Source organism: Triticum urartu, chromosome 4A (assembly GCF_056163025.1).
Source record: "Triticum urartu cultivar PI428250 chromosome 4A, HENAU_Tu73, whole genome shotgun sequence".
NCBI lineage: Eukaryota > Viridiplantae > Streptophyta > Magnoliopsida > Poales > Poaceae > Triticum > Triticum urartu.
Window position 1 is genome coordinate 463,435,077 of NC_141876.1, and position 72,089 is coordinate 463,507,165.

The following is a 72,089-nucleotide window of genomic DNA, read 5'->3' on the forward strand; positions in this document are numbered from 1 at the left end:
GTTAATCTTCCTGATGATAGTGTCATCGACAGGGTTCTTCAATCACTGCCATCAAGCTAGAAGAGCTTTGTGATGAACTATAATATGGAAGGATGGATAAGACGATTCCCGAGCTCTTCGCAATGCTAAAGGCTGCGGAGGTAGAAATCAAGAAGGAGCATCAAGTGTTGATGGTCAACAAGACCACCAGTTTCAAGAAAAAGGGTAAAGGGAAGAAGGGGAACATTAAGAAAAACGACAAGCAAGTTGCTTCTCAAGTGAAGAAACCCAAGTCTGGACCTAAGCTTGAGACTGAGTGCTTCTACTGTAAAGGGACTGGTCACTGGAAGCGAAACTGCCCCAAGTATTTGGCGGATAAGAAGGATGGCAAGGTGAACAAAGGTATATGTGATATACATGTTATTGATGTGTGCCTTACTAATGCTCGCAGTAGCACCTGGGTATTTGATACTGATTCTATTGCTAATATTTGCAACTCGAAACAGGGGCTATGGATTAAGCGAAGATTGGCTAAGGATGAGGTGACGATGCGCCTGGGAAATGGTTCCAAAGTCGATGTGATCGCGGTCGGCACGCTACCTCTACATCTACCTTCGGGATTAGTTTTAGACCTAAATAGTTGTTATTTGGTGCCAGCATTGAGCATGAACATTATATATGGATCTTGTTTGATGCGAGACAATTATTCATTTAAATCTGAGAATAATGGTTGTTCTATTTATATGAGTAATATCTTTTATGGTCATGCACTGTAACATCCCAAATTTTCAATTTGAAATGTTATACACTAGATCATCTTTGCATATCATATTTTATTACATTTTGGTTGATCCTAGAAATTCTACGCAACTCAAGGACCCTCTGAGAGAGTTGGGGATTTCGTTATTTTCATATTTGAGTTTTCTCAAATTTTGAAGATAGGATCATTTGATTTTATTTATTTTATCTTCAATTATTTCTATTACAAAAATATGAGAGAGGGAATAAAATGACTTTCCCAAAATAGAGAAATATTGAGGATTTAATAAAAAATCAAATAAGATTTGATTTTGGTTTTATTTGCTATTTTATTTGAATTTAGGAAAAATATGCGTTTTTCAAAATTGCATTTAGGCCCCAAATAAATGTTCATCCTGTGCGGCTTGATTTTAGAAGCCGGGGAAAATTTATCTCGGGATTTTTGGAATTCGTTTAATATTCCTTTTGCTTTTTTTCTGAGCGTAACTATTTTAAAAAAAATCCGAACCGACTTTGGGCCGTAACCGGCCAGGACTCCGCCTGGCCGGGGCTTTAAATTGCCGCGTCCCGGGCCGCCTCAGCCAGCCCAGCCGCGCCCCGCGCCCAAACCCTATCCGCCGCCGCCTGTAGCCGCCGCCGCGCCGCCGCTGTAGTTCGCCGTCGACAAGGTCGAGCCACCGTTTTTTTAGAAAACCGTTAGTTTTTCACCGACTTTTTCGGTTTTTTTATTCGTTTTTTAGATAGATCTTTTTTCGGTTTAGTTATTTAGCGAGCGTTCGCTCGTTCGTTCGTTTTAACGAACGCGTTCTTCGTTTAGATCCAGTTAACGAACGTCCGTTCGTTAATCTGTTCGTCGTTTTCTTTTTCTCGGATTAAATCCGTGATTTTTCTGATCGCGATTCCTGATCCGTTTTTCGTTCTAGTATAACTTTTCGCTCGTTTATCGGAATCAGGCGATTCAAGCGCCTGGAGTTTCGTCTCGAAACCCTCTTTCCGTTTAACCAACTCAAACAAGTTTTTTCCACTGTAAAAATTTCCCTAGATCCAGAATAGTAAATGAAGCTTGTTTCTTTTGTCATTTGTCTTACGTTGCTTCGTTCGATTTGATTCTTTTTGCCAACCGGAGTTCTTAAGTTGAACTTTCTGGTTAGATCTCTTATTTGAGTTTTATCTGTGCATTAGTTGAGTACTTATTGTATGCTTGTTTGTTTGCGATAGAGTACCCAGAGTGCGCCGCTTGCTACTTTGAATCGCTAGGTTTCGCGGATCATCAGCAAGGCAAGTAACACTTTGATCATACTTCCAATTACCCAGTTTTATTGCATTAGATCAACCCTCACACATTGCATGATTAGGATCTAATTAAATTATGGGTTTGGGAAGTAGTTGAGGTAGTACCTATTACCTGTTATTATCAAACCTTTGGGAGTTACTTCTACGTTTGCTTATTATGCCATGCTATGCTAGTAGACGTGCATTGGGTGAGTGAAATCCATGACAGATGTGAGATTGTTAAATTAAAAAGTTTATCTAAGTTGGCAACTTAAATACACATCTGGGTGGATTGAGGCACCTGGGTATTCCAGCGATTGCCTGTTTTCTTTTGGACCGCCACCCAGGCTCAAAGGGATCATGAGATTATTCATGCTAGAAACTTCTGTGTGCAGCCACAAGCTACTATGGGCTCTAGCATAGTTGAGTAAGTCGTGCAAACTCTTACAGTGGTAGACTAGCAGATGTAGGGGAAAGTAGGTGTAACAGTCTACCCGATCGTAAGGTGCTAGCGCTTCTGAAAGACTATGTCTCGGTCATCCGTTTCTCAAACAACATGTAGTGCGAGAATCCCAACGGAGGAGATCGGGTCTTGTGGGGAAAAGTGCGCAAACCTCTACAGAGTGTATAAACTAATCATGGTTAGCCGTGTCCCCGGTTATGGACATCTTGAGTATCTAGTACCTGGATTATCATGTGAATCTCATCATGTTACTCTAAAATAAATTTTGTTGGGTTTTGCTTAATGTTGATGCTTAATTGGGATTGAGAATGCTGTCAACCATTCTCAATGTTTAACAACTACCATGATAGTTAAATAAAATTTATTCCTTTGCAGTAGGGAAAAATTGGCTTTACGCAAAACTGTAACCATAGAGCTTTCCACCAGCCAAATATGCATATAGTATAGCCAATTTCTTTCATTGCTCTCTATGTGTTACATTGCCAGCATATTCCATGTGCTGACCCGTTTCGGGCTGCAACGTTAATGTTGCAGACTTTTCAGATGACGATTAAGGTGCTTTTAGGTCGTGGTTCTATACTCAGTGATGCCGTTGGAGTTGATGGACTCACTTATCTTCCAAGCCTTCCGATGTTATCGTTATTAGATGGCCTTAAGCCATATTTATTGTAATAAGCTCTCTTTTGAGACACTCGATGTAATAAGTGTGTGATTGCTACTCTGTTATAAATCCTTCAAGTACTGTGTGGTGTCAGCATTACTGATCCAGGGATGACACCTGAGCACAGAGATTGGACCGTTTGAGGTCTGGTCGCTACATGCACCCTTGAAGAGTGATCTATTTTTGATGAATCTCGATAGTAGTGATACACATATTCATAATATTGAAGCTAAAAGATGCAGAGTTGATAATGATAGTGCAACTTATTTGTGGCACTACCGTTTAGGTCATATTTGTGTAAAGTGCATGAAGAAACTCCATTCTGATGAACTTTTGGAATCACTTGATTATAAATCACTTGGTACTTGCGAACCATGCCTCATGGGCAAGATGACTAAAACGCCGTTCTCCGGAACTATGGAGCGAGCAACAGATTTGTTGGAAATCATACATACTGATGTATGTGGTCCGATGAATATTGAGGCTCGCGGCGGGTATCGTTATTTTCTCACCTTCACAGATGATTTGAGCAGATATGGGTATATCTATTTGATGAAACATAAGTCTGAAACATTTGAAAAGTTCAGAGAATTTCAGAGTGAAGTGGAAAATCATCGTAACAAGAAAATAAAGTTACTATGATCTGATCATGGAGGAGAATATTTGAGTTACGAGTTTGGTTTTCATTTGAAATAATGCGGAATAGTTTCGCAACTCACGCCACCTGGAACACCACAGCGTAATGGTGTGTCCGAACGTCGTAATCGTACTTTACTAGATATGGTGCGATCTATGATGTCCCTTACTGATTTACCGCTATCGTTTTGGGGTTATACTTTACAGACGGCTGCATTCACGCTAAATAGGGCACCATCTAAATCCGTTGAGACGACGCCTTATGAATTGTGGGTTTGGCAAGAAACCAAAGTTGTCATTTCTTAAAGTTTGGGGCTGGGATGCTTATGTGAAAAAGCTTCAACCTGATAAGCTCGAACCCAAATCGAAGAGATGTGTCTTCATAGGATACCCAAAGGAAACTGTTGGGAACACCTTCTATCACAGATCCGAAGGCAAGACGTTCGTTGCTAAGAATGGATCCTTTCTAGAGAATGAGTTTCTCTCGAAAGAAGTGAGTGGGAGGAAAGTAGAACTTGATGAGGTAATTGTACCTGCTCCCTTATTGGAAAGTAGTTCATCATAGAAATCTGTTCCTGTGACTCCTACACCAATTAGTGAGGAAGCTAATGATGAAGATCATATAACTTCAGATCAAGTTACTACCGAAACTCGTAGGTCAACCAGAGTAAGATTCGCACCAGAGTGGTACGGTAATCCTGTTCTGGAAGTCATGTTACTTGACCATGACAAACCTACGAACTATGAGGAAGCGATGATGAGCCCAGATTCCGCAAAATGGCTTGAGGCCATGAAATCTGAGATGGGATCCATGTATGAGAACAAAGTGTGGACTTTGGTTGACTTGCCCAATAATCGGCAAGCCATCGAGAATAAATGGATCTTCAATAAGAAGATTGACGCTGACGGTAATGTTAGTGTCTACAAAGCTCGACTTGTTGCGAAAGGTTTTCGACAAGTTCAAGGAGATGACTACGATGAGACCTTCTCACCCGTAGCGATGCTTAAGTCCGTCCGAATCATGTTAGCAATTGCCGCATTTTATGATTATGAAATTTGGGAAATGGATGTAAAGACTGCATTCCCGAATGGATTTCTGGAAGAAGAGTTGTATATGATGCAACCTGGAGGTTTTATCGATCCAAAGGGTGCTAACAAAGTGTGCAAACTCCAGCAATCCATCTATGGACTGGTGCAAGCATCTCGGAGTTGGAATAAACTTTTTGATAGTGTGATCAAAGTATATGGTTTTATACAGACTTCTGGAGAAGCCTGTATTTACAAGAAAGTGAGTGGGAGCTCTGTAGCATTTCTAATATTATATGTGGATGACATATTGCTGATTGGAGATGATATAGAATTTCTGGATAGCATAAAAGGATACTTGAATAAGAGTTTCTCAATGAAAGACCTCGGTGAAGTTGCTTATATATTGGGCATCAAGATCTATAGAGATAGATCAAGACGCTTGATTGGACTTTCACAAAGCACATACCTTGATAAAGTTTTGAATAAGTTCAAAATGGATCAAGCAAAGAAAGGGTTCTTGCTTGTGTTACAAGGTGTGAAGTTGAGTCAGACTCAATGCCCGACCAGTGCAGAAGATAGAGAGAAAATGAAAGATTTTTTTTTGCGGGGTGAGAGAAAATGAAAGATGTTCCCTATGCTTCAGCCATAGGCTCTATCATGTATGCAATTCTTGAAGGAAATATGCCCTAGAGGCAATGATAAAGTTATTATTTATTTCCTTATATCATGATAAATGTTTATTATTCATGCTAGAATTGTATTAACCGGAAACATAATACATGTGTGAATACATAGACAAATAGAGTGTCACTAGTATGCCTCTACTTGACTAGCTCGTTGATCAAAGATGGTTATGTTTCCTAACCATAGACATGAGTTGTCATTTGATTAACGGGATCACATCATTAGGAGAATGATGTGATTGACTTGACCCATTCCGTTAGCTTAGCACTTGATTGTTTAGTTTGTTGCTATTGCTTTCTTCATGACTTATACATGTTCCTATGACTATGAGATTATGCAACTCCCGTTTACCGGAGGAACACTTTGTGTGCTACCAAACGTCACAACGTAACTGGGTGATTATAAAGGTGCTCTACAGGTGTCTCCGAAGGTACTTGTTGGGTTGGCGTATTTCGAGATTAGGATTTGTCACTCCTATTGTCGGAGAGGTATCTCTAGGCCCACTCGGTAATGCACATCACTATAAGCCTTGCAAGCATTGCAACTAATGAGTTAGTTACGGGATGATGTATTACGAAACAAGTAAAGAGACTTGCCGGTAACGAGATTGAACTAGGTATTGAGATACCGACGATCGAATCTCGGGCAAGTAACATACCGATGACAAAGGGAACAACGTATGTTGTTATGCAGTTTGACCGATAAAGATCTTCGTAGAATATGTAGGAGCCAATATGAGCATCCAGGTTCTGCTATTGGTTATTGGTCGGAGACGTGTCTCAGTCATGTCTACATAGTTCTCGAACCCGTAGGGTCCGCACGCTTAAAGTTCGATGACGGTTATATTATGAGTTTATGTGTTTTGATGTACCGAAGGAGTTCGGAGTCCTGGATGAGATCGGGGACATGACGAGGAGTCTCAAAATGGTCGAGACGTAAAGATCGATATATTGGACGACTATATTCGGACATCGAAAAGGTTTCGAGTTATTCGGGTATTTTCGGGAGTACCGGGGAGTTACGGGAATTCGTATTGGGCCTTAATGGGCCATACGGGAAAGGAGAGAAATGCCTCAAAGGGTGGCCGCACCCCTCCCCATAGGCTGGTACGAATTGGACTAGGGAGGGGGGCGCCCCCTTCCTTCCTTATCCTTTTCCTTTCCCTTTCCTTCCCTCCTACTCCTACTACTTGGAAGGGCTCCTAGTTTTACTAGGAAAGAGGCAATCCTACTCCCGGTGGGAGTAGGACTCCCCTAGGGCGCGCCATAGAGAGGGCCGGCCCCTCCCCTCCTCCAATCCTTTATATACGTGGCTAGGGGGCACCCCATAGAGACAACAATTGATCTCTTGATCTCTTAGCCGTGTGCGGTGCCCCCCTCCACCATAATCCACCTCGATCATATCGTAGTGGTGCTTAGGCGAAGCCCTGCATCGATAGAACATCATCATTGTCACCACGCCGTCGTGCTGATGAAACTCTCCCTCAACACTTGGCTGGATCGGAGTTCGAGGGACGTCATCGAGTTGAACGTGTGCAGAACTCGAAGGTGTCGTGCGTTCGGTACTTGATCGGTCGGATTGTGAAGACGTACGACTACATCAACCGCGTTATGCTAACGCTTCCGCTTTCGGTCTACGAGGGTACGTGGACACACTCTCCCCTCTTGTTGCTATGCATCACCATGATATTGCGTGTGCGTAGGAAATTTTTTGAAATTACTACGTTCCCCAACAATGATGTGTACCAGACCTAATGTGTGTCTTGCTATTAGTTTAGCATGGAGGTACCAAAGTAATCCAGGAGTGGCTCACTGGACAGCGATCAAGAACATTCTGAAATACCCGAAAAGGACTAAGGATATGTTTCTCGTTTATGGAGGTGACAAAGAGCTCATCGTAAATGGTTACATCGATGCAATCTTTGACACTGATCCGGATGACTCTAAGTCACAAACCGGATACGTGTTTTTATTAAACGGTGGACCTGTCGGTTGGCGCAATTCTAAGCAAAGCGTTGTGGCGGGATCTACGTGTGAAGCGGAGTACATAGCTGCTTCGGAAGCAGCAAATGAAGGAGTCTGGATGAAGGAGTTCATATCCGATCTAGGTTTCGTACCTAGTGCATCGGGTCCAATGAAAATCTTTTGTGACAATACTGGTGCAATTGCCTTGGCAAAGGAATCCAGATTTCACAAAAGAACCAAGCACATCAAGAGACACTTCAATTCCATCCACGATCAAATCAAGGAGGGGGACATAGAGATTTGCAAGATACATACGGATCTGAATGTTGCAGACCCGTTGACTAAGCCTCTCTCACGAGCAAGACATGATCAACACCAAGACTCCATCGGTGATAGAATCATTACTGTGTTTGACTCTAGTGCAAGTGGGAGACTGAAGGAAATATGCCCTAGAGGCAATAATAAAGTTGTTATTTATATTTCCTTATATCATGATAAATGTTTATTATTCATGCTAGAATTGTATTAACCGGAAACTTAGTACATGTGTGAATACATAGACAAATAGAGTGTCACTAGTTTTCCTCTACTTGACTAGCTCGTTGAATCAATGATGGTTATGTTTCCTAACCATAGACATGAGTTGTCATTTGATTAACGGGATCACATCATTATAGAATGATGTGATTGATTTGACCCATCCGTTAGCTTAGCACAATGATCGTTTAGTTTGTTGTTATTGCTTTCTTCATGACTTATACATGTTCCTATGACTATGAGATTATGCAACTCCCAAGTATCGGAGGAACACTTTGTGTACTACCAAACGTCACAACATAACTGGGTGATCATAAAGGTGCACTACAGGTGTCTCCAATGGTACTTGTTGAGTTGGCATAGATCGAGATTAGGATTTGTCACTCTGATTGTCAGAGAGGTATCTCTGGGCCCTTTCCGTAATGCACATCACTATAAGCCTTGCAAGGATTGTAACTAATGAGTTAGTTGCGGGATGATGCATTACGAAACAAGTAAAGAGACTTGCCGGTAACGAGATTGAACTAGGTATGAGATACCAGTGATCGAATCTCGGGCAAGTAACATACCGATGACAAAGGTAACAACGTATATCGTTATGCGGTTTGACCGATAAAGATCTTCGTAGAATATGTAGGAGTCAATATGAGCATCTAAGTTCCACTATTGGTTATTGACCGGAGATGAGTGAGGGAGTCCTGGATTAGGGGGTGTTCGGGTAGCCGGACTATACCTTCAGCCGGACTCCAGGACTATGAAGATACAAGATTGAAGACTTCGTCCCGTGTCCGGATGGGACTTTCCTTGGCGTGGAAGGCAAGCTTGGCGATGTGGATATTCAAGATCTCCTACCATTGTAACCGACTTTGTGTAACCCTAACCCTCTCCGGTGTCTATATAAACCGGAGGGTTTTAGTCCATAGGACAACTTCATCATACAACAATCATACCATAGGCTAGCTTTTAGGGTTTAGCCTCCTTGATCTTGTGGTAGATCTACTCTTGTACTACCCATATCATCAATATTAATCAAGCAGGACGTAGGGTTTTACCTCCATCAAGAGGGTCCGAACCTGGGTAAAACATTGTGTCCCTTGTCTCCTGTTACCATCCAGCCTAGATGCACAGTTCGGGACCCCCTACCCGAGATCCGCCGGTTTTGACACCGACATTGGTGCTTTCATTGAGAGTTCCTCTGTGTCGTCGCTTTCAGGCCCGATGGCTTCTTCGATCATCAACAACGATGCAGTCCAGGGTGAGACTTTTCTCCCCGGACAGATCTTCGTCTTCGGCGGCTTCGCACTGCGGGCCAACTCGCTTGGCCACCTTGAGCAGATCGAAAGCTACGCCCCTGGCCATCAGGTCAGGTTTGGAAGCCTAAACTACACGGCTGACATCCGCGGGGACTTGATCTTCAATGGATTCGAGCCATAGCCAAGCGCGCCGCACTGTCTCGATGGGCATGATATAGCTCTGCCGCCGAGCAGCGCTTTGGAGGCCGCACACGCACCGGTTCCGACCATTGATTCGGAGCCTACTGCGCCGATTGAGGATCAGCGGTTAGACGCTGCCTCAGGGGCTGCGATCTCAGAGGCGATCGAGCCGAACTCCAGGCCCGCACTCCGCATGGCCCGTGACTCCGAAGAGCCGGATTCCTCTCCGAACTCCATGCCCCCCGCGCCCCCGCCGATCGAATCCGATTGGGCGCCGATAATGGAGTTCACCGCCGCGGACATCTTTCAGCACTCGCCCTTCGTCGACATCCTGAATTCTCTAAAGTCTCTCTCTTTATCGGGAGAGCCCTGGCCGGACTACGGTCAGCAAGGTTGGGATACGGATGATGAAGAAATTCAAAACCCACCCACCACCCACTTCGTAGCCACTGTCGATGACTTAACCGACATGCTCGACTTCGACTCCGAAGACATCGACGGTATGGACGACGATGCAGGAGACAACCAAGAACCAACGCCTATAGGGCATTGGACATCCACCTCATCTCACGATGTGTACATGGTGGATACCCCTAAAGGAAGCAACAACGAGGAAAACGGGGAGGGGGGTCGATCTCTCGAAAAATAATTAAAGCGTCGGCGTAAACGCCGACCTAAGCCCCTTCTTGATAAAGACCCAGCCATAGAGCAGGATGAGCCGGTAGACGACGAGCATGCCTTAGAGCAACCGTCCCAACAAGACAACCCGGATAGAGAAACCGAACATTCCTCCCCCGGCGAAAATGGCATTCCGGACGACCCTACGCCGGACAAGCCCACGAAGCAGAAGAACCTCCACAAACGGCTCGTTGCAACCGCACGCAGCCTGAAAAAGCAGAAGCAGAAGCTAAAGACTGCGGAAGATGCACTCAGGATCAGATGGAGCAAAGTAATCAATACCGCAGACAAATACGGCGGCAGTCGTCGCACTAAAAGCTATCCGAGGAGAAAACTACTGCCTGAATTTGACGAGGAGGCCTTAGAGCCCTCGCATTCAAAAAGTAAGAAAGCCACACGGTCAGATAGACGACCCCAGGGCCAGCTTAAAGCAGCAAGCAGCGCCGCACTTAAGCCGGTATGCGACCCACTTAAGGATTCGCATCATGGCCCAGCCAGGTCCATTTACGGGCCAAGAAAGCAAGCTCTCATAAGCAATGCAATAAAGCCATTATCAGAATACGGCACACCCAAATACAGGGGTGCCGCACACCCCCTATGTTTCGCCGATGAGGTCCTGGATTATGAATTTCCAGCGGGATTCAAACCCGTAAACATAGAGGCATATGATGGAACAACAGACCCTGGAGTCTGGATCGAGGATTATATCCTCCACATACATATGGCTCGAGGAGATGACCTCCACGCCATAAAATACTTACCCCTCAAGCTTAAAGGGCCAGCCCGGCATTGGCTTAAAAGCCTTCCTGAAAACACAATCGGAAGTTGGGAAGAGCTCGAGGATGCTTTCCGAGCAAATTTTCAAGGGACCTATGTCCGCCCTCCGGATGCAGACGATCTTAGTCACATAACTCAACAGCCCGGAGAGTCAGCTCGGCAATTCTGGAATAGATTTCTTACTAAAAAGAATCAGATAGTCGACTGTCCGGACGCTGAAGCCTTAGCAGCTTTCAGGCATAATGTCCGAGACGAATGGCTCGCCAGACACCTCGGCCAAGAAAAGCCAAGAACAATGGCCGCACTAACAAGCATCATGACCTGCTTTTGCGCAGGAGAGGATAGCTAGTTGGCAAGATGCAGCACCAGCGACCCAAGTACATTCGAAACTAGGGATGGAAACGGAAAACCGCAACGCAATAAGGACCGTCGCTGGACTAAGGAAAAAAGTCCGAAGAGCACGACAGTTAACGCCGGATTCAAAAGCTCGCGACAGAATCAGAAAAAGCCGCCCCTCCAAGATAACAGGGACGACCTATCCAACCTAAACAAAATCCTGGATAGGATATGTCAAATACACAGTACTCCCGGAAAGCCTGCTAACCATACCCACAGAGATTGTTGGGTTTTCAAACAATCCGGCAGACTCAACGCCGAACACAAGGGGCTCGACACACCAAGCGAAGACGAGGACGAACCCCAAAAGCAGAGTACCGGGAAACAAAAGAATTTCCCACAAGAAGTAAAAACAGTAAACTTACTCCACATAACAAAACATGCGGCGCCCATAAAGGTACGCGCCCCACGGTCTATCCCAAAGGAATCCCGCCACTGGTTGTCAAAACCAATCATCTTCGATCATCTGGATTATTCTAGAAGTATCAGAAACCCAGGCTGGACTGCCCTGGTACTCGATCCAATAATTGGCGGACTCCAGTTTTCAAATGTCCTTATGGACGGTGGCAGCGGACTCAACCTGATATATCAGGACTCAATCCGCCACATGGGGATCGACCCAAAAAGAATTCGCCATGGCAAAACCTCCTTTCAAGGAGTAACGCCAGGTCCGGACACCCATTGCATGGGTTTTCTCCGGCTCGAGGTTATTTTCGGCTCTGCCGATAACTTCCGTCGCGAAAAGCTGACTTTCCACATCGTCCCATTCTCAAGTCGCTATCAAGCACTGCTGGGGCGCGAAGCTTTCGCCCGCTTTAACGCAATACCGCATTATGCATCTCTTACGCTTAAGATGCCCGGTCCACGCGGCATCATCTCCTTAACGGGGAAGCAGTAAGGGCGCCTCCCCCAAGCGGAGGATTGTGCGGCCGCTTTAACAGCCCCACAATACAATGGCTTCACCAGCCAGAACATCGGAACAGGTCATTAAGACCACGGACACGGATAGACGAGTCCGGCACAAAAGTATCGTTGATAAAGGCTTAGTGGCCATATACCCCTGCACTAGGGGCTTCACACGTATAAAATAAGAGACAATAAAGCTCAATCTTCCATATTTTACTTTACACTTTGTTTATTTCATATAACTTTTGTTCGGCACGCCCCTTTTTCAACTTAGTTGCTCTCTTTTTTACAGATGAACGTCATGCTGCGCCCGTCCAGGATACGACACAATGGAGACACAGGCGCAGACGTGCAGTAGGGACCCGTTCCAAGGATTCTTTTCAGATTAAGACCCTGCGTAAACCTTTTTTACTGTCTCTTGTTGATACACATCCCCTGGTTCAATGACCAAGGAGGAGGATGGCGTCTTGGCATGTGGCCACGTCGGAATTCTTGCGCGTACCTGGACACTAGGGGCTTATACCTTAGAGCGTTACTTAGCCCGCTCTCATAAAGACCGAATACCTTAGGGAGTGTTCGGCGTCGCGAGTTTGGCCTTATATGCATCAGCTCCGAGTCATGATTTTGGTCAAATGTTGGGTTGCCCGGCTCCTATGTTCGGCCGCCTTACGTTCCGCTCTATCGGCTAAGGCGGCACCAGGAGAACTACTGCGATTGTGCCCTGGTTCGGCCAGGCGAGCACCTTAGTAGAGAAAGCCGAAAACCGACTGTCATGATATGGCGTGAGACTGGTCAAACACTCGATGACTCTCCGGAATCTATAGGATTCCCCCGCATTAACAAAGGGCCGTTTCCCGGCCAGGCACATACGCGCCCCGAATTCGGGCGAGCGCAGTCGCCACCAGGGGCTACCTAAATAGTCCCATTGTCAAGCTCCTATGGCTAAGTGAAAGTGTTAAAGCATTATAGTCTGGTTGCCTAGCTCGCTGCGCTATCACCTCCTTTGTAGGACCAAGACGTTGGATTAAGTGTGAAAATGCGCCTTCTGCGAGCACCCCCGCACTATGTGCGTGGGGGCTGAAGCCAACGACTGCCATCTTTCAGATTTTGTATGTATATCTTAAAACGGCCGCACAGGAGGTGTTCCACATACTTGCAGGCACAAGTATAAAAGGCTACTACAATTCATCAAAATATTGCTTCATAATTACATATGCTATCAGAACATAGCATCCTTCGAGCACTGCGTCTCTATTACACGAGCGCCTTCAAGGGCTTCCTGAAAATAGTGCTCGGAGGGTACTCGGCTTTGGTCCGAATCTCGGGATGCAACAACGGTGGTCTCCATCTCTGCCCAGTATGTCTTGACACGAGCAAGAGCCATCCGTGCGCCCTCTATGCATGCTGACCTCTTCATCGCATCGATATGTGGCACCGCGCCAAGGAATTGCTGCACCAAGCCGAAATAACTCTTCGGCTCCGATCTCCCCGGCCACAGATGACCCATGACGTACTTCATGGCGAGTCCGGACAATCTATTCAGTTCGGCCCATTGAGCCAGATGATCGTCCACTGCCAGTGGACGCTCTGGATTGTGGAACTGCGACCAGAAAAGCCTTTCCACTTCGGGATCTTCTTGATCTCGAAAGTGTTTGGTCGCATCAGCAGCACTCGCTGCCAAATCCAGATAGGTGTCCTTCGCACTCCACATCCGGTCCAACGAAGCAAACTTCGGATCGCCAAACTTCCTCCGCAGCATAAAGGGCTTTCCAGCCGCAATCTGTCCGGCCTGACGCAGCTCCTCCTTTGCATCTCTCATCGCAGAGCGAGCGTCCTTGGCATCAACAGCGGCCTTCTCTAAGTCCGTTTGTCTCGCCCGGTCTTCTTTCTCAAGAGACTTGCAACGGTCAGCAACGCTTTTTTAACTTCACGGCCATCTCCTTCTTGCTTCGGCAGTGAGCAGCCTGTTCGGCTCTCAGCTCTTCAAGTGCCTTATCGGCAGCCGCATCACTTGTCCTGGCTTGTTCCTTAGCTCAGGCAAGTTCCGCCCGGAGACTCTCCACGGCGGCCGCACCATCTGCGTCAAGCACACACATTGTAAGATACTGGCATAAAAGCTCCTCTTACCAGATGCCGCCCGAGGAATTGCATACCTTGAGCATCATCAAGTCGCTCATTGACGAGCGCGATGTCGGCATCTGCCATGTCAAGTTGTCGCTTTAGTTCGGCAAAATCATCAGTTTGGCTCGATTCCGGACACTTCGCCATCTATATACAAAGGCGAAAATTAGACCTGGGATTATGATCCTCTGCGCGCCGTCAATTTTGACAAAGCACAGAGTCTCAGGGGCTACTATCTACACAGGGCGCATCTTGTTTATGCGCAACTGACAAAGAAGTACATTATCAAACGTACCTCAAAACCCGTCAGCAAACTTCTGACGGCCTCGTGCAATCTGCTTTCCGCGGACGAAATCCTTCCAATCACCGTACCTATCACTGCACGGTGCTCCTCTGAGATAGAAGCTCACCCCAGCAGAATCATCAGCTCCTCCGACCGCGCACCAGACGGTGCCGGACTCGTCCTATGACCTCCATCGAAGGCAGGACGCGCAGAACCTTGGGGGCCATATGGCTACCTTCCACCCCTGCCGGATTCGGAGAAACCCTCTGTGACGACACCTCAGGGTCGCCCGCCTCGCTAGGCGGTACGGTAGGAGGAGGTGTTCCACTCTCCATCATCTCCGGAAGAAGATCCCCCGAAGACGAGCTCTGCTGAGAAGGGATGAGGTCCGAGCTACAAGGTAAAATTTTGGTTAATCTTCTCATATAAGAAGTAAGGATTTCTCTCATCCCTCTAAAGGAAAATCTTTCTCTACTTACGGCTCGCTGGAGGGCTGATCCCTTTAGGGGCGTAGTTCGGCTGAGGATCTCCCCGGCGCCGGACCCTCTGACGAGGACTTCTTCCCCCGCTTTGAGGCCATGGTCTCCGGGTCGTTAGAGGCGGCCCTCTTCTTCCCCCTAGGAGAGGAATTGTCGATTCCTCCCTTCGGAGCAGCCTCCTTCGAGGAGGCCATAGTTTCCTTGTCCTCCCCCTCACTTCCCTCCAAAGGCACGATCTTCAACATCCTAACTAGTACGGGATCTGGCCTGGTCTCAGGAAGGGGAGCCGGACACCTGATCAGCTTCGCCTTCGCTACCCACTCCTGTTTAAAAGGACAACTCTTTTAGGGGCGAGTTTATGACAATTTTACGGATAGCGAGTCCGGGCACAAGGTTACTTACTTGAGTATCCGGGCGATTGCAGCTCAAACCTGCGTCCTCGGTCAAATCCGGACACATTGCTTGTGATCCGAAGAACATTTTATACATCTCCACGGGCGTTGCGCCCATAAAATGCTAGAGAGCTCGTGGTCCCTCCTGATTAAACTCCCACAGACGAAGGGAGCGACGTTTGCCGGGCAATGTTCGGCGAATCAGCATGACCTGCGTCACCTTGACCAGGTTGAGGTCTCTTTCTAAGAGATCCCTAATGCGGCCCTGCAACAGGGGCACGTCTTTGGATAACCCCCAATCTAATCCTTTGTTGACCCATGATGCTAGCCGTGGTGGGGGACCCGAGCGAAAGGCAGGAGGCGCCACCCACTTGGCGCTCCTGGAAGCGGTGATATAGAACCACTCTCGTTGACACAAGCCGAGCTCCTCTTGAAAGGAGCCCTCGGGCCATGGAGCATCGGCATTCTTACTTATGACAGCACCTCCACACTCTGCGTGCCGTCCCTCGATCATCTTCGGCTCCACTCCAAAAGTCTTGAGCCATAATCCGAAGTGAGGAGTAACACGGAGGAACGCTTCGCACACAACGATGAATGAGGAAATGTGGAGGATGGACTCCGGAGCTAGGTCATGAAATTCCAGCCCATAATAGAACATCAGCCCCCTCACGAAGGGATCCATCGGGAAGCCTAAACCCCGAAGGAAGTGAGACATGAACACTATGCTCTCACCAGGCTGGGGACTGGGAATAGCCTGCCTTTGAGCAGGCAACCTATGCGAAATTTCGGCGGTCAAAAACTTAGCCTCTCTCAACCTTAGCACGTCCTCCTTCGTGACGGAGGAGGGCATCCATCGGCCTTGAAGGTCGGAACCGGACATTGTCGAAGGTCCGAAGCGCCTGGAATCTGGAGCCTAGGGTATTGGAACTCGAGGCGACAGGCGAACTTGTTTTGAGATTGGAGAAAAGGAGTAAGGCCTTGGTCTCTTTATAAGAGGTTGAATACCAGGAGCCCTCCCCGTAACCGTTTGGGACTCGCCTTTAATCGAGAAAACATGCTAACGGGCATGATTGGGTTACCCACGTCCGTATTGATGAGAATCCCGTAAATAAAGGGGACACGATCTCTGCTTTGACAAGACGTGCCAAGGAAACCGCCTCGCGAAACACGCTGAGGTGGAAAAGCAAAAACGATTCGAACAAAGGCTTGGCCGTAGTGTGATGTCACGCTGCGGAATACGTTGGCAGATTAGATTTGTGCTAATATTATTCTCTCTGTGGCAATACATGGAAACTTATTTTGCAGAGCCGGACACTACTCTTGGTGTTTACAAACTTTTATGAAGAATTTGGAGGAGGAACCCGCCTTGCAATGCCGAAGACAATTTGCACGCCGGACTCGTCGTCATTGAAGCCTGGTTCAGGGGCTACTGAGGGAGTCCTGGATTAGGGGGTGTTCGGGTAGCCGGACTATACCTTCAGCCGGACTCAAGGACTATGAAGATACAAGATTGAAGACTTCGTCCCGTGTCCGGATGGGACTTTCCTTAGCGTGGAAGGCAAGCTTGGCGATGTGGATATTCAAGATCTCCTACCATTGTAACCGACTTTGTGTAACCCTAACCCTCTCCGGTGTCTATATAAACCGGAGGGTTTTAGTCCGTCGGACAACTTCATCATACAACAATCATACCATAGGCTAACTTTTAGGGTTTAGCCTCCTTGATCTCGTGGTAGATCTACTCTTGTACTACCCATATCATCAATATTAATCAAGCAGGATGTAGGGTTTTACCTCCATTAAGAGGGCCCGAACCTGGGTAAAACATTGTGTCCCTTGTCTCCTGTTACCATCCGGCCTAGACGCACAGTTCGGGACCCCCTACCCGAGATCCGCCGGTTTTGACACTGACAATGAGTCTCGGTCATGTCTACATAGTTCTCGAACCCGTAAGGTCCGCACGCTTAAAGTTCGGTGACGATCAGTATTATGGTTTATGTGTTTTGATGTACCGAAGGTAGTTCGGAGTCCCGGATGTGATCATGGACATGACTAGGAGTCTCGAAATGGTCAGGACGTAAAGATTGATATATTGGACGGCTATATTCGGACACCGAAAGTGTTCCGGATGTTTTCAGAGAAAACCAGAGTGTCAGAGGGGTTACCGGAACCCCCCTCCCCCCGGAAGTATTGGACCTTAATGGGCCTGAGGGGAGAGAGAGGGCAGCAGCCCAGGAGGTGGCGCGCCCCCTCCCATGAGGAGTCCGAATTGGACTAGGGGAGGAGGGCGCGGCCCCTCTTTCCCTCTCCCTCTCCCTCTCTTCCCTTCCCCCTTCCCCCTTCCTAGTAGGACTAGGAAAGGATGAATCCTACTCCTACTAGGAGGAGGATTCCTGGGTGCGGATTTTTGGAGCCCGAGCTCCAGTGAGCTCCGTATTTTGAAAACAAAAATCAAAAAGTGTACTTAAAAGTTCGAAAAAAACCTGAAAAAATTCCATGAAAACATATATGTATTCCGCAAGAACTGTTTAGTTTTGTCGAAAAATGCTGTGATTTGTAGGCTGTACAAAAATAACAAATTTCTGGCCCAATAACAAAAATAAAAGGCCCATTAAAAATATGTGTTTGTCTTTTTTCTCTACGCCACACGTAAATGTATAATACTGTGAAATTTTGCATATACATAGCATACATGTGCATGTGTGTTCAAAAAATAAATTTGGAATTTTTCGCGCCCCAAAAAAATAAAATTTGAAAACGAGCTCACTGGAGCTCGGCCTTCGTTGGCATTTTTCGGAGGATTCCTCCTCTCCTTGGGGCACACCAAGGCCGGCCGGCCTCCCCCCTTGCTCCTTTATATACGGGGGCGGGGGCACCCAAAGACACACAAGTTGATTGTTCCAAGACGTGTGCGGTGCCCCCCTCCACCATAATCCACCTTCGTCATATCATTGCAGTGCTTAGGCGAAGCCCTGTTCCGGTAGCTTCATCATCACCGTCATCACGCCGTCATGCTGGCGAAAATCTCCCTCGACACTCAGCTAGATCTAGAGTTCGAGGGACGTCACCGAGCTGAACATGTGCAGATCACGGAGGTGTCGTACCTTCGGTGCTAGGATCGGTCGGATCGTGAAGACGTACGACTACATCAACCGCGTTCTCATAACGCTTCCGCTTACGGTCTACGAGGGTACATGGACGATACTCTCCCCTCTCGTTGCTATGCATCACCATGATCTTGCGTGTGCGTAGGATTTTTTTTGAAATTACTACGTTCCCCAACAGATCATTGACCTCCCAAAATGAATATGAATCAAGAGAGGTGCAACAAGGAAGAGAAGCATCGGGTTTCTTTAAACTCTTGAGTTATAGGGATCCACACTTCTAAGAGCGGATCAAAGGGGTTTACAATGAATTGGCTCAGATAACAATCATCGCAACACATAATTCCTACCAAAAAGTCCATAGCCAGATAGCCTACATTAGAGCAGAACATGTTTTGTACCGGGAACCGCCTACTTTTGCACATGAAGGATGGATAGAGGATATGATACAAAGTGTTTGCTCCACACTTGATGTGCGGGTCATATTTGTGGTAGTGACTTTGGAACACTCGAGAACACTTTACTACTCAAGCACGTCTCTACTACATAGTATCTTTTTATTCTTGTTTTTACCTTCTTGTTCTTAGTGTAGTAAAACCCTTTTATCCAGTTTCCTATCATCTTATAGCATAGGCTATCTCCAAACTCCGATTTGGGCGCGTACGTAACCGCGTTAAGTGACAACGTAGTTGCGAGGTTTGTGGTGCCTTCCTTTATGCTCCATGTGGGTTCAACACTCTACTTATCATAGTGCTACAATAATATGCACTTGTAGGTCATCAGGAGCATTTGCGGTAACACCCACCCCTCCAAGGATGACTAGCTTCCCTCCAAGTAAGTGAACATCGGGATACATCCTCGTCTTCGTGCATGTGGTTATCTATAACCATAGCTCCCTACTTCTAGTTTGCTTTGGCTATCTAGCCTTGCATTCACCATGACTTGTTAAACCAAATAGTTAGGCAATTGTTTATGCTCACACTTTATATTCCGCATTACCTAGACTTGCTAATAATCAAATAAATTTTGTATTTGTCCCAATTCACCCCCTCTAAGTACATCTCGATCCTTTCAACTATGTACGGGGACTTTTCTTGTGGCATCCAAGGTCTTGAGAGGCATGGGACCCACCTAAGCTGCCAAGCTTAGCACCAAATATTGAAGTGTTTTGAGGCAATCTTACCTCCAAGGTATCTATTTTGAGAAAACCTAGCATATTCTTTCTTTTACGCTCTCTTTCCCTCTCTTGTTTTATTCATCAGAGGTTGCCTCCAAGTGAAGAGGCACTTCCTATCTACAAAACATCGAGTCAACGGGCTACAGTGGTTAGATGTTGCCTCAAACCACTTAGAGGAATTTATAGATGTGATTTTTAACACTTTTATGGTTTTGGCCTCTTGGGAATTTATAAAGATGCTGCTTCAAACCACATGGATGTAGCTTTCTCTTGACTTGCGTCATTACTTTGGTCTTTTCTATTGTGCAAGTCTGGTTCACTAGCATGCACGGTTCAGGATGTTATAGATCACCGAGATCGCTAATCTGGTAAGCAACCCCTACATTCTCAGAAGAACCACATGATTATTTGGCGATATTCCTCAAAAGAACAATGTAAATCTTTTTTTGGTTTGTTTCTTCCAAAACCACCCAATCTCGTGTCCCTTCTCCTCAAATCTTGCATGGTACTTATTCCAAATATTTCACCCATGCAATTAATGACGTGTGGTGGTTATTCCTAATCAGGACAATGGTTGAATCAGGAAAGGGCGCATGCAGTTCCCGAGCAATATGCAATGGGTAAGAAAATGTCATGAAAGCATGGTTAATCAAGATAGTTTTCGAAAGAAACGCCTACATTTTTCATCATAAATCTACACATGAGAAATGTATTCATTCGTAGAAATTGGTAATATGATATTCAGCACTTTATTAAAAATGTATTATATCAACCCCCTTTAGTCGATAGTTGAGGTCATTTTAGTTGGACCTCGTATATGAAAAGTCCATGTTGGATCAATCAACTCAAGCTGCTTAGTCTACAACATAAAAATGTTTTTTGAATGACGTCGTAACATGGCAATCGAATTATGGAATTTTGTGGTGGATTTATGACCATCCAATCTATAGGCGCGGGGTGGGGGGCATTTATGTCTTTACTCACTATTATGCCATAGGCCACACCCTAGTTCTTTGACTTACTTTCCGCAGCCGCCCATCGTACAAGCACCTATAAATTGCCACACCCTAACCTTCGACCAACAATCTTGTCTCCACACCTCGCTTGATAACTCACCTCCTCCCATACGCAACATTGAACCCTAATTCTAAAATTTCCCTCCCAACTTATTGTCTTCATCACCACCCTAATTCAAGTACACATCCTTGCCAACATTTCCGCTTCCCGCGCGCTAATTCTCATCATCAAATGAGGTACAATCCAACAAGGATGCAACAAGAGGTATTGTATGTTAGTTTCATTTATTGTTTTAAATGAAAGAATCAATAACTTGGACGTACGTAAATTCTTTCCTTTTCCTCCAGAAAAAAGCTTTTTGGGTGTAGGGAGATTCGGGTGTGTGGTCTCCTTAGCAATTGAAATCTTGTCTGTGCACAATTTCGTTTGCTTTAATTTTGGAAGCCAAAATGTTTCTACCAGCATGGCTGTCAATTTGTGTCTTGGAGAAGAATTTGGAACAAAAAGTTGCATCCTAGAATACTATTAAGAAACGACCCATTGTGAAGCGCGCCTGTCTCTCACCCAAGAATCGCTTCGCTATGCCTTTTGGCGATAGAGCAACGACAATTCATACCTTCTTTGGACGTCGGAGAGGCAGTGATCTCCACATCTCCCCATCCATCGCTCCAATGGTTGGAGGAGGGGTGTGTGTTGGGGAACGAAGCATGAAAATTAAAAAAATCCTACGAACACCCAAGATCTATCTAGGAAAAACATAGCAACGAGAGGGGAGAGTGTGTCTACATACACTCGTAGACCGAAAGCAGAAGCATATATAACGTGCTTGATGTAGGCATACTCTTTGCGACCTGATCATGATCCAACCGATCTAGTGCTGAACAGACGACACCTCTGAGTTTAGCACGTGTGTGGCTCGATGACGTCTCCTCCTCCTTGATCTAGCAAGAGAAGGCGAAGAAGTATATGGGATCACAACTAGCATGACGGCGTGGTGGTGGAACAACGGCAGCGCTTCGCTAAGTGATAACCCACAAGTATAGGGGATCGCAACAGTTTTCGAGGGTAGAGTATTCAACCCAAATTTATTGATACGACACAAGGGGAGCTAAAGAATATTCTCAAGTATTAGCAGCTGAGTTGTCAATTCAACCACACCTGGAAACTTAATATCTGCAGCAAAGTGTTTAGTAGCAAAGTAATATGATAGTAGTGGTAACGATGGTAAAAGGTAATGGTAGCAAAAGTAATATTTTTGGTGTTTTGTAGTGATGATAACAATAGCAACGGAAAAGTAAATAAGTGAGGAACAATATATGGAAAGTTCATAGGCAATGGATCGGTGGTAGAGAATTATGCCGGATGCGGTTCATCATGTAACAGTCATAACATAGGGTGACACAGAACTAGCTCCAATTCATCAATGTAATGTAGGCATGTATTCCGAATATAGTCATGCATGCTTATGGAAAAGAACTTGCATGACATATTTTGTCCTACCCTCCCGTGGCAGCGGGGTCCTATTGGAAACTAAGGGATATTAAGGCCTCCTTTTAATAGAGTACCGGACCAAAGCATTAACACATAGTGAATACATTAACTCCTCAAACTACGGTCATCACCGGGAGTGGTCCCGATTATTGTCACTTCGGGGTTGCCAGATCATAACACATAGTAGGTGACTATAGACTTGCAAGATAGGATCAAGAACTCTCATATATTGATGAAAACATAATAGGTTCCGATCTGAAATCATGGAACTTGGGCCCTAGTGACAAGCATTAAGCATAGCAAAGTCATAGCAACATCAATCTTAGAACATAGTGGATACTAGGGATCAAACCCTAACAAAACTAACTCGATTACAGGATAAATCTCATCCAACCCATCGTCGTCCAGCAAGCCTACGATGGAATTACTCACGCACGGCGGTGAGCATCATGAAATTGGTGATGGAGGATGGTTGATGATGACGATGGCGACGAATTCCCCTCTCCGGAGCCCCGAACGGACTCCAGATCAGCCCTCCCAAGAGAGTTTAGGGCTTGGCGGCAGCTCCATATTGTAAAACGCGATGGATCCTTCTCCCTGGTTTTTTCACCCCGAAAGTGAATATATGGAGTCAGGGTTGAGGTCGGTGGAGCGTCAGGGGGCCCATGAGGCAGGGGGCGTGCCCCCCACCCTCGTGGACATGTGGAGGCCCCCCTGACATGGATCTTCCTTCCAATATTTTTTATATATTCCAAAATAATTCTCCGTTGATTTTTAGGTCATTCTGAGAACTTTTATTTTTGCACAAAAATAACACCATGGCAATTCTGCTGAAAACAGTGTCAGTCCAGGTTAGTTCCATTCAAATCATGCAAGTTAGAGTCCAAAACAAGGGCAAAAGTGTTTGGAAAAGTAGATACGACGGAGACGTGTCAACTTCCCCAAGATTAAACCTTTGCTTGTCCTCAAGTAATTCAGTTGATAAACTGAAAGTGATAAAGAAAAACTTTTACAAACTCTGTTTGCTCTTGTTGTTGTAAATATGTAAAGCCAGCATTCAAGTTTTCAGCAAAGATTATGAACTAACCATATTCACAATAACATTTAGGTCTCATATCAATGACATAATCAACTAGCGAGCAATAATAATAAATCTCGGATGACAACACTTTCTCAAAACAATCATGATATGATATAATAGGGTGGTATCTCGCTATCCCTTTCTGAGACCGCAAAACATAAATGTAGAGCACCTTTAAAGATCAAGGACTGACTAGACATTGTAATTCATGGTAAAAGAGATCCAGTCAAGTCATACTCAATGTAAACTAACAGTAATGAATGAAAATGACAGTGGTGCTCTTCAACTAGTGCTTTTTAATAAGAGGATGATGACTCAACATAAAAGTAAATAGATAGGCCCTTCGCAGAGGGAAGCAGGGATTTGTAGAGGTGCCAGAGCTCGGTTTTGAAATATATATGAATAATATTTTGAGAGGTATACTTTCATTGTCAACATAACAACCGAGAGATGGTGATATCTTCCATGCTACACACATTATAGGCGATTCCCAAACAGAATGGTAAAGTTTATACTCCCCCTCCACCAACAAGCATCAATCCATGGCTTGCTCGAAACAACGAGTGCCTCCAACTAACAACAGTCCCGGGGGAGTTTTGTTTGCAATTATTTTGATTTGATTTGCATAAAGCATGGGACTGGGCATCCCGGTGACCAACCATTTTCTCGTGAGTGAGGAGCGGAGTCCACTCCTCTTGAGAATAGCCCGCCTAACATGGAAGATATGGACAGCCCTAGTTGATACATGAGCTATTCGAGCATACAAAACAGAATGTTTATTTGAAGGTTTAGAGTTTGGCACATACAAATTTACTTGGAACGGCAGGTAGATACCGTATATAGGTAGGTATGGTGGACTCATATGGAACAACTTTGGGGTTTATGGAATTGGATGCACAAGCAGTATTCCCGCTTAGTACAAATGAAGGCTAGCAAAAGACGGGAAGCGACCAGTTAGAGAGCGACAACACTCATGAACATGCATTAAAATTAATCAACACCGAATGCAAGCATGAGTAGGATATAATGCACCATGAACATAAATATCGTAGAGACTATGTTGATTTTGTTTCAACTATATGCGTGAACATGTGCCAAGTCAAGCCACTCGAATCGTTCAAAAGAGGATTCCACCCTATCATACCACATCACAACCATTTTAATAGCATGTTGGCACACAAGGTAAACCATTATAAGCTCCTAGCTAATTAAGCATGACATAAGCAACTACAATCTCTAATTGTCATTGCAAATATGTTTCTTTCATAATAGGCTGAATCAGGAACGATGAACTAATCATATTTACAAAAACAAGAGAGGTCGAGTTCATACCAACTTTTATCATCTCAATAAGTTCATCATATAATCATCATTATTTCCTTTCACTTGCACGACCGAATAGTGTGGATAATAATAATAGTGCACGTGCATTGGACTAAGCTGGAATATGCAAGCATTCAATTCAAGAGAGAAGACAAGGTAATATGGGCTCTTTGTCAGATCAACGATAATGCATATAAGAGCCACTTTAACATTTTAATTATGGTCTTCTCCTCTCAACCCCCATAGAACAAGAAAAGAAATAAAACTATTTACACGGGAAAGCTCCCAACAAGCAAAAGAAGAACGAGAAATCTTTTTGGGGTTTTCTTTTTAGTTACTACTACAAGCATGCAAAGTAAACTAATTAAAAGCTACAACTATTTTTTTGTTTTTCTTAAGGTTTATTAAACACACAAAAAGAAAGCATAAAAAGGAAAGTAAACTAGCATGGATGATACAGTGAAAAAGTATGAGCACCGACAACTAGCAATGAGTGTGTGAACATGAATGTAATGTCAGCGAGAAATACGTACTCCCCCAAGCTTAGGCTTTTGGCCTAAGTTGGTCTATGGCCACGGCCACCGGCGGAGCTACGTTAGGGCCAAACAAGGCCGTGGCCCGCCCAGCTTTTCCAAAAAAATATTTATACCTAAGCCTACTGCTCAGCCCACAGACACACAAGACGAGTGAGCATGCAGCAATTCAAGTTTAGGTCCATGTTTAGCAACCTGGCCCGCCCAGCTTTTTGCTAGTAGCTCTGCCACTGGCCACGACTGGCCTGGCGGATATCCAAAGTTATAGTTGGGGTCGTACTGTGAAGAAGCCTCGGATTGCCATTGGTTGGCAATCACCTCCAGATCCTGCTGGAAATCAGACTGTCATGGAGGATCAAATTGTGGTTCCGGCTCTGGCTCTGTAGCTGATGTAGGGTTCCGGTAGGCGTGAATAGCCTCCAACGAAACAAGGTACTTGCCTGCAGATAAATCAAACAAGGAAGCAGCAGGCAAGGTAATAGTCTCAGGATGATTTTTACCAAATATTAATTTGTACTTGAACGCCTTTTCCCTATTCTTAACAATAAAATCATGTGCTACCATACTCTTATAATCTAGATAAACAGGAGGCAACAATTTTTCTTCTTTCTCATAATGCCTAATAGGTATGTTAAAGTGTGCAGCGAGGCACGAGGCGAAGATGACTCCAAGGACGGGGCCCTTAGTACGGTTAAGATTTAACCACTTTGCAACAATAGCGCCCATAATAAATGTGTCATCACAGAACAAGGCATGTCATAAAATAACAATATCAGGGGCACTAAGGTTGCCATAGTTTCCGCGACCAATTAAGCATCTCCTAGCAAATATTGCGAAGTAACATGAAACAAGAAAATGTATGCTAGTAATTCGTGCGTCGGAAACCTTCCCCGTTTCCCCTACAACAATGGTATCAATAAACCCATCCACATCGTCACGATGTGGTTCCTCTACGCTGCCCTCGAAAGGGATCAAACAAACCCGACAAAAATCACGAAGTGACATCCCCTTATGCTCATCATACAAATAAAAATCCACCGTAGGTGGTGAGCTCCTAGCATGGAAATGAAAGTTTTGCACAAAAATATTGGTGAGTAAGAGATACTGTTCACGTTGATCGTGGAGGAAGGCGGTGAGGCCTACATTCTCAGCCAATTCATAGAAATCATCATAAATCCTGGCTGCTCTCAAGAAATCATCACAAGGCCATTCACATGGCCGGACCTCCGCGGTGCGAGGGAGATTATACTTGGGCGTCTTGTTCTCTTCACTTTGTTTATCCTTCGAGCTTTGGCTCGATGAGCCCCTCAAAAATCTCTTCATCTTTTTTTGAAAATTTCTGAAATTTTTGGTAACTTCAAAATAAAAGTGAACCAAACTCAACAAAATTGATAGCAACTACTCCTACAAGTGCCTAGAGGATATATCATGCATTAAAACTACTTTTGACCACATAAATTTGACATGCAAGCTCAAGAACAGGGTCACCTAAGCAGCAAAAATTTGCAATGAATAAAGCACTAGAACAAAAACTAATTGGACCATTTGAGGAGTCACATACCAAGGAACAATCCCCCAAACAGTTTTTTGAATGGAGCTTTGAGCAAGGAGATCGAAAATGGCAGCAAAATGAGCTTGGACTCGGGTTTGAGCTGGTTGGTGATGTTTGTGGGAGGAAGAATGAGTGTGTGGTAGCTGGAATAAGTGGAGGGGAGCCACAATGGGCCCACGAGGCAGGGGCGCGCCCAGGGGGTAGGGCGCGCCCTCCACCCTCGTGGCCAGGTGCTTGCTCCCCCTGCTGTGTTTTTAGTGCCAGATATTCTCAAATATTCCAGAAAAAAAACATATTTAAATTTCAGGGCATTTGGAGAACTTTTATTTTTGGGGTATTTTTATGGCATTGATAATTCAGAAAACAGACAGAAAAATTCTATTTTTTCTTTATTTAATATAAATAGCAGAAAGTAAAAAGAGGGTATAGAGAGTTGTGTTTTCTAAATTCATCCATCTCATGCTCATCAAAAGGAATCCACTAACAAGGTTGATCAGGTATTGTTAACAAACTCATTCCGAATAACATGGAACTGGAGAATTTTCGAATAACACTAGGTTACCTCAACGGGGATATGCATGTCCTCAACAATAAGAATATCATATTTCTTCTTGATAGTAGGAAGAGGAAATTCAAAACTTCCAATAGTAATTGTTGAAATTTTTCCAATAGAATTGATACTGTGGACTTGAGGTTGTTTCCTCGAAAAGTGTACCGTATGCTCATTACCATTAACATGAAAAGTGACATTGCCTTTGGTGCAATCAATAACAGCTCCTGCAGTATTCAAAAAGGGTCTTCCAAGAATAATCGACATACTATCGTCCTCGGGAATATCAAGAATAACAAAGTCCGTTAAAATAGTAATGTTTGCAACCACAACAAGCCCATCCTCACAAATACCGATAGGTATAGCAGTTGATTTATCAGCCATTTGCAAAGATATTTCAGTAGGTGTCAACTTATTCAAATCAAGTCTGCGATATACAGAGAGAGGCATAACACTAACACCGGCTCCAAGATCACATAAAGCAGTTTTAACATAGTTTCTTTTAATGGAGCATGGTATAGTTGGTACTCCGGGATCTCCTAGTTTCTTAGGTGTTCCACCCTTAAAAGTGTAATTAGCAAGCATGGTGGAAATTTCAGCTTCCGGTATCTTTCTTTTATTAGTAACAATATTTTTCATATATTTAGCATAAGGATTCATTTTAAGCATATCAGTCAAACGCATACGCAAAAAGATAGGTCTAATCATTTCAGCAAAAGCACTCAAAATCTTCATCATCCTTTTTCTTGGATGGTTTAGGAGGAAAAGGCATGGGTTTCTGAACCCATGGTTCTCTTTCCTTACCGTGCTTCCTAGCAACAAAGTCTCTCTTATCATAACGTTGATTCTTTGATTGTGGGTTATCAAGATCAACAGCAGGTTCAATCTCTACTTCATTGTCATTACTAGGTTGAGCATCAACATGAACATCATTATTAACATTATCACTAGGTTCATGCTCATTGCCAGATTGTGTTTCAGCATCAGAAATAGAAATATCATTGGGATTCTCAGGTGTGTCAATAACAGGTTCACTAGAAGCATTCAAAGTCCTATCATTTTTCTTTCTCTTCCTTTTAGAAGGACTAGGTACATCAATATTATTTCTCTGAGAATCTTGCTCAATTCTCTTAGGATGGCCTTCAGGATACAAAGGTTCCTGAGTCATTTTACCACCTCTAGTCATAACTCTAACAACATTATCATTTTTCTTACCATTTAATTCATTGAGCAAATCATTCCGAGCTTTAAGTACTTGTTCTACTTGAGTGGTAACCATGGAAGCATGTTTACTAATAAGTTTTAGTTCACCTTTAACATTAGCCATATAATCACTCAAGTGTTCAATCATATAAGCATTATGTTTCAATTGTCTACCAACATAAGCATTAAAATCTTCTTGCTTAACCATAAAGTTATCAAACTCATCTAAGCATTGGCTAGCAAACTTAGTAGGAGGGATTTAAGCTTTATCATATCTATAGAGAGAATTTACCTTTACTACCTATGTCGGGTTATCAAGACCATGTACTTCTTCAACAGGCGGTAAATTAAGACCATGTATTTCTTCAATATGAGGTAAATTCTTAACATCTTCAGCTTTAATGCCTTTTTCTTTCATAGATTTCTTTGCCTCTTGCATATCTTCAGGACTGAGAAATAGAATACCCCTTTTCTTCGGAGTTGGCTCAGGAGTTGGTTCAGGAATTGGATCAGGGATTGGATCGGGAAGTGTCCAATTATTTTCATTAGTCAACGTATTATTCAATAGAATTTTAGCTTCATCTGGTGTTCTTTTCCTGAAAACACAACCAGCACAACTATCCAGGTGGTCTCTGAAAGCATCGGTTAGTCCATTATAAAAGATATCAAGTATTTCATTCTTATTAAGAGGATGATCAGGCAAAGCATTAAGTAATTGGAGAAGCCTCCCCCAAGCTTGTGGGAGACTCTCTTCTTCAATTTGCACAAAATTATATATTTCCCTTAAAGCAGCTTGTTTCTTATGAGCGGGGAAATATTTAGTAGAGAAGTAATAAATCATATCCTGGGGACTACGCACACAACCAGGATCAAGAGAATTAAACCATGTCTTAGCATAACCCTTTAATGAGAACGGAAATAATTTAGGATATAATAATAGCGAGTTTTCTCATCATTAGTGAACAGGGTGGCTATATCATTTAATTTAGTAAGATGTGCCACAACAGTTTCAGATTCATAGCCATAGAAAGGATCATATTCAACCAAAGTAATTATCTCAGGATCAACAGAGAAATCATAATCCTTATCAGTAACAAAGATAGGTGAAGTAGCATAAGCAGGATCATATTTCATTATAGCATTCAAAGTTTTTTGTTTCAGCTTAGCTAAAAGCTTCTTAAGATCACTCCTATCATTGCAAGCAAGAAAGTCTCTAGCAGTTTCTTCATCCATAACATAACCTTCAGGAACAACAGGCAATTCATATCTAGGGGGAGAATCTCCATCATCACTTTCATCAATATTATCAGTTTCAATAATTTCATTCTCTCTAGCCCTAGCAAGTTGTTCATCAAGAATTCACCAAGTGGCACAGTAGTATCAAGCATAGAAGTAGTTTCATCATAAGTATCATGCATTGCAGAAGTGGCATCATCAATAACATGCGACATATCAGAATTAATAGCAGAAGTAGGTCTAGGTGTCGCAAGCTTACTCAAAACTGAAGGTGAATTAAGTGCAGAGATAGATGGCAGTTCCTCACCTCCCCTCGTAGTTGAGGGATAAATCTTGGTTCTTGGATCTTTCAAGCTCTTCATAATGATAAGCAGATATAAATCCCAAGTGACTCAAAGAATAGAGCTATGCTCCCCGGCAACGGCGCCAGAAAATAGTCTTGATAACCCACAAGTATAGGGGGTCGCAACAGTTTTCGAGGGTAGAGTATTCAACCCAAATTTATTGATTCGACACAAGGGGAGCCAAAGAATATTCCCAAGTATTAGCAACTGAGTTGTCAATTCAACCACACCTGGAAACTTAATATCTGCAGCAAAGTGTTTAGTAGCAAAGTAATATGATAGTAGTGGTAACGGTGGTAAAAGGTAACGGTAGCAAAAGTAATATTTTTGGTGTTTTGTATTGATGATAACAATAGCAACGGAAAAGTAAATAAGCGAAGAACAATATATGGAAAGCTCGTAGACAATGGATCGGTGATAGAGAATTATGCCGGATGCGGTTCATCATGTAACAGTCATAACATAGGGTGACACAGAACTAGCTCCAATTCATCAATGTAATGTAGGCATGTATTCCGAATATAGTCATACGTGCTTATGGAAAAGAACTTGCATGACATCTTTTGTCCTACCCTCCCGTGGCAGCGGGGTCCTATTGGAAACTAAGGGATATCAAGGCCTCCTTTTAATAGAGTACCGGACCAAAGCATTAACACATAGTGAATACATGAACTCCTCAAACTACGGTCATCACCGGGAGTGGTCCCGATTATTGTCACTTCGGGGTTGCCGGATCATAACACATAGTAGGTGACTATAGACTTGCAAGATAGGATCAAGAACTCTCATATATTGATGAAAACATAATAGGTTCAGATCTGAAATCATGGTACTCGGGCCCTAGTGACAAGCATTAAGCATAGCAAAGTCATAGCAACATCAATCTTAGAACATAGTGGATACTAGGGATCAAACCCTAACAAAAGTAACTCGATTACATGATAAATCTCATCCAATCCATCACCGTCCAGCAAGCCTACGATGGAATTACTCACGCACGGCGGTGAGCATCATGAAATTGGTAATGGAGGATGGTTGATGATGACGATGGCGACGGATTCCCCTCTCCGGAGCCCCGAACGGACTCCAGATCAGCCCCCCGAGAGAGTTTAGGGCTTGACGGCGGCTCCGTATCGTAAAACACAATGAATTCTTCTCCCTGGTTTTTTTCTCCCCGAAAGTGAATATATGGAGTCAGGGTTGAGGCCGGTGGAGCATCAAGGGGCCCACGAGGCAGGGGGCGCGCCCAGGGGGTAGGGCACGCCCCCCACCCTCGTGGACAGGTGGAGCCCCCCTGGCGTGGATCTTCCTTCCAGTATTTTTGTATATTCCAAAATAATTCTTCGTTGACTTTCAAGTCATTCCGAGAACTTTTATTTCTGCACAAAAATAATACCATGGCAATTCTGCTGAAAACAGTGTCAGTCCGAGTTAGTTCCATTCAAATCATGCAAGTTAGAGTCTAAAACAAAGGCAAAAGTGTTTGGAAAGTAGATACGACGGAGACGTATCACTAAGCAAAAAAAACATGGACGAGAACTATCCCGGGAGGGAGAGACGGGGTAGCTGCCAAGGCCAATGTCTTGGGATGCCCTGCTGCGCCCCTCCTGTATATTTATATGCGTGTGAGGGCTAAGAGTCCAGCCCTACTCCTAATAGGAGTTGGCGCCAAGGGGGAGAGGACTTGGACTCCAACCCCAATCCTATTCCTACTAGGACTCCACTTTTTTCCCTTCCCTAGCCGCATGGGCTTTTGAGGACTTGGTGCGCCTAGCCCAATAAGGCCAGGGCACCTCCCCTGAGCCCATGCCAGCCCATTGGATGTGGTGGACCCACTTGTGGACTTCCGGATCCCTCTGGAAGCTTCCGATACAATACCGAAAAAACTGCACCTTTTTTCCGAACCTAAAATATGACTTTCCATATATAAATCTTTACCTCTTGGACATTCCGAGACTCCTCGTGGCGTCTGGTATCTCATCCGGGACTCCGAACAACATTCGGTTACCAATCATCAAATATCCAAATACCACTCCAGCGTCAACGAACGTTAAGTGTGCGACTCTGCGGGTTCGGGAATCATGTAGTCATGACCGGGACACCTCTCCGGTCAATAACCAATATCGGGACTTGGATGCCCATATTGGTTTCTACATATTCTAGGAAGATCTTTTATTGGTTGAACCACGATGTCAAGGATTCGGTTAATCCCATGTGCATCCCTTTGTCCAGCTATATGTTACTTGCATGAGATTCGATCATCGGTATCTCCATACCTAGTTCAATCTCGTTACCGGCAAGTCTCTTTACTCGTTCCGTAATACAAGATCTCATGACTAACTCATTAGCTACATTGCTTGCATGCTCTTTACGATGTTGTATTACTGAGAGGGCCCAGAGATATCTCCCCGTCACACAGAGTGACAAATCTCAGTCTTGATCCGTGCCAACCCAACAAACACCTTCGGTGATACCTGTAGAGCACCTTTATGATCACCAAGTTACTAAGTGAAGTTTGGATACACACTAAGTATTCCTCCGGTGTCAGGGAGTCACACGATCTCGTGGTCTTAGGAATAGATACTTGACATGAAGAAAGCTATAACAATAAACTGATACTATCAACTGCTAAGCTTACGGTTGGGTCTTGTCCATCACATCATTCCCCTAATGATATGATCCCGTTATCAAATGACAACTTATGTCTATGGTTAGGAAACCTTAACCATCTTTGATCAATGAGCTAGTCTAGTAGAGGCTCATTAGGGACATAGTATTTGTTTATGTATTCACACATGTATTTAAGTTTTTGGTCAATACAATTCTACCATGAATAATAAAAACCTTTATCATGAACAAGGAATTATGATAATAACCAATTTATTATTGCCTCTAGGGCATATTTCTAATAGTGTGCTCATGCTTCTCCTCAAGTTAGTCCATATTTTTAGATCTCGTATTTGTCTAGTAGCACAATTTGGTGAGGTTGGTGCTTCGTTGAATAAGATGTCTTAGCCCTTAGGTCTCCCCTCACCATGATGACGTTCTCTCTGGCGGTGTCGTTGAGCCGACGGCCATGTTCGCTTGCTGTTTGTTTGGAGCGGTGAGCTTTTTGTTTCCTGTGTCTGGCGGATGTTGCCATTCAACGCATCGTAGGCAAGTGGGACATGTTGGTGCGAGTTCAAGGCCGGTGGCCCTGATGGCGGCGGATCTGCCGTTCTTTCCTGGCAACAACGACGGGATTCATCAAATCTGGATCCAGGTCAGCGTGGGAAACACCCTTGGTCGACACGTCACATCGCCAAGTGCTTGTTCTGCAGGTCTGGTCTTCGACTCTCAACGCCTTCAAGGCCATGCCACTGGCATGATTTTTGGTTTGTTGGTGTTCCATCTCTTCCTCCCATGTGCGTCTTGGCGACGCTGGTGGTCGAAGACGGTTTCAGATTTGCTTGTTTGCAGGGACCTTAGTGGACTTGTTTCTAATTTTTTTTATTTGGGGCTCTTGAATAATTTCCTGGACACTTGTCATGTCCCAGTCTTTCTAGTAGTTTTCACATGCATGTAGAATTGTACTCCAGATGCGTTTGGTAGGCTGCATTAAGTCTAGCCAGGCCATGAGGGCAACACATGAAGGGCCGGGTCAAGCAAAGGCGGGAAGCCATCCGGAGGCAAGTCAGTGGAGATCAACGACCAGGCGTGCACGGCTAGACAACATGTTTACTTTGACCACGGCCTTTCATCGTGTAACACTGTGTTATGTATAGCTGTTAACTCTTAATCATGTCCAGTGTATACAATCAACCAACGTGTACCCGTATGAGCACAACCAATACGAGCAACCAAACATGTTGCGTAAAGGCGGTGCTACGATGCAGGAAGAGAAGATGCAAACAACCAATCAAAATGCAGATGTTGGTCTTTCACCTGCATACGCTCGACTAGACCCAAGTGAGACAGGTATGCAAAAGGGCAAAAAAATAATGCAGATAACCAAACGCATCCTCCGTTTATTGGTTAATAATAATGTGTGTGGTTAAAAAAACAAAGAAACGACCTAGTATTGTTTTGACAGTCTGTTTGTTTCGGCGGAAGTAGTATTAGGGAATGGGAATTAGAAGGGCGTGGGGTTTAAATTCCCTTGTTTGATTGGAGGACAGGGGAATTGATGATGAACGGGGAAAGGGAGTTGCCAGTCAAACTCCCACTTATCTCTTCCCACGGGGGGCCTGGTAATTGGAGGAGGGAATGGGAAATGAGAGAGAAAAAACCAATCACTATGTTCGTTGCTCCCGTCCCGCAAGCTGCGGAAATAAGATTCCCACGACTAACTCCCACCCCCAAACCAAACGAGGGATTGTGACTGATAGTTCACTTTCCATGTCTAATCTCTCAGCTAACTCTCACTTAAAAATTCCCATGCCTTTTCCCACGGACTGCCAAACACGCTGTGAGGGAAATAAATGACCGGTCAAGGTTTGAGTGTGAACCAAATCTTGTTCGGGATAAATGAACGACTTCAATCACGCAAAAAAAAGAAACTTCAATCACGCGCCCAGGCCTCGAATTGGCAGGCGGGAAACCTGTGGGCAGAAATTTCCGGGCTCCAGAATTTCCTCGCACCTGATTCGTCCAACCAAGCCTCCCACGGATCGCTCCTCCCAAAGCCGCATCGCGGCCGTCCAAGGCCCTCCCGATCCAACCGCCCAACGCCCGCGCCCGCGGATCGACGGGCCCACCACCCGCCCTCCGCGCCGTTTAAATACCCCCGCCCCTCCACAATTTCCATCACAGCTCTCAATCCCAATCTCCCATCACAAAACCAATCCTCCTCCGCGCCCCGAGCCCCAAGAGCATCACCTGCAAGCAATGGACGTCTCAGGCACCGGAGCTGGCGCCAAGGGCAAGAAGGGCGCGGCCGGACGCAAGGCTGGCGGCCCCAGGAAGAAGTCGGTGACGCGGTCCGTCAAGGCCGGGCTTCAGTTCCCCGTCGGCCGCATCGGGCGCTACCTCAAGAAGGGCCGCTACGCCCAGCGCGTCGGCACCGGCGCCCCCGTTTACCTTGCCGCCGTCCTCGAGTACCTCGCCGCCGAGCTGCTGGAGCTCGCCGGGAACGCCGCCAAGGACAACAAGAAGAGCCGCATCATCCCGCGCCACCTGCTGCTCGCCGTCAGGAACGACGAGGAGCTCGGAAAGCTGCTGGCCGGCGTCACCATCGCGCACGGTGGCGTGATCCCCAAGATCAACCCGGTGCTCCTCCCCAAGAGGACCGCGGAGAAGGAGGGCAAGGAGCCCAAGTCTCCCAAGAAAGCGACCAAGTCCCCCAAGAAGACCACCAAGGCTTAGATCGACGCGTTCCATGTCGTAGACTGTCGTAGTGTTCTTCGTAGTGGTCCGGTGGTGTTCCTGTAGTTGTGTTGTTTTATCTTGTTGTGTGCATGTTTAATGGAAGAATGTCAGAAATCTCTCTGACTTGCCCAAATATTGCGGCGTTTATGACTCTCTGATTTGCCCAAAAATTGCGGCGTCTCTGACTCTCTGTGATTTGCGCAAATATTGTGCCGTGTCTGACTCTTCGCGAATTTCCCTGTGTCTGACTCCCTGATTTGCCCAGATATTGCGCTGTCTTTGACTTTGTGGTTTGTGAATCTCCTTGCCAGAAGGTTTTCCAGTTCTCTTTGATTCAGTTTTGCTGCTCCACCTTATTTGCAGCGCATCATGCTAAATAACTTTCATCCCAAATATGCCATTGCTGTCTCAAAACCTCTGAATTTGATAATTTGCAATCATATCGACAGTCGACAGCGGGGTATCAAATCGTGGGCTGCCATTTGCGAGCGTATGCATAACAGGGAGACATGGCTCTAGGTTTTGTGTATCTGTCGTTCGTGGGCTGAGCTATTGCTCCTGGAGTTTTCTGAATATCAGCACGAAGATGGACTATAAGTGACCGAACTTTGAAAGGCCTTGAAAAAGCATGGAGTAATTGTTGAACTCAGAACAGCTATCCTTTGTAAGCAATGCTTGAACCAATTTCCTTACCATCAAAACGCACCATCTCAACACAACGTTTAGAAATACAGTTCTATTAATGTTTTTTTTGTGTGCAGAAGTTAAGATAAGTATTTTGCTACAAATGGAACGCCTGAGATTTTTTGTAAGCAAGGCTTGAAAAATTATGTTGTCACAAGGATGACAAATTTCTTTTAGCAAGCATGGCAAACCCTTTTTTTTGAGCATCAGTACAGACACAAGCGCTCATATACACGTGCATACACTCACCCCTATGAACGCACACACGCACACCATATCCCTATGAGCACCTTCGAGAGACTGAGCCGGCATATCATCTTGAGATTTACGAAGTCACCGTAGGCGTCTCGTCGTTGACGGTGGCAAACCCTTGCAAAAGGAAGTTGCCATTTTCAGATTTGTTGTTTGTCATGCTTGCAAAAGGAAGTTGCCATTTTCACGACATCATAAATCTCTACTTCTCTACTTCTACAAAAAATGGTGCGCCTGCCATCCTCCACTGGCAGCCATCAAATCTACATCTAACGCATACGAAGTAAGCTGTGGCAGTTTTGCAGAAAGGTACTAGCACTTCGCTCCATGTTCATAGACAACCCCTTGTTGCCATAAAAATATTAGATTGGTCGTGCCTAAAAATCTTGATGTCAAATATTTAGCATTTTCATAGATAATCTATTAATCATCACGTTTCCGCTGTTAATAAAAAAATGTAGATTTTATGGATGCTATCCGTAGCTACAATAATATTACGGCTGGTGAATGTTTCTCATTTTACCGTTACCTTTTCGTTTTCTAAAGTTTGCTTGTGGGTATTATTTAGCAATTTTCAAAACTAGATAGACCTCTTTCTTCTAAGAGAACAATATAATACCTTCATAAGATGCAAGTATAGGGTATTAAGAAATTGGTGGATTCCAACCCGTGAAACCGTTATATCGCTATGAATAACAATATAAACATCGCATGAGTGGACCTCGCCCTTCGATCCAAGATTAGATGGCTGTCAATGACTAAGTCACCACTAAAATGGCCACATGAAGTCACAAATCCGCGTTGTAAGATTTGGCATGCTCGTAGTGAACCCCGTGTCGGGACACACCTATCAATAACCAATGTTCGCAACATTGAATATAAGTGGTTAGGACATAAAGTATGATATACACCTAGAGTATATATTTATATATTTATGGAAAGGAAATCATAATACTACATGTTTACAGGATTATCTGTGTGTAAAGCACGTGCCAAGAGGTTTGGGCGAAGCGACTCCTTGACAGTTGTCGAGTGCCGAGTGCATAGTTGGGATGGAGAAGTGGCCCACACATGCATGCTTTTTGAAAACAGGCGAGGCATGTCGGTGATTTAGCATTGCGCGTTGTTGCATGAGATGCGAGCAAGGCCCACACACTCGTATTATCCACGTCTCTCTCCTTCACCCCCCCCCCTCTCTCTTGTGTGGGGCCCATATCCATATATTTGTTCTCTACCTTGTTTGCCTAGGGAAAGCTTCTAAAGTTCAACAAGTTTAAAACCTCAATAGGTCAATATTGTCAAAAGATAAAAAATTAAAATTTGGGCCACATTTCCCCCTGCTGCTTGTACTATAATTCAACAAATTACCAAAAAGGAAATTTCCAAAAATCAATAGCGCTAAAAATTTGAATGCTCCATTTTTTGGATGTCCAAATTTGATTTCCCAAATCTTGTTGGGCAATCGCTTGTCAAATAACCAGGCCCTCCAAATATCATCTATGAGGACGTCAAAATGGCCCATAACAATGTTTTTGCTCCCTGCGAATGAACAACATTGCCAAATGTTAGTCGTAACATTCAGAATATATGTGATGATGCTATATGGGTTGATTGTCGATATGTTGAGGTCAAACTGACATGTACCAAATAACCATTATTTCAAAGCTATATCTGAGACGACATGACTTGTGTAATCCTACAAGAAACACACCCTTGCAAATTTGGAAACTGTCAGTCTGCTTCAATATCTTTTTAATCAAAGTTTCGGCAAGGAGAAGGCCTTTCTTATTGTTGGGGAAGTTACTATAACATCTACCATCTTGTCAAATATATGGGAATGTTGAGGCCAAACCAACATGTCCTGGATATCCATTATTTCGAAGCTATCTGAGATGTCATGGCTTTGTGTAATGCTACACGAAACATAGATTAGCTGTTTGTGTGCGTCACAATTCGTATATACTCCCTCCGGTCCTTTTTACTATGCATATAAGAATTGTCTGAAGTCAAACTTCGTAAAGTTTGACTATATTTATATGAAAAAATATTAACATTTATAATGCTAAATTTATACAATATGAAAAGTAAAGTCATGACGCATCTAATGTTGTTGATTTCACATTCTAAATGTTTGTATTTTTTCTATAAACTTGGTCAAAGTTTACGAGGTTTGATTTCAAACAAATCTTATATGCGAACTAAAAAGGACCGGAGGGAGTACAAAAGATTCAAATGCGAGAATGATGTTTTTATGGGGGATATCTCAACAATGTATACCCTCTTGTCACTTGTATGCGTTGATTTACGGCATGTTGAGACCAAATTGACAAGCATTTGATATCCATTATCCTAAAGTTATTTCAAATTTCTCATATGTGTTTCGCTGTATTGTTTATTTTGTTGTGGAACTGATTTAGAGTCCCCGACAAACGCTATACACTACACGATTTTGTGCTCTGCTTACAGGCCGGGTGTGAGGCATATTTCTGTATTTTTCCCATGGCATGAGCCGTTAATGACTTTGTTAAAGTCAGGCTCTTCTTGAGACTTTGTGGATGTAAATCCAGATTGGTTGATAACTCAACTATCCATCCACTTAAGTCTCGAACAGAAGTAACATTCATATTAACTCCAGAAGCACATTTAACGACACTCCAAGCATACCTAACTAAAGAGCAGTGCAAAAAAAGATGGTTTACTGTTTCCTTTATAATTACAAAATTTACACTTATCACTACCGGAGAAATGCTATTTTTAAACATTAACCACAAGAACACTTTAATTTTCAGAGGTACCTTGATAAACCACAATTTCTCAAAGGGAAAATCCTCTTGGACTGCTTTCAGCATATTGTACATGGATTTAACAGTAAAATTCCCTGATCCAGTAAGTTTCCATCTAACAGTGTCGTTTCATCAGTGAGCTGGACATCTTTACAAAAATCCCTGGCGCAACTCTCCAACAAAGCCGCACTCAAATTTCGCCGGAGTACCACTTTCTCCTTCTTTTTTTCATTCACCGATCCGCGACGCGCAAGGTATTTTGGCCATCGCGGCCGTCCATTCCCCTCTGGATCCAACCGTCCAACGCCCGAGCACGCGGATCGACGGCCCCACCACCGTCTCCCCTCACCGTTTAAGTACTCTGCCTCCTCTGCTCCATTCTCACCAACCCACCCCGCAATCCACCACCATCAAATCTCTCTGCCCCTTTCCAGCTCTTCTTCAAAAGCGCCGTCGTCAGTAATGGAGGCCTCAGGCGCTGCAGCGAAGGGGAAGAAGGGCGCGGCCGGGCGCAAGGCCGGCGGCCCCAGGAAGAAGTCGGTGACGCGGTCCGTCAAGGCCGGGCTCCAGTTCCCCGTCGGCCGCATCGGGCGCTACCTCAAGAAGGGCCGCTACGCCCAGCGCGTCGGCACCGGCGCCCCCGTATACCTCGCCGCCGTCCTCGAGTACCTCGCCGCCGAGCTTCTGGAGCTCGCCGGGAACGCCGCCAAGGACAACAAGAAGAGCCGCATCATCCCGCGCCACCTGCTGCTCGCCGTCAGGAACGACGAGGAGCTCGGAAAGCTGCTGGCCGGCGTCACCATCGCGCACGGCGGCGTGATCCCCAAGATCAACCCGGTGCTGCTCCCCAAGAGGACCGCGGAGAAGGAGGGCAAGGAGCCCAAGTCTCCCAAGAAAGCGACCAAGTCCCCCAAGAAGACCACCAAGGCTTAGATCGACGCGTTCCATGTCGTAGTGTTCTTAGTGGTGGTCCGGTTGTGTTCCTGTAGCGGTGTCGGTTAATCTTGTTATGTGCATGTTTAATGGAAGAACGTCAGAAATCTCTCTGACTTGCTCAAATATTGTGCCGTCTCTGACTCTGATTTGCCATTTTGCGACGTCTCTGACTCTGCGGTTTGTGAAGCTCCTTGGCACAAGGTTTTATAGTTCTCTTTGATTCTGTTTTGCTGCACCACCTCAGTGCTAAATAGCTTTGATCCCAAAGATGTCAGTGCCAAGTCGTAAGATCTGAATTAGATAATTAGCAGTCATATCAATAGTCGTGGGCTGCCATTTGCGAACGTTCGTGGCTGCACGAAAGCCCACTGCTCAAAACTGTATGTGTTGGCTTGGGCTGAACTATGCTTGCTGCTGGAATTTTCTGAATATCAGCACGAAGATGGACTATAAGTGACCGAACTTTGAAAGCCCTTGAAAAATTATGGATTAATTGTTGAACTCAGAACATCATTCATGTTTTTTTCTGACCTATTCTGTATTCACGCTAGTTTGATTGGTACACTAGCTATTTTCTCCACTAGTACCAAACAGCTATCCTTTGTAAGCAAGGAACGAATCAATTTCTTTACTATCAAAACGTACAATCTCAACACAACGTTTAGAAATACAGTTCAAATAAAGTTTTTTTTGGGGCGGAAGTTAAAATAAAGATTTCGCTACAATTGATCATAAGATTTTTAGCATGACAGATAGAACGCCTAAGATGAAAGACTATGTTGTCACGAACTCACGATGATGACAAATTTCTTTTAGCAAGCATGGCAAATCCTTGCCATGTTCAGATTTTTTTGTTAGGAATTGTTATGCTTGCAGAAGGAAATTGCCATTTTCACGACATCACAAATCTCCACTTCTATAAAAAAACGAGTTGTTGATTATGATGCGTCTGCCATCCTTCACTGAGTCATCGGATCTACATCTCACGCATACAAAATACACCGTGGCAGTTTTGCAGAAAGGTACCAACACTTCTCTCTGCGGTCACAGCCAACCCCTTGTTGCCATAAAAATATTAGATTTGTCATGTCTAAAAATCTGATGTCAAATATTTAGCATTTTTGTAAATAATGCTTTTAATTTCAAATCATGTTTCAGCTCTTAATAAAAAAATATAGATTTTGTGTATGCTATCCGTAGCTACAATAACATTTACGGCCGGTGAATGTTTCTCGTTTTACCGTTACCTTTTTGTTTTTGAAAACTTGTTTGTGGCTATTATTTAGCAATTTTCAAAACTAGATAGACCTCTTTCTTCTAAGAGAATATAATACCTTCATAAGATGCAAGTACGAGTGTTAAGAAAGTGGTGGATTCTAACCCGTGAAACCGTTATATCGTTGTGAATAACAATATAACGCACATGAGTGGATCTCGTCGTTCGATCCATGCTCAGATGGCTGTCAATGACTAAGTCATCACTAAAATGGCCACATCAAGTCACAAATCCGCGCCGCAAGATTTGGCATGCTCGGAGTGAACCCCTTGTCGGGACACTCCCATCGATAACCAATGTTCTCATCATTGAATATAAGTGATTAGGACATAAGATATGATATACACCAAAAGTATGAATTTATATATTTATGGAAAGGAATTCATAATACTACATGTTTACATGGTTATCTGTGTGTGTAAAGCACGTGCCAAGAGGTTTAGGTGAAGCGCCTCCTTGGTAGTTGTCGAGTGCCGAATGCATAGTTGGGACGGGGAAGGGGCACATACACGCATACTTTCTCAAAACAGGCGAGGCAGGTGGGCGATTTAGCATTGCGCGTTGCTACATGAGATGCGAGCAGGGCCCACACACTTGTGTTATCCACATCTCTCTCCTTCACCCCTCTTTCTCTCCTGTGTGGGGCTCATATTCATATGTGTTCTCTATCTTGTTTTCCTATGGAAAACTTCTAATATTTAATAAGTTTAAAATCTAAATAGGTTAACATTTTCAAAGATCAAGATTTAAAATTTGGGTTACATTTCCTCCTAATGTCTGTACTATAATTCAACAAATTATCAAAAAGGAAAGCTCGAAAAATCAATTGCGCGAAACATTGGAATGCACCATTTTTTGGATATCTAAATTTGATTGCCCACATCTTGTTGGGCAATCACTCGTCAAATAACCAGGCCCTCCAAATATCATCTATGTGGACATCAAAATGGCCTATAACAGTGTTTTTGCTTCCTGCGAATAAACGATGTCACCAGATGTTAGTGGTAACATTCATAATATATGTGATGATGCTGTATGGATTGATTGTCGACATGTTGAGGTCAAACTAACTTGTACAGATGTACCAAATAACCATTATTTCAAAGATATACCTGAGATGGCATGGCTTGTGTAATCCTACAAGAAACACGCCCTTGCAAATTTGGAAACTGTCACTTTGTCTGCTTCATTGTATTTTTAATCAAAGTTTCAAAAAAGAGAGGCCTTTTTTATTGCTGGGGAAGTTACTATAATGTCTACCATACTGTTAAATATATGGGTATGTTGAGGCCAAACCAACATGTCCTGGATATCCATTATTTCGAAGCTATTTGAGATGTCATGACTTGTGTAATGCTACAAAAAACATAGATTAGCTCTTCGTGTGCGTCACAATTCGGATATACAAAAATTCAAATGAGAGAATGTTTTTCTGGGGGAAATCTCTACAATGTATACCCTCTTGTCACTTGTATGCGTTGATTTAGGGTATGTTGAGACAAAATTGACAACCACCTGATATCCATTATCCTGAAGTTATTTGCAATTTCTCATATGTGTTTCACCATATTGTTTATTTTGTCGTGGAACCAATTTAGAGTATCTAACAAACGCCATACACTATACTATTTTGTGCTCCGCTTACAGGCTGGGTGTGAGGCCCATTTTTGTATTTTCCCCATGGCATGAGCCGTTAATGACTTTGTTAATGCAAAGTCAGGTTCTTCTCGAGGCTTTGTTGATGTAAATCCGGACCGGTGATAACTCAACTATCCATCCAGTTAAGTACATTGAACAAAAGTAACATTCATATTATCTCTGAAAGCACATTTAAGGACACTCAAATCATACCTAACTAAAAGTAGTGCAAAAAAAGATGGTTTGCCGTTCAGACCAACCCCTCTTCAGCATTGTCTTTAGTGAGAAATGCTATTTTAAACATTAACCACAATAACACTTTAATTTTCAGAGGTACCACAACAAACCATAATTTCTTAAAGGGACAATCCTCTTGGACTGCTTTCAACATATTGTACATGGATTTAACAGTAAAATTCCCTGACCCAGTAAGTTTCCATCTAACAGTGTCGTTTTCATCAGTCAGCTGGACATCTTTACAAAAATTCTGTAAACTTAGAGCAACTCCAACGGCCCCCCTCAAATTTCGTCGGAATTTAGTACGTAGTACTATTCCAACCTTGTCACTATCACTTTCTCCTTCTGTTTTGTTTGCATACACCGATCCGGGATGCCCAGGGTATTCTGGCGATCGCGGCCGTCCATTCCCCTCTGGATCCAACCGTCCGATGCGCGCGCACGCGGATCGACGGACCCACCACCGCCTCCCCGCACCGTTTAAATACTCTGCCTCCTCTGCTCCATTCTCACCAACTCACCCCGCAATCCACCATCACCAAATCTCTCTGCCCCTCTCCAGCTCTTCTTCAAAAGCGCCGTCGTTAGCAATGGAGGCCTCAGGCGTTGCAGCGAAGGGGAAGAAGGGCGCGGCCGGGCGCAAGGCCGGCGGCCCCAGGAAGAAGTCGGTGACGCGGTCCGTCAAGGCCGGGCTCCAGTTCCCCGTCGGCCGCATCGGGCGCTACCTCAAGAAGGGCCGCTACGCCCAGCGCGTCGGCACCGGCGCCCCCGTCTACCTCGCCGCCGTCCTCGAGTACCTCGCCGCCGAGCTGCTGGAGCTCGCCGGGAACGCCGCCAAGGACAACAAGAAGAGCCGCATCATCCCGCGGCACCTGCTGCTCGCCGTCAGGAACGACGAGGAGCTCGGAAAGCTGCTGGCCGGCGTCACCATCGCGCACGGCGGCGTGATCCCGAAGATCAACCCGGTGCTGCTCCCCAAGAGGACCGCGGAGAAGGAGGGCAAGGAGCCCAAGTCTCCCAAGAAGGCGACCAAGTCCCCCAAGAAGGCAACCAAGGCTTAGAGACACGCACAGGTTGCTGTAGGCTGTTTAATGCTTTGTAACAGTGGTCGTTGTTCGGCTAATGGTGCCGATGTAATCTTCGTTGCTAAGAGAAATGTCAGAAATCTCTCTGATTTGCCTAAATTCTTTGCTCTGTCGACTGTTCTTGTTTCCCAGTGCTCGGTTTTGACATTTCCCTAACAGCAATGCCCACCAGGTGCTCGATCTCCGGTAGACAGCGCCGGAGATGAGATGGAAGGGAAGTTTGCACGGTAGCACCGCGTAGCTACGGCTGTCACTTCGGCGATCCCTTCCGTGCCTAGAAATCCCCACACGGTATACTCCGGCAACTCCATCCACCGCCATGGCGTCCGGCGGTACCGTAAGCCACGGTCAAGTGGTGTCTGTGCAAACTGCCCGCGGCTGAATCTTCTGTGCACCTGTCTTGCTCGACGGAATGCTTGACAAGAGCTATGGCGTCGAAACAACACCACTTGGCCGCTGTCAGCTTGTCGGCCCCATCAATGTTGCTAGAGTGCGGCAACATGTTCGTGCCGATGCTGCTCGGCTCGACGGCCTTGCCGTTGACTGATTGAATCATGGTCTGTCGTTACACCATGTGTTAATTTTATCTGAGATGGTGAGGTGCTGTGGCCTCTGCAAAGTTTTTCCAGAGTAGTTGTCCCTCCCATTCAGTATCTTTATCCAGAGAGCTTAATCGCCCAGTTGCTCTATCTGTGGCAGTGGGCAATTTTTTTGAGTTAATTACACCTGTAGTACAAGAACTTGCAGCGAATTAACAGAATCATACAAAAACTAAAAACCCAGAAAAATGGTACAATAACTTATCTAACAACACAATTTGATACAATTTCCGTTAATCCTAACGGTGTCGCTGTTAACTCGCCTGGCTGTCTGGCACTCTCCCTCTGCCTTGTATGGGTCCTACTTGTCAGTCAGACAGGGAAATAAAAGCAACAAAAAATAGGGCGCTCTGCCGTGATTCAAACCCGTGACAGGATTTCTTTTCGCAAATACGCAAAGCTTGCGTATCCTTTCATTAATAGAAGAAGTTAGAATGAATACAAGAGATAATACAACACATGATACAAACGCAAGAGGCATGAACATGATACCGAAAATAAAGAGACATGGGATGCTTGACCCAAATAAAGATAACACGGCTAAACTCGCCGACCAAAGAAGCAGCCCCACTGACAACTTGACGACCAATATCTCCAAATCCAATACCGAGGACATAACGAGCAAACAAGACAACGCCTTCATGAAGGAGAACGACATCAAGACGTCGTCGTCGTCTGATCGGGAAACCCAGACCTAGAGTTTCCCCTGATGCTCGAAGAGGGGCACACATAATGACCATGACAGCGCTTCCAAGAAGAAAACGGCATCCGCGAGTGTCGCCGCTGCTAGCATAGGATGCAGGGATTTCTCCCTGGCCACCATCCAAGCAATCACAAGCAATCGGAGCACGGACCGGAGAAGCGGAAGTTTAGCATAGGTCGGAGCTGCAACTGTAGGAAGGGGAGCCACGCCTAACGCCGAAGGAGGCACCGGGCGCCGCCGGACGCGCGGGCCTTGGAGGAGGGCAAGGTCACCATTCAATCTCCCTGGCCACGATATTAGAAGTCTAGGCGCTTGACGATTGTACCATTCGATTTTTTGTGCCAATGTAGAGGCAGATTTGTTTCTATACCGTAGTTTCAGACACGTCCTAGTTCGCTCGCCGCCTTTGCTGACTTTTCTGACTGTTATCTTTTTATTATGTGTTTTTTCTGTTTTTTGTTTCTTTTTATTTTTTTCAGATCTTAGGTTTCTTTGGTTTTTTCTTTTTATTATTTTGCATATTTATTTTTATATAGGTTTTGCAATATACGGTGAACTTTTTTCAATATACACACTGAACATTTTAGTATATGATAATTTTTTAAATACACACTCAACATTATTGTATAATACTCGGTAATAGTATATGATAAACATTTTTTTTACATGATAATGGTGGGTTTTATTCCTCGGTAATAGTGTTACAGTCTGCTGATACAAAGTTAGAAACACTGTCTGGAATATGGTGCAACTAACAAGCGGTGCTACCTCATGTACGACGAATATTGGCAAGACTATGAGCAACCTATATTAACGACACTCAATTTTCTGCGGAATAAACCCATGAGGTTCCAGAAGCTTTCTGATTTCCAGTATTAGATGTCCATAAGCTGAAAGATCCAACCAGTTGTCCGTCAATGCAGCAAACCGTCAGATTGAATAGGAATAGGTAATCTTGACCGTTGCATGCTCATTCTCCGTTCTTCTAAAACAGCACTGATCTCGGATTCAAGCGTATCTTTGCAAAAGAAAAGATAATGATATGCTGAGAAAATGACTGCTCCATCCGAGTCACATTTAACACTTTTTAATATACATCTCTAATACACACTAAACATTTCTTTCATATATGGTGAACTTTTTTTATTATATATATCGAACCTTTTTATAAAACACATGCTAAACAATTTCCTAAAATATATGTTATATTTTAGTAGGTTTTTAGAATGGGTCTTTTACATCTGTATCCCTTACTCGAACCCACTACTCACATTTGCCCCTAATTCGCAAGCCTGCTCAAAAATACCTCTCCGCCGTCATGTTTCCTTATAGAATTGCCCTTCCGTGCCGTTTCCGTCCAGTCAAGGCTGTTTGACTGGTAAGCGGCCGTTTCTTTGACATTTTTGCCCCTCCATCCTTACACCTGGGCCCAGGTCATCAGTTCACTCTCTCTCCCTCTCATTCTCTCGCCTGAGCCGCACGCTCTCTCTTTCTCCCCCAAATCGCCTCCCGTCGTAACCCTAACCCTAGCTCGCTCGATCCAACTCGCAAGGCTCGATCTCCTGATGGCAGCCATGGTGGAGCTTCAGATTTGACTCTGCGCGACACTCTACTACGGCGGCGGCGGCGGCGGATGGATGGGGATAGCAGTTGCGGCGGCAGCGGCGAACGAGGGAGCACACCGCAGCCACAGAAGCATGCTTCAGCGGGGTAAGTTTCTCTTCTAATCTGGCGGAGTCTCATGCCATTTGTAGTTTGATTTGGGATTTGTTGACCTAGTTCATAGTGCTCATGGCGTTGGGATCTGTCTCTGTTTTCCATGGTCATCGTAGGATCGACCCCGATAGAGCAGTTGGGATGGAATGTAGAATGGAAACCACACTTTTAGCTAGAGCTGGCACAAAAGCAACCAATACAGGATTCTCTTTTCCTTTTGTTGCTGACAATCAATGGACTTTTAATCAGTTTAGATCTGCCATATGTGCTCAATATCCATGGGGTCTATATGATGCAGTGGAATTCAGGTACTGGGACATTGACAAAACAGCTTGGGTCCCTGTCCAGTGTGATGATGAGCTTGGTATCATGTTTGCAATACATGATTATTTCCCTGCTAAACTAGAAATCAGTGTCATACAAAGGAAGAGAGGAGAGCCAGAGAGCAGAGGAACAAGATCTCAGTCTAGGTCTAGAGATAAAGGTAGGACCAGCCAATCAAGGGGCAGGAAAAAAATGCTCATAGTAGAGGCAGCAGCAGTTCCATGCAGGCACCAGGAACACCTACTGTAGAAGTTCCTAAGAATGCATGTCCCTCTCAGAGTAGAGATTCAGTTGACCCCTATACTGAAGAGGGACTACCAGATGATTGGCCAAGTGATGATGAGGATGAAAAGTTGTTTCCACAGTTTGTAACAAGGAAGAAGGGCAAGGAGAAAGATGATGAGGGGGAAGATTATGTTCCACCCCCTGAAGGCATGTTTTCTGAGGCAGGTGAAGATGAGAAGGAGGAGGACAGGGACATGGGATACTCTGAAACATCTGATGAGGAAAGACCAGATGTGCAATACAATAGAGATGATCCTTCTTTGGCACAGGGAACAATATTTTCCAGTGCTTTAGACTGTAGAAATGCTCTTGCAACCTTCTCAATAAAGGCTGAAAGTGAATTTGTGATAGACAAGAGTGACAGTACTAGGTTGACAGTGCATTGTGCTTATAAGAGGTGTCAATGGAGGATGCATGCCTCCTTAATGAGACATAGCACACTGTTTCAGGTATCTAATATATAGCAACTAACATTGCATTGTGCTTATAGTTAGCAGCATTGATACTGTATTTTGTTTTCTTGTTGCAGTATATAGGTTCTAACATGTGTCTGAACTTTCATGAATGCAGGTTAAGGTGAACAAAACTGCTCATACATGTCCCAGTGTGAACAGGAGAAAAAGATTGAAGTCAGCTAAGAGTAGATGGGTTGCTGATGCTGTGAAGACCTGGGTTTTAGAGGATTCAGAAGTGGGACCAATAGAATTGCAGAAAAATTTGAAGAAGAAGTATGGCCTGGCAGTTCCATATACGAGAGTATTCTATGGGAAGCAAATGGCACTTGACAATATCTATGGTAAGTGGGTTGACTCTTTCCAGTTACTGTATACCTTCAAGGCAGAAGTGGAGAAAGCATCTCCTAGTAGTGTAGTTACCATTGATAAACACACTGTGCAGTACAAACTAAATGGGAAGAGTAGACAGAAAGAGTGCTTTAGAAGAGTATTTGTTTCTTTCAAAGCATGTTGGCAAGGTTTTTTGAATGGATGTAGGCCTTATCTTGCAGTAGATGCCACTGCATTAAATGGCAGATTTAGAGGGCAACTAGTTAGTGCATGTGCTGTGGATGCTTGCAATTGGATCTTCCCAGTTGCATATGGAGTTCTAGAGGGTGAAAACATAGACAGTTGGACTTGGTTTTTTCAGAACTTAAGAGAGCTTATAGGACACCCACCAGGTCTTGTTATCCACACTAATGCATGCAAAGGCCTGGAGACTGCAGTGGAAGATGTGTTCCCAGGTGTGGAGCATAGAGAATGCATGAGGCATTTGGCTGCAGATTTCACAAAAAAGTTTAGAGGAAAATTCTTTGATGAAAATTTATGGCCCTGTTCATTGACATACAGCATAAAGAAACACAACTACCATCTTAGGCAGTTGCACAGTAAGGCTGGTGTGAAGGAGTACTTAGAGGAGCATCATACCAAGCTATGGGCAAGGTCACTGTTCAATGAAGTATGTAAAGTAGATTATGTTAATAACAATCTAGCTGAGTCCTTTAATTCAAAGATTAAAAAATGGAAGGGTGTACACATTGTGGACTTGCTAGACAAAATAAGATAGTTTATAATGGAGAAGTTTGATCTCAGACAGCAGATTGCAGCTGCTACATTCATTGGCCACATCATAATCCCCAAAGTCATGAAAATGCTTCATGCAAAATCTAAGGACCTTGATATGGAGATAGTGAAGAGAAGCACATATGAGGCAGAGATCACAGCAGTTGACAAGGAAAAGAGAGAGTGGAGATATCCAGTAAATTTGGCCACTGGGACTTGCAGTTGTAGAAAGTGGCAGTTAACTGGACAGCCTTGCATACATGCTTTGTATTTTATTACTTCAATGAGAGGCCCAGTAAGTGAGATTGATCAGTATGTACATGAGTACTTTTCTGTTGCTAGATTCAATGCTACTTATGCTGAAAATTTGCCTGCAATGGAGGGCAAACAACAGTGGGATGTGGTGGACCCTGGGTTTAAATTGTCTGCTCCATTGCAAAACAGGGCCCCTGGTAGACCTAGGAAGACAAGAATTAGGGCAAAATCCGAGGGAAAAGGACTTGGAGGAAGGAGAAATAAATGTGGCAGGTGTGGAAGGCTTGGCCATCGTGGCACTCACTGCAAGGAATCCATTGACCCAGCTTTTGGGGAAGAAGAGCACTGGGGGGCTAAAAATGCAACAGATGATCATTTACATGCTGAAACAGATGCTGAAAATGCTACTGAGGTTGAAACAGATGCTGAAAATGCTACAGAGGTTGAACCTAATGCTGAAAATGCTATAGAGGTTGAACCTGATGCTCCAATTGCTACAGATGCACCAATAGTGTCATCTGCTATAAGGTGCAACTGCTATAGACGTTCTCATTTCAATTTTTGCTTTATTTGATGTTCTCATTTCCTTTTTTGCTTTATTTGATGTTCTCATTTCCTTTTTGCTGCATTTAATGTTCTCATTTCAATTGTAGCCCAAGGAAGAACTACAAAAGGGCAGCTGATAGAGGGATGTCACCAGCCAAGAAGAGGCTCAAGTTTGCACCAGATCCTACAGTAGGATCTGTAACTGGAAGCAACCAGCTAAGCAAAGAAGTGAGAAAAACTGTCACCACAAGGAGGAGTTCAAGGCTCTTAACTAACCCTGCTTGCAACACCAGGAGCAAGAAGATGAAAGACCTGTGACTGGAATCATTTAGGGCACTGCTGTTTTTGTTGTTCAACAACTATTTGTGAACTTGATAACTGCTACCTTAAGTGTGTGGGCTGAAATTATGAACTTATGTAATGGTGAACTTGTGAGCTACTATCTTGAATGTGCAATGCTCCTTTTGTGACCTGCTAGTTTGGAATATTATGTGAGCTGCTATCTTGTGAGATGCTACTTTCAAATATTTTTGTGAGCTCCTATTTTGTCACAACAGATCATTTGTTCAAAAATTTCAATCCATGCTATTTTTTCAATCATCGATCAAAGCAAGATTCTTGATTCATTTCCAAATAGCAACATCACAACATTCCCAAATCACAGCATTGTCCTCTGATAATACATACCCACACCAAGCTCCATCACAACATACACTACAAAGAGAAATCCATTTAGTATGGATTATTAGACCACCCAGAAACAAATGTGGCCACAATGCTAATACCAAGAACTATGATAAATCCCCATGCTTGCATAAGATCGTTCCTCTTTTTCATCTTCAGCTTCAGTTTCTTGTTCTTCTCGGTTAGATACATCACCCTCCTCTCTAAATCATGAGATTTTAGCCAGCTCTTCTCCAATCCTACATGAAGCTCCTCAAATGCACGAGCAACACGTTCGGTCGGTGGCGGGTCAATCCATACAACCCACTCACATTCATCAGGAAGTTGCAAAATCAATGATCGAATTAGAAAGAGGGGAAAGTGCAGAATCGAATCAAGCTTAAAAGCCAAACACTTACATCAAGAGGGCAGCCGAGAAACCTTCTGCTGGAGCTTGCTCCTTCCCAGGCGACACGACGAGCAGGAATAAGCCCGTGGCCAGGGCACCGCTGCATCGAGCGAACCTCAAGGCCACAGAATGTCAGATCGGGGATGTAAAACTCCGATTGAAACTGAACTATGCCGACACCATCAACCTAACAGCAGCAAAAAACCCAAATCGATGAACCCTAATTTCGCAATATGCCCATCTCTCCCCCAAATCGACACTGAAACTTACATTGGCGGCCACCGACGAGCTCGTAGAAGACATCCCCGCCGTGCTCGCCGTAGACATCGCTCACCACGCCGCGCTTGACCTGCCCCTCTCTCTCTCCGACCGCGGAAACGCCCGATCCAGTACGTGCTCAAAAATGCCCCTGTCGTCGCGAGGAAGAAGAAAGAGGGGAGAGAGAGTGAACCGGTTAGTTGGGCCCAGATGTACGGCAGGAGGGGCAAAAATGTCAAAGAAACGGCACGTTAGCGTGTTGGAAATATGCCCTAGAGGCAATAATAAAAGCATTATTATTATATTTCCTTGTTCATGATAATTGTCTTTATTCATGCTATAATTGTGTTATCCGGAAATCGTAATACATGTGTGAATAACAGACACCAACATGTCCCTAGTAAGCCTCTAGTTGACTAGCTCGTTGATCAACAGATAGTCATGGTTTCCTGACTATGGACATTGGATGTCATTGATAACGAGATCACATCATTAGGAGAATGATGTGATGGACAAGACCCAATCCTAAACATAGCACAAGATCGTATAGTTCGTTTGCTAGAGTTTTCCAATGTCAAGTATCTTTTCCTTAGACCATGAGATCATGTAACTCCCGGATACCGTAGGAGTGCTTTGGGTATACCAAACGTCACAACGTAACTGGGTGACTATAAAGGTAGACTACGGGTATCTCCGAAAGTGTCTGTTGGGTTGACATGGATCAAGACTGGGATTTGTCACTCCGTATGACGGAGAGGTATCACTGGGCCCACTCGGTAATGCATCATCATAATGAGCTCAAAGTGACCAAGAGTCTGGTCACGGGATCATGCATTACGGTACGAGTAAAGTGACTTGCCGGTAACGAGATTGAACGAGGTATTGGGATACCGACGATCGAATCTCGGGCAAGTAACATATCGATTGACAAAGGGAATTGCATACGGGGTTGATTGAATCCTCGACATCGTGGTTCATCCGATGAGATCATCATGGAGCATGTGGGAGCCAACATGGGTATCCAGATCCCGCTGTTGGTTATTGACCGGAGAGTCGTCTCGGTCATGTCTGCTTGTCTCCCGAACCCGTAGGGTCTACACACTTAAGGTTCGGTGACGCTAGGGTTGTGAAGATATGTGTATGCAGTAACCCGAATGTTGTTCGGGGTCCCGGATGAGATCCCGTACGTCATGAGGAGTTCCGGAATGGTCCGGAGGTAAAGAATTATATATAGGAAGTGCTGTTTCGGGCATCGGGACAAGTTTCGGGGTTATCGGTATTGTACCGGGACCACCGGAGGGGTCCCGTGGGCCCACCGGGTGGGGCCACCTATCCCGGAGGGCCCCATGGGCTGAAGTGGGAGGGAACCCAGCCCATAGTGGGCTGGGGCGCCACTCCCCTAGGGCCCATGCGCCCAGGTGGGTTGTACCCACCTCGGTGGCCTCCCGTACCCCTTCTTTGCACTATAAATTCCCAAATATTCCGAAACCCCTCGCGGTTAACCTAGATCAGAAGTTCCGCCGCCGCAGGGCTCTGTAGCCACCGAAAACTAATCTAGACCCGTTCCGGCACCCTGCCGGAGGGGGGGAATCATCTCCGGTGGCCATCTTCATCACCCCAGCGTCCACCACGATGATGAGGGAGTAGTCCAACCTCGGGGCTGAGGGTTTGTACCAGTAGCTATGTGTTTAATCTTTCTCTCTCTCTCGTGATCTATATCATGGGCTTTGTTAATATAGTCAGATCATATGATGTTTCTCCCCTCTATACTCTTGTTGTGATGAATTGAATCTTTACCCTTTGATGTTTTGTCATGTCGGATTGAATGTTCAGATTTGAGAACACATGATATATGTCTTGCGGTATGAATACTTGAGGTGAAAATTGGGGTATCTTATTGATTCACTTGATATATGTTATGACATTCAACTCGTGGATTCCCGCGGTGATATTGGGGTAATCTATGCATAGGGGTTGATGCATGTTTTTATTATCTTTTCTTCGACGGAAACTTTGGGGTCTCCTTGTAGTTCTTTGTGTGGATTGAGTAGTTTGAATATGAATATGCTTTGGTGTTATTCTAGTATGAACTCTAGGATAGATCGAACGAAAAAATAGCTTTGCGTTATTTTAGTACGAACTCTTAAATAGATCGAACGGAAAGAATATCTTTAAGGTGGTTTCGTACCCTACAAACAATTCCTATCTTTTGTTCTCCGCTAATAGGAACTCGGGAGTGATTCTTTATTACACTTTGAGGGATAATCATATGATCCAACTATATTAGCACTGTTGAGAGATTGCACTAGCGAAAGTATGAACCCTAGGCCTTGTTTTTAAGCATTGAAATACCTTTTTGTGCCTGTTTAATATTTGCTACCTTGTTGTTTTTATTTATCCAGATTATAAAAATATATTTCTACCATCCATATTACACTTTTATCACCATCTCTTCGCCGAAGTAGTGCACCTATACAATTTGCCATTGTATTGGGTGTGTTGGGGACACAAGAGATTTCTTGTATTTGATTGCAGGGTCGTTTGAGAGAGACCATCTTCATCCTACACCTCTCACGGATTGATAAATCTTAGGTCATCCACTTGAGGGAAAATTGCTACTGTCCTACAAAACTCTGCGCTTAGAGGCCCAACACGTGTCTACAAGATAAAGTTGTGTAGTAGACACCAAGCTCTTTTCTGGCGCCGTTGCCGGGGAAGTGAGTGCTTGAAGGTATATCTTTAGATCTTGCAATTGAATCTTTTAGTTTCTTGTTTTATCACTAGTTTGGTTTACAAAAAGAAAACAAAAAAAATGGAATTTAGGTTGCATCATATTATTGATCATCTTTATAATATCTTTGTTGAAAATGATGGTTTGGAAAATTGTGCTCAATTGTTAGAAGAAGAAGTCAATAAAATGTTTGGCACACAATATTTGAATGATGAGCATGATTGCAATGTTGTCAGTGTGAATTCTTCGAATATCCCAAATTCCAGTGGTGATTGCACAAGTCATGACAAAAATGTTTCTTATAAGCATGTCACTTTTTGTGGAATGTATTGGGAGTGCCTTTGCACACCAAAAAGGGAAGATAGATTTTGTAAGAAGCATACATATTTAGAAACAAAAAGGTTGCAAGAGAGGCTAGATGATTGTGCTGAAAGATGTAATTTTTTTCACCATCCTTGTGAACTTTGCAATGAACATGGTCATTTAAATCTCCAGTGCAAATTCTTTCATGATCAAATAGTGTCCAAAAATTGTGATAACTTGATTACCCTTGAGCATCATAAAGAGCTTAGTCTTCTTTTGGGGTATGAAGAAATGAAACATATAACTAAGGGGTTTCCAAATCCTGAGAGATTTCTTGGTTTTGATCTAGAGGAAATTTATATGTTTTGTGTGGTAAATTGCATTGAGAATCCTTATTTTGCGAACTATCTAAAGATAAGAAAACAAATGGAATATGAAGAGAGTAGTAATGAAAGGGAAAATATTTCCCAATACCCTCCTAGTGTTTGTTATGATGAATCAAGTAACGAGGAGGAGCTTCCTATCCAATCAATCTCTTCAACAAGAAGCTTGAAAGAATTAATTAAACCCACACATGGTGTGGTGAAGAAGAAGAAAAGAAGAAAGAAAAGAGGTAAAAAGGTATCTCTCCCAAATAGTGTTGCTCCCATCACCATCGTGCCTCATGAAAGTGAATCAAATATGTTGATGGAGGATGATGATATTGATGATGATTTTATTATGCCTATTGCTTGTTGTGATGATTATGATTGGGAAGACAATGATATCCCTTATGATCTTGAAAATCCTTTTAGCACTTGCTTGGAAGATTATGATAATAAAGTTTGCTATACCGTTGGTTCTATTCATATGATTAATGGTGAGAGTGATTATCCTTATGATATGCCTTTGAAGATTTATTTGCTGGAAATAATGCTTGTACTAAGCTTGGGGATGCTTTGCTTAATGAATATGATCCTTTGATTCCTTCTACTTTCGATAAGAAAATTTATTATGATGATAGAATGCCTCCTATTTATGATGATTACATTGATGAAAGTGGGTTTGGAAGAGTATCAACTCTAGGTAGTAGTGATCCCACTATTTTGGAGGGTGTTGAATATTATTACAATATTAATGAAAGTGTATTTGGAGAGGTCATGACTTTATTTAGTGATACATCCACTATTTTGGAAGTGGTTTCAATTGACTATGACAACAAAGTTGCTATTTGTGATGATTATTATGATGACATGTATGCCATAAAGAGTAATAAATTTGCTATGCTTGCGCATCATGAAAGGAGTGCCGTATGTGATAGTTATATTGTTGAATCCATTCATGATGCCTCTGAAAAATATCATGAGAAAGGAACTTATGCCCTTACATATCTCAATAATATCAAGTTTCTTCTCTATGTGTTGATTGTTTTGAAGTTACACTTGTTTTGCCTTCCTATGCTAGTTGATTCTTGTTCCCATAAGTTGTTTGCTCACAAAATCCCTATGCATAGGAAGTGGGTTAGACCTAAATATGCTAGTCATATGCTCCATGATGCTCTCTTCATGTTTCAATTCTTATCTTTTATGCGAGCATCATCAAAATCATCATGCCTAGCCACTACAAAAAAATACACTTCCGTGATGATACGTGTTTGTCACAGTAGGTCACGTTTTCTGTCATGCATGTACATCCATAACAATTTTATGACAGAATCAAGATAGTCATACCTGTGCTATCGTAGAAGTGTTACATGAACATGGAAGTGTCCACTTCCATGACGATAAATCGCGCGTCACAAAAGTGCTTTCGTCAAGGGTGATCGACACATGGAATCCACCGTAAAGGAACACCGTTAGTTATTGGGCCTGGTTTTGGATCTGATAACCCGCTAACAGCCCCGACCAATGGGGATTTTACATGTGTAAAATCATCATTGGCTGGAGGAAACACGTGTCGGCTCACCGTTGGGACAGATGTCATCCACTCATTGGACCGAAGGCGCCTATGATACGTCGACACATGGCACGATCGAACAGAGGCCCATTCCCGTGAAAAGGCCGGCCCGTTTGACTTGGTCAAAAGATGGCGGGCCGGCCCACGAAAAGCCTGTTAACGGCCTGTTCGCATATAGCCCATTTATAGCCCGCTAACCCAGGGCCCGTTACAACCTATCCGAATTAGGCCCAGTAGCGTCATCTGGGCCATCCAATATGATTCCAGCCCATTTTAAGTTCCGGCCCATGTATGGCCCATGACATCTTTCGGCCCATATGAGGCCCTTTGTAACTCTTGGCCCATTAACGACCCGTGGTGAAACTGGCCCGTACTGAACAGTGTATCACTTTATACCCATTAACGACCATTAATCCATTGGGCCGTTTGCAGCCCATGTTATCTTTCGGCCTTCTCATGGCCCATTTATTCTTGGGCTCATTTCCAACATTCAGTTACTTATAGCCCGTTACTGCCATTTTCTACTTGTGGGCCAAATTCAACCCGTGGTTACAGTCGGCCCGTTTGTGGCCCGTTAATACGTTGGGCCGTTCTCATAGCGTCATCAAATACGACCTATTAATGACGGCTCATTATGGTCGGCCCATGAACATACGACTCCAACTCTAGCCCGTTTACGACCATAATGCGGTCTATTTTTGGCCCATGTTTGGCTAATCAACCATACGGCCCGTCTAAGGCCCATTGATGGTACGACCCGTAGAAGGCCCATTGTTTCTACGGACCGTAGAAGGCCCATTGTTTCTACGGCCCGTAGGAAGCCCAGTGTCACTACAGTAAATATGTAGCCCATGGCCTGTTAAAGTCGGGAAACTACTATAGGTTTAGACATGCTAATGGCCCAAGATGATTATAGGCCCATGTTTTGGCCCATATGAGTAACGGGCCGGCCTGAAGACCGACAACACTGAGATCCACTGAACCTTCCGGCCTAAATTACAGCACACCGACCAAAGAATAAACCTAGACTATACAACAAAGAATTACGGCATATTACATCCACTGGGAATCAAAGTTCTCTACCGGTGATAATAAAGCGCAACATGACCGCGGATTACATACACTGGGCATCAAAGGTCGCCACCAGTGCATATAAATGCGCCAACAAAAGAATATACAAAACTGAGAGCACTTCAAAAGGCACTAGACCTGGTAAGCTCGGGCCCCGCAAGCAGCCGAACAAGCTGATGAGACCTCAGTTGTGTCAACGATAGATGCTTCATCCCTAGCTGTATGGAACCATAGTGCGCAAGGCAGTCCCCTGACATCTTCATTACATCTTTGACTTCAAGTCAGAGCCGAGATGAAGCAAGCCTTTCCGCTTTAAGTTGAGACTGAAGAAGTCGAACTGATTGAGGCAGCGACTGCACAGAGGTTGTCTCACACCTGCTGGTGAGTAGCTTCAACTCACTGTCTTCATCAAGACAGGACCTTGGGGTCATCTCGCTGTCCTCAAGATGGTTTGGCTCACTATCTTTCCTAAAGTTCTGCCTGGCATAAGAGATACGACTCTGAAAGAGAAACAAGGAGACACGTAATAGGTTTCACAATTATATAAGCAAATAAATGGATCTGTTCTGCATAAGGAACATGTTTTTACAACTACAATTTAAAACTGGTAATTGTTGCAAACATCCAATCAGATGTAAACAACAGTGGAGGAAATGATGCCTATCCAAATCTATACTAGAACAAAGTTTGAAGGCTTGAGAAGGATGAACTTACATTACATGTTAACATGGGCTGGACAAAGCCCTTCTCCATGTTGATGGAAAGATAATTCAATAAATTCCCCAAAGAAAATTCTTTATAAGCGTTGCCATTATTCTACATTTTGCAAAGAGTAAATATAGATCAAATAATATTGGAAGAAACAGAGGATAATGAAGCTCAGGTTCAGACTGATGATACATAATCAAATAGCAATTAATTAAGTACAACGTTACAAGGCAAAAGGTACCGACAAGAGGAATGCAGACATCAACGTGTGCAGTGGCATTGGCTTTATTCAATATTTTGGTAAGAGTAAATGTAGATATGATAATTTGGAGAAAGTGGAGGGCGGGGCAGATAAGATGCAGAGTAATGCTAGACAATCAACTATCTCGTGATGCATGTACAGTAATACCACCACCGTCCGTTATTAGTTGTCGCTCAAATGGATGTATCTAGCACTATTAAGTTCTAAATACATCCAATTGATCAACAATTAATTCGATACAGAGGGAGTACATGACAACAGGTACTTACATGAGCAATCCAAAACTTCATAACCATTGTGTTAATTCTACATTTATCTAAGAGTAAATATAGATCTTATAATTTCAAGCAAAGGAAGGATAAAGAAGCGAACATTTACAATGATGCTACATAATCAAACAACAATGAGTGTAAGTATGCTGACAAAGGGCAAGACGTACTGACAAGAGCAATGCAGAGCCCAGTATTGTCGTGAGATCCTATGATCCTTTGAGCAAGGAGATTCATCTGAAATTAGTTTTCATACAAGAGAGAAGGTAAGGCACATGCAGAAATTTAGGAGTTCAAAATTTGAATTGATATCATAGACAGTACCTGACGCTGGGCTGTCAGCAGTTCTAATAGGGGTTTGGCCACTGGAGTAGGGGTAAAGTCTATTACAGTTGGGCCTGTGTTTTCTGTGGCTGCTGATCTATCTGATTTAATAGGTATCACTACCTTTTCCAAACACCTAGTTTGTACTCCTTGAGGATCTGCAATCACCCTCTTCCTTTTGGACATCTATTACGAAAGAACAACATTTGACTGGAAAAACATAGTATGACGACACATGGAATAGGTACAGAAAATGGATAGGTATGGCATATACTCATATATGATGCTTAAACTAAGCAGATGGTGTAACAAAGTAGAAGTAATGCAAGAGGTCAGATGCAAAATACGTGCGACCAATACAACCTTGCCAAGTTAGAGCATGCACCTTGATGGGTAAATAAGATAGGCCATCCTCCACCATGCCAAGTTTGTTAGCCAGTGGATTGTTCTGCAATATTCCTCTCGTGCGCCCATTCTCATATTCATTTTGATAATGTTCAATACCTGACATGCATGAAAACATAAAAACAAGTGAGATTATCTTTGTAATGCAGAAGTGATTCTAATCCAATACTTCCTCCCTGTAAACCCCTTTGTGCTATCTCTGCAATTCTTCTAAGAGGTGCCATGCATGCTGTAATTTGGTGTGTGCATTAATATAATGTGGCCTACTACTCAAAATATGAGAGCTCCAAAAGCGATGATACTTCACAGATGACAACTTCAACATATAGTAAAGAAGAACAACTCGACCTGACCTGACAGATTCAAAATATACTAAGGGAGAATAACTCGACCTGACCAGTCGACCGCAAGAGAAGAGGATCATCTTAAAGAAGAGAAGAAGAGCAAGCAGATTGAAGATATTACAAGTCGTTCTATACAATGTCGGTTGGCCACCCATGATGAACCAGAGCGCACAGAGAAATACTATTCCTTCCGGTCTCTCCATATGTGGCTCACATGCATTTCGAAACTAAAGTAGGAACATTTAGCTGACCAATTAAACATCTCTCAGTTTTACTAATATCAGCATAATATCAGATTTGAATTTGTACAACTAAGCTTGTTTAGCTCGATGGGTGGAGCAGTGCTATTACGACATGAACCACGTAGGATGATCGTGGTCAACATAAAATGGGGAAACCGTAAGCATGATGAGTATAGTGTTGACCGTGGCAGTGGGATGGCAGATCTGAAGCTGCAAACCGCGCAAAGGGTAGTTAGCAACCAATATTTGCTTTGAAATAACAACTAATATTTGGTATGGACAAGAAAGTAAAGTCAACAAGTGACAAAGAAATGCAATTCTGGTGTCTCTTTATATGTCGCGACATGCATTTGGAAACTCAAGTGGGACCTTTAGCTAACCAATTAAATGTGTCTGTTAACTAATATCAATATCATATCACAATCATATTTGAACAACCAAGCTTTGGAATTTTGAGTGTTGTGTTGTTTAGCTTGAAGGGTGGAGTAATGCTAGTATGACAGAAAGCACCTACACAGATCATAGTAGAGTAGATAGAAGGGGAAAACCCTAAGCATCAAGAGTAAAATCAGGAAAGTGGAACTAGCTGGACCAGTGGGTGGCGCACATGCTTTTCGAAATGAATATAGGAACATTAGGTGACCAATTAAACATTCTCTGTTTTAGTAATATGAGCATCATATCAGATTCGTATTTCAACACGTAAGCTTTGGAATTATGAGTGGCATGTTGTTTCGCTTGATGGGTTGAGGTCTTGAGGAGCCTACAATGATGGTAGTGAATATAAAGGGGGAAACCTTAAGCTTTACGAGTATAGTGACCGTGACATGGCGGATCTGAACATGCAAACCGGACAAAGCTACTTCGCAACCAATGTTTGCATTCAACTAGCCACTACGATGTGGTACAGACAAGAAAAGTACAGTAAACAATTTAAGATCTATTTTCCGGGTAAGATCAATAACTTAAGCACATATGGAAGAGTACCACCTCTCTCGCGACGCCGTGTAGGCCCCTGCTGATACGTTGAGGGTGCTGCGGGTGCGATGGCTGTCGGCGGCGGGGAAGAAGACTTTAGATGGCAGACGGCCGGGTTGGGGGATAAATCCTGTTGCCGTGGACGAGGTGGTCGTAGGAGCGGCAACGGCAAAGTGGACGACGGCGCCTATGAAGTGAGACGATGCGATGAAAGGATCTTGGTCCGGCCCCATGGATGAGAGACGTCCATCTCTTGCAGTGGACGACGGGGTAGGGGTAGCGGCTCCAGCAAGGTAGAGGTGGGGTGGCGGATGGAGGAGGCTGGCCGCAGTGGGGAGGTTGTCGTGGCGCCGACGGTGTATGAATGGAGAAATGAAGGGGGAGGGGGGGATCTCAAACTTTGGGACGCGTGATAACCCACAAGTATAGGGGATCAATTGTTGTCTCTTTCGATAAGTAAGAGTGTCGAACCCAACGAGGAGCTAAAGGTAGAACAAATATTCCCTCAAGTTCTATCGACCACCGATACAACTCTACGCACGCTTAACGTTCGCTTTACCTAGAACAAGTATGAAACTAGAAGTACTTTGTAGGTGTTTTTGGATAGGGTTGCAAGATAATAAAGAGCACATAAATAAAAATTAGGGGCTGTTTAGATAAATAAACAATAAAGTTAGTATAGCGAGTGTGGAAAAGTGGTGGTAGGAGTTGCAAAATTGTCCCTAAGCAATTGACTACTTTACTAGACCGATAGCAAGTTTTATGTGGGAGAGGCCACTCCTAGCATGTCATCCCTGACTTGGAATTCTATGCACTTATGATTGGGACTATTAGCAAGCATCCGCAACTACTAACATTCATTAAGGTAAAACCCAACCACGACATTAAGATATATTGGTCCCCTATGCATCAATTTCTATGCTAGGTTCAAGCTTCTGTCACTCTTGCCCTCCAATACATAGTCCTATCAACATACATCTAACCCTATGGTGTGATCCACGTGCACGCTCATATGATGGGAACCAAAGGACATCAACATAACCATAAGCAAATTAAATCAATCATAGCAATTCATCAACCACCGATAAGACAACGAAAATCTACTCAGACATCATAGGATGGCAACACAACATTGGATAATAATATGAAGCATAAAGCACCATGTCAAGTAGAGGGTACAACGGGTTGTGGAGAGTGGACCGCAGTAGATAGATGGGGGGAGGTGATGGAGATGTTGGTGAAGATGGTGGAGGTGTTGGTGTAGATTGCGGTGATGATGATGGCTCCCGGAGGCGTTCCGGCGCCACCGGAAGCGAGGGGGATAGAGCCCCCCTCCTTCTTCTTCTTCCTTGACCTTCTCCCTAGATGGGAGAAGGGTTTCCTCTCTGGTCCATGGCCTCCATGGCATGGGAGGGGCGAGAGCGCCTCCGATATTGGATCTGTCTCTCCGTCTCTCTCCATTTCCGCGTTCTCGGATTCTGCCCTTTCACCATTTCTTATATATCCGGAGATCCGCAACTCCGATTTGATTGAAACCTTCGCTCCAATTGTTTTCCCCGAAAATTAGCTTTCTTGTGGCCAAATAAGAGCAGTAACCGCCTTACGGGGGCCCACGAGGGTCAGGGGCGCGCCCCCCTGCCTTGTGGCTCCCTCGGGCACCGTTTCGCGTTGATTTTCTTCCCATATTTCACATATATTCCAAAAATATTCTCTGTCCTTTTTTATCCTGTTTGGACTCCGTTTGATATGGATTTACCGCGAAACAAAAAACATGCAACAAACAGGAACTCGCATTGAGCACTGGATCAATATGTTAGTCCCCAAAAATAGTATAAAAAGTTGCCAAAAGTATATGAAAGTTGTATAATATTGGCATGGAACAATCAAAAATTATAGATACGACGGAGACGTATCAGCATCCCCAAGCTTAATTCCTGCTCGTCCTCAAGTAGGTAAATGATAAACAAGATAATTTTTGATGTGGAATTCTACGTAGCATAATCTTGATCATGTAATCTAATCATGGCATGAATATTAAGACACGAGTGATTCAAAGCAATAGCCTATCATTTGACATTAAGACAATAATACTTCAAGCATACTAACCAAGCAATTATGTCTTACCAAAATAACATAGCCAAAGAAAGCTCATCCCTACAAAATCATATAGTCTGGCTATGCTCCATCTTCACCACACAAAGCATTCAAATCATGCACAACCCTGATGACAAGCCGAGCAATTGGTTCATACTTTTTAATGCACTTCAGCCTTTTCAACCCTCACGCAATACATGAGCGCAAGCCGTGGACATAGCACTATGGGTGGAATAGAATATGATGATGGAGGTTGTGTGGAGAAGACAAAAAGGAAGAAAGTCTCACATCGACGCGGCTAATCAACGGGCTATGGAGATGCCCATCAATTGATGTCAATGCGAGGAGTATGGATTGCCATGCAACGGATGCACTAAGAGCTATAAGTGTATGAAAGCTCAAACTGGAAACTAAGTGGGTGTGCATCCAACTTGCTTGCTCATGAAGACCTCGGGCATTTGAGGAAGCCCATCATCGGAATATACAAGCCAAGTTCTATAATGAAAATTCCCACTAGTATATAAAAGTGATAAGTAAAGAGACTCTCAATATGAAGAACATGGTGCTACTCCGAAGCACAAGTGTGGTAAAAGGATAGTAACATTGCCCCCTCTTTTTTTGCGGGCTTCTTTGGCCCCCTTTTTTATTTAGGCTTCTTTGGCCTCTCTTTTTTTTCATTTTTTTCATGGGGCAATGCTCTAATAATGATGATCATCACACTTTTATTTACTTACAACTCAATATTACAACTCGATACTAGAACAAAGATATGACTCTATATGAATGCCTCTGGCGGTGTACTGGGATGTGCAATGATATAGCATAGCAATGACATCAAAAAACGAACAAGCCATGAAAACATCAAGCTAGCTGTCTTACGATCATGCAAATCAATATGACAATAAATGCTCAAGTCATGTATATGATGATGATGGAAGTTGCATGGCAATATATCTCGGAATGACTATGGAAATGCCATAGTAGGTAGGTATGGTGGCTGTTTTGAGGAAGATATAAGGAGGCTTATGAGTGATAGAGTGTATCGTATCACGGAGTTTGGATGCACCGGCGAAGTTTTCACCAACTCTCGAGGTGAGAAAGGGCAATGCACGGTACCAAAGAGGCTAGCAATGATGGAAGGGTGAGAGTGCGTATAATCCATGGACTCAACATTAGTCATAAAGAACTTGCATACTTATTGCAAAAGTCTATTAGCTATTGAAACAAAGTACGACGCGCATGCTCCTAGGGGGATAGATTGGTAGGAAAATACCATCGCTCGTCCCCGACCGCCACTCATAAGGAAGACAATCAATAAATAAATCATGCTCCAACTTCATCACATAACGGTTCACCATACGTGCATGCTACGAGAATCACAAACTTCAACACAAGTATTTCTACAATCCACAACTCCCCATTAGCATGACTCTAATATCACTATCTTTATATCGCAAAACTATTGCAAGGAATCAAACATATCATATTGAGTGATCTACAAGTTTTATGTAGGATTTTATGACTAACCATGTGGATGACCAATTCCTGTCATCTCTCTAAATAGATATAAGTGAAGCAAGCGAGTTTAATTCTTTCTACAAAAGATATGACCACGCTCTAACAAATATAAGTGAAGCAAAAGAGCATTCTATAAATGGCGGTTTTCTATGTGAAGAGGAACATGCAATCCAAACTTCAAATGATATAAGTGAAGCACATGAACCATTCTACAAAGCCATACTCAAAAGATTTAAGTGAAGTGCAAAGATAATTTTATAAATCAACCAAGGACTATCTCATACCAGCATGGTGCATAAAATAAAAATGAAAACTAAATGCAAAAGACGCTCCAAGATTGCACATATCGCATGAACGAAACGAATCCGAAAACATACCAATACTTGTTGAAGAAAGATGGGATGCCTTCCGGGGCATCCCCAAGCTTACATGCTTGAGTATCCTTGAATATTTACTTGGGGTGCCTTGGGAATACCCAAGCTTGAGCTCTTTTCTCTCCTCCTTATCCTCATATCGAGACCTCCTCGATCTTCGAACACTTCATCCACACAAAACTGAACAAAAAACTCGGTAAGATCCGTTAGTATAATAAAGCAAACCACTAGTTTAAGTACTATTGCAAACCAATTCATATTTTGTTTTTGCATTGTATCTACTGTAATATAACTTTTCCATGGCTTAATCCACTGATATAAATCGATAGTTTCATCAAAACATGCAAACTATGCATCAAAAACAGAATCTGTCTAAAACAGAACAGTCTATAATAATATGAACATTCACCATACCTCTGGTACTCACAAAATTCTACCAAAATTAGAAAAAATAAAAAATTTGTATAGAAAGACATTGCAAAAAGTTTCAGAACCGTTTGACGTTCCAGTGAAAAATACAAAATCGCGCACTACAGCCAAAGTTTCTGTCATGCACCGTACAAACCAACAAGCAAAGTAAACATCCTAAAGGCAAATCTTGGCACATTATTTTTATTTTTAAACCTTATAAAAGCACACAACAGAAATAAATGACTCTTTAGAACTTCCGGGTTGTCTCCCTGGTAGCGCTTTCTTTAAAGCCATTAAGCTAGGCATATAGTGCTCAAGTAATGGATCCACCCGGATCCCAAGGTATATCAAAGCCAATTTTAATTAACAATGATTTGTGATTTAGTAGTGAGCAAAAAGTAACATATATCATGTAATGATGAATTCTAACTCTCTTCCTATGCATCGACATGTCATAAAAGAACAATTCATGCACACAAAGTAAAGGCCAATGCATAGTATAAACAATTTCTTGCAATTTTTTCATGTTGGAGACATAAAGAGGGGGGAGATGTAGTTCCTCTCTATAATAATTGCAAGTAGGAACGGAAAGCACATGCATATTATATCTATCAAAATCATCATGTGTAATAGTAAAACGCAACCCATCAATATAATCCTTAACAAGAGCAAACTTCTCCGATATAGTGTAGTCGGGAGAATTCAAAAAGATAATAGGACTATCATGTGTGGGTGCAATAGTAACAATTTCATGTTTAACATAAGGAACTATAGCAAGTTCATCTCCATAAGCATAATTCATATTGGCATCTTGGCAACAAGCATAGCAAGCATCATCAAAAAGGGATATTTCAAGAGAATCAACGGGATCATAACAATCATCATAACATTCATCCTTCGGTAAGCACGAAGGGAAATTAAACAATGTATGGGATAAAGAGTTACTCTCATTAGAAGGTGGGCACGGGTGATCAATCCGCTCTCCCTCCTTTTGTTCTTCGCTCTCCTTCTCATCTTTTTTATCCAATGAGCTCACAATTTCATCAATTTCTTCTTCCATAGACTCCTGCAAAATATTAGTTTCTTCTTGGACAGCGGAGGAGTCCTCAATATATGGTTTAACATAAGCATTATAAGCATAATTATCATAACAATATTTAAGTATGGCAAAATTTTCAGATTTGTAAAGAGTAGCATCATACTTTTCAATCAAAGAAGCAATTTCATAAGCACCCTTAAAAGCAACAAATTCTTCAATTTGTTGAACATCATAGTAATTATAAACACCCTTAGCATAAGAAGATACGATTCCATTATCGCTAAACTCACATTGGTAGCGAAGGTGTTTCTTAGGGTTTTCAGAACAACAAGTAACATCATATATTTCACATAAATTCCAAGCATAGCACTGCAAACGATGAATTTGATCCAGTAAAAGTTCCAGTTTTTTAGATAAGCGGTGCCGCACATAACAAGCATGCTCATCTAAAGATTTGCCCTCAACCAAGCTAGTTGGGGTTTCAGCACGAGCACAAAGGGATCGAAGATGATCCAAATAAAAAGCTTTAGGGGTGTGATAGATTTTGAATGGTTCTTCAACCATTGGTGTAGTAGGTATAACTATTGTTTTTGGTATTTTGCGTTTCCTACCCATACTAAAGATAGAGAACAACTTAGAACATCAAATAAAATTACTTAGTGATAAAGCAAACAAGCACACACAAGAATATTCACCCCACGCTATGGCTCCCCGACAACGGCGCCAGAAAAAGGTCTTGATAACCCACAAGTATATGGGATCAATTGTAGCCTCTTTCGATAAGTAAGGGTGTCGAACCCAACGAGGAGCTAAAGGTAGAACAAATATTCCCTCAAGTTCTATCGACCGCCGATACAACTCTACGCACGCTTAATGTTCGCTTTACCTAGAACAAGTATGAAACTTGAAGTACTTTGTAGGTGTTTTTGGATAGGGTTGCAAGATAATAAAGAGCACGTAAATAAAAAGTAGGGTCTGTTTAGATAAAGAAACAATAAAGTTAGTATAGCGAGTGTGGAAAAGTGGTGGTAGGAGTTGCGAAATTGTCCCTAAGCAATTGACTACTTTACTAGACCGATAGCAAGTTTTATGTGGGAGAGGCCACTACTAGCATGCCATCCCTGACTTGGAATTCTATGCACTTATGATTGGAACTATTAGCAAGCATCCGCAACTACTAACGTTCATTAAGGTAAAACCGAACCATAGCATTAAGATATATTGGTCCCCCTTCAATCCCGTATGCATCAATTTCTATGCGAGGTTGAAGCTTCTGTCACTCTTTCCCTCCAATACATAGCCCTATAAACACACAACTAACCCTATGGTGTGATCCACGCGTGCGCTCATATGATGGGCACCAAAGGACAACAACATAACCACAAGCAAATTAAATCAATCATAGCAATTCATCAACCACTGATAGGACAACGAAAATCTACTCAGACATCATAGGATGGCAACACATCATTGGATAATAATATGAAGCATAAAGCACCATGTCAAGTAGAGGGTACAACGGGTTGTGGGAGAGTGGACCGCAGTAGATAGATGGGGGAAGGTGATGGAGATGTTGGTGAAGATGGCGGAGGTGTTGGTGTAGATTGCGATGATGATGATGGCCCCCGGCGGCGTTCCGGCGCTACCGGAAGCGAGGGGGATAGAGCCCCCCTCCTTCTTCTTCTTCCTTGACCTTCTCCCTAGATGGGAGAAGGGTTTCCTCTCTGGTCCATGGCCTCCATGGCATGGGAGGGGCGAGAGCCCCTCCTATATTGGATCTGTCTCTCTGTCTCTCTCTATTTCTGCGTTCTCGGATTTTGCCCTTTTACCATTCCTTATATATCCGGAGATCCGTAACTCCGATTTAATTGAAACCTTCGTTCCAATTTTTTTCCTGAAAATTAGCTTTCTTGTGGCCAAAGAAGAGCAGTAACCGCCTTACGGGGGGCCCACAAGGGTCAAGGGTGCGCCCAGGGGCGTGGGGCGCGCCCCCTGCCTCGTGGCTCCCTCGGGCACCGTCTCACGCTGATTTTCTTCCCATATTTCACATATATTGCAAAAATATTCTCCGTCCGTTTTTATCCCATTTGGACTCCGTTTGATATGGATTTACTGCGAAACAAAAAACATGCAACAAACAAGAACTGGCATTGGGCACTGGATCAATATGTTAGTCCCCAAAAATAGTATAAAAAGTTGCCAAAAGTATATGAAAGTTGTATAATATTGGCATGGAACAATAAAAAATTATAGATATGACGGAGACGTATCAACATCCCCAAGCTTAATTCCTGCTCGTCCTCAAGTAGGTAAATGATAAACAAGATAATTTTTGATGTGGAATTCTACGTAGCATAATCTTGATCATGTAATCTAATCATGGCATGAATATTAAGACACGAGTGATTAAAAGCAATAGTTTATCATTTGACATTAAGACAATAATACTTCAAGCATACTAACCAAGCAATTATGTCTTATCAAAATAACATAGCGAAAGAAAGCTCATCCCTACAAAATCAGATAGTCTGGCTATGCTCCATCTTCACCACACAAAGCATTCAAATCATGCACAAACCCGATGACAAGTCGAGCAATTGGTTCATACTTATTAACGCGCTTCAGCCTTTTCAAACCTCACGCAATACATGAGCGCAAGCCATGGACATATCACTATGGGTGGAATAGAATATGATGATGGATGTTGTGTGGAGAAGACAAAAAGGAAGAAAGTCTCACATCGACGTGGCTAATCAACGGGCTATGGAGATGCCCATCAATTGATGTCAATGCGAGGAGTATGGATTGCCATGCAACGGATGCACTAAGAGCTATAAGTGTATGAAAGCTCAAACTGGAAACTAAGTGGGTGTGCATCCAACTTGCTTGCTCATGAAGACCTCGGGCATTTGAGGAAGCCCATCATCGGAATATACAAGCCAAGTTCTATAATGAAAATTCCCACTAGTATATAAAAGTGATAACTCAAGAGACTCTCTATATGAAGAACATGGTGCTACACTGAAGCACAAGTGTGGTAAAAGGATAGTAACATTGCCCCCTCTTTTTTGCCGGCTTCTTTGGCCCCCCTTTTTTATTTAGCCTTCTTTGACCTCTTTTTTTTCATGGGGCAATGCTATAATAACGATGATCATCACACTTTTATTTACTTACAACTCAATATTACAACTCGATACTAGAACGAAAATATGACTCTATATGAATGCCTCCGGCGGTGTACCGGGATGTGCAATGATCTAGTATAGCAATGACATCAAAAAACGGACAAGCCATGAAAACATCATGCTAGCTATCTTACGATCATGCAAAGCAATATGACAATAAATGCTCAAGTCATGTATATGATGACGATGGAAGTTGCATGGCAATATTATCTCGGAATGGCTATGGAAATGCCATGATAGGTAGGTATGGTGGTTGTTTTGAGGAAGATATAAGGAGGTTTATGTGTGATAGAGCGTATCGTATCACGGGGTTTGGATGCACCGGTGAAGTTTGCACCAACTCTCAAGGTGAGAAAGGTCAATGCACGGTACCGAAGAGGCTAGCAATGATGGAAGGGTGAGAGTGCGTATAATCCATGGACTCAACATTAGTCATAAAGAACTCATATACTTATTGCAAAAGTTTATTAGCCCTCGAAGCAAAGTACTACTACGCATGCCCCTAGGGGGATAGATTGGTAGGAAAAGACCATCGCTCGTCCCCGACCGCCACTCATAAGGAAGACAATCAATAAATACCTCATGCTCCAACTTCGTTACATAACGGTTCACCATACGTGCATGCTACGTGACTTGCAAAGCTCAACACAAGTATTTATGAATTTCACAATTACTCAACTAGCACGAATATAATATCACCACCTTTATATCGCAAAACTATTGCAAGGAATCAAACATATCATATTCAGTGATCTACAAGTTTTATGTAGGATTTTATGACTAACCATGTGGATGACCAATTCCTGTCATCTCTCTAAATAGATATAAGTGAAGCAAGCGAGTTTAATTCTTTCTACAAAAGATATGACCACGCTCTAACAAATATAAGTGAAGCAAAAGAGCATTTTATAAATGGCGGTTTTCTATGTGAAGAGGAACAGGCAATCCAAACTTCAAATGATATAAGTGAAGCACATGAAGCATTCTATAAAGCCATACTCAAAAGATTTTAGTGAAGTGCAAAGAGCATTCTATAAATCAACCAAGGACCATCTCATACCAGCATGGTGCATAAAATAAAAAAGAAAACTAAATGCAAAAGACGCTCCAAGATTGCACATATCGCATGAACGAAATGAATCCAAAAACATATCGATACTTGTTGAAGAAAGATGGGATGCCTTCCGGGGGATCCCCAAGCTTAGACGTTTGAGTCTCCTTGAATATTTACTTGGGGTGCCTTTGGCATCCCCAAGATTGAGCTCTTGTCTCTCCTCCTTATCCTCATATAGAGACCTCCTCGATCTTCGAACACTTCATCCACACAAAACTCAACAGAAAACTCGGTAAGATCCATTAGTATAATAAAGCAAATCACTACTTTAAGTACTGTTGCAAACCAATTCATATTTTGTTTTTGCATTGTAGCTACTGTAATATAACTTTTCCATGGCTTAATCCACTGATATAAATCGATAGTTTCATCAAAACAAGCAAACTATGCATCAAAAATAGAATCTGTCTAAAATAGAACAGTCTGTAATAATCTTAACATTCAGCATACCTCTGGTACTCCAAAAATTCTACCAAAATTAGGAAAATAAAAAATTTGTATATAAATACATTGCAAAAAGTTTCAGAACCGTTTGACATTCCAGTAAAAAATGTAAAATCGCGCACTACAGCCAAAGTTATTGTCATGCACCGTACAAACCAACAAGCAAAGTAAACATCCTAAAGGCAAATCTTGGCACATTATTTTTATTTTAAACCTTATAAAAGCACACAACAGAAATAAATGACTCTCTAAAACTTCCGGGTTGTCTCCCTGGCCGCGCTTTCTTTAAAGCCATTAAGCTAGGCATATAGTGCTCAAGTAATGGATCCACCCGGATCCCATGGTATATCAAAGCCAATTTTAATTAACAATGATTTTGTGATTTAGTAGTGAGCACAAAGTAACATATATCATGTAATGATGAAGTCTAACTCTCTTCCTATGCATTGGCATGCCATACAAGAACAATTCATGCACACAAAGTAAAGGCCAATGCATAGTATAAACAGTTTCTTGCAATTTTTTCGTGTTGGAGACATAAAGAGGAGGAGATGTAGTTCCTCTCTCATAATAATTGCAAGTAGGAGCAGCAAGCACATGCATATTATATCTATCAAAATCATCAAGTGTAATAGTAAAACGCAACCCATCAATATAATCCTTAACAAGAGCAAACTTCTCCGATATAGTGTAGTCGGGAGAATTCAAAAAGATAATAGGACTA

At 43.3% G+C, this 72,089-nt stretch overlaps 2 protein-coding genes and 2 pseudogenes across 2 annotated transcripts; all 4 read left to right on the plus strand.

Annotated features, from left to right (window-relative positions):
- Positions 1-34,837: 34,837 nt before the first annotated feature.
- Positions 34,838-35,539, plus strand: LOC147976174 (putative histone H2A.5 pseudogene; annotated as a pseudogene).
- Positions 35,540-39,493: 3,954 nt separating this feature from the next.
- Positions 39,494-40,184, plus strand: LOC125552117 (histone H2A pseudogene; annotated as a pseudogene).
- A 3,542-nt stretch (positions 40,185-43,726) lies between these two features.
- Positions 43,727-44,396, plus strand: LOC125553959 (histone H2A). Its single transcript, XM_048717596.2, has one exon. The coding sequence runs from the start codon at positions 43,803-43,805 to the stop codon at positions 44,271-44,273; it is 471 nt and encodes a 156-aa protein (XP_048573553.1). The 5' UTR covers positions 43,727-43,802; the 3' UTR covers positions 44,274-44,396.
- A 3,464-nt stretch (positions 44,397-47,860) lies between these two features.
- LOC147976175 (uncharacterized) lies at positions 47,861-49,487 on the plus strand. The gene is made up of 2 exons (XM_087520758.1): positions 47,861-48,373; positions 48,495-49,487. The coding sequence occupies exons 1-2, from the start codon at positions 47,861-47,863 to the stop codon at positions 49,485-49,487; spliced, it is 1,506 nt and encodes a 501-aa protein (XP_087376884.1).
- Positions 49,488-72,089: the final 22,602 nt, after the last annotated feature.

Coding starts and splice junctions, on each gene's coding strand:
- LOC125553959 (XM_048717596.2), top strand. CDS start 43,803: ATGGAGGCCTCAGGCGTTGCAGCGAAGGGGAAGAAGGGCGCGGCCGGG.
- LOC147976175 (XM_087520758.1), top strand. CDS start 47,861: ATGCAGGCACCAGGAACACCTACTGTAGAAGTTCCTAAGAATGCATGT. Junction 48,374..48,494: donor GACATAGCACACTGTTTCAG/GTATCTAATATA, acceptor TCATGAATGCAG/GTTAAGGTGAACAAAACTGC.